This window comes from Mesoplodon densirostris, chromosome 19 (assembly GCF_025265405.1).
Source record: "Mesoplodon densirostris isolate mMesDen1 chromosome 19, mMesDen1 primary haplotype, whole genome shotgun sequence".
Lineage (NCBI taxonomy): Eukaryota > Metazoa > Chordata > Mammalia > Artiodactyla > Ziphiidae > Mesoplodon > Mesoplodon densirostris.
This window is the reverse complement of record NC_082679.1, coordinates 29150627-29222715: the sequence shown is the minus strand read 5'-3', so window position 1 is coordinate 29222715 and position 72089 is coordinate 29150627. Positions and strand designations below refer to the sequence as shown.

General features: G+C 39.7%; 2 protein-coding genes and 1 non-coding gene across 3 annotated transcripts in view; all 3 read left to right on the top strand.

The window, feature by feature from the left end:
• The first annotated feature begins 17413 nt into the window (after positions 1 to 17413).
• On the top strand, positions 17414 to 48913 carry LOC132480724 (UPF0547 protein C16orf87 homolog). Its single transcript, XM_060085110.1, has 3 exons — positions 17414 to 17726; positions 45824 to 45920; positions 48585 to 48913. The coding sequence occupies exons 1-3, from the start codon at positions 17661 to 17663 to the stop codon at positions 48755 to 48757; spliced, it is 336 nt and encodes a 111-aa protein (XP_059941093.1). The 5' UTR covers positions 17414 to 17660; the 3' UTR covers positions 48758 to 48913.
• LOC132481017 (small nucleolar RNA SNORA11) lies at positions 26042 to 26171 on the top strand. Its single transcript, XR_009530728.1, has one exon. It is a non-coding gene; the product is annotated as a small nucleolar RNA SNORA11 (small nucleolar RNA).
• An 18433-nt stretch (positions 48914 to 67346) lies between the features above and the next one.
• Positions 67347 to 72089, top strand: part of LOC132480398 (UPF0547 protein C16orf87 homolog) — a 24250-nt gene continuing 19507 nt past the window's right edge. The window contains exon 1 of the mRNA XM_060084586.1: positions 67347 to 67542. Within this exon, the coding sequence (XP_059940569.1) occupies positions 67477 to 67542 (66 nt within the window). The 5' untranslated portion in view covers positions 67347 to 67476. The remainder of the gene's footprint in view (positions 67543 to 72089) is intronic.

The following is a 72089-nucleotide window of genomic DNA, read 5'->3' as shown; positions in this document are numbered from 1 at the left end:
GTGGTACTACACAATATTTTCCTTTTGGTGTCTGGCTTTTTTTTTTTTTACTTTAGCTTTGGCTGCTTTGGGTCTTCGTTGCTGTGCATGGGCTTCTCTAGTTGCAGCGAGCAGGGGCTACTCTTCCTTGTGGTGTGTGGGCTTCTCATTGCAGTAGCGTCTTGTTGCGGAGCGCAGGCTCTAGGCACGCGGGCTTCAGTAGTTGCAGCATATGGGCTCGGTAGCTGCGGCATGTGGACCCTAGAGCTCACAGGCTTCAGTAGTTGTGGCACACAGGCTCAGTAGTTGTGGCTTGTGGGCTCTAGAGTGCAGGTTCAGTAGTTGTGGCACATGGGCTTAGCTGCTCTGTGGCATGTGGGATCTTCCCGGACCAGGGATTGAACCTGTGTCCTCTGCATTGGCAGGTGGATTCTTAACCACTGCACTACCAGGGAAGTCCTGTCTGGCTTATTTCATTAAGCATAATGTTTTCAAGTTCAATCCATGACGTAGCATATATTAAAGGTACATTCCTTTTTATGTGTGAATAATATTCCATTGTATGTATATACCATATTTTGTTTATCCATCCATCCATGGATGGGCATTTGGGTTGTTTCCACCTTTCAGCTGTTTGTGATGAATGGTGCTATGAAAATTGGTATGCAAATATCTGTTTGAGGCCCTTCTTCAAATTATTTTATGTATATACCCAGATGTGGAATTGCTGGATCAAATGGTAATCCCATGTTGAATTTTTTAGGAACTTCAAAACTGCTTTCCACAGCAGCTGTCCCATTTTACATTCCCATCACATTTCTACAAGGGTTCCAATTTCTCCATGTCCGTAACACACCAACACTTGCTGTTTTCTGTTATTGTTTTTATCATGAAAGGGTTTTGACCATACACAAAAATAAACTCAGAATGGCTTAAAGACTTAAATATAAGACATGACACCATAAAACTCCTAGAAGAGAACATAGGCAAAACATTCTCTGACATAAATCATAGCAATGTTTTCTTAGGTCAGTCTCCCAAGGCAATAGAAATAAAAGCAAAAATAGACAAATGGGACCTAATTAAAGTTATAAGTTTTGGGGCCCCAAAGGAAATCATAAACAAAACGAAAAGACAACATATGGACTGGGAAAAAACATTTGCAAACAATGAGACTGACAAGGGCTTAATTTCCAAAATATAGAAATAGCTCATACAACTCAATAACAAAAAAACCCCAAACAGCCCAATCAAAAAGTGGACAGAAGACCTAAATAGACATTCCTCCAAAAAAGACATACAGATGGCTGATAAGCAAATGAAAAGATGCTCAACCTTGCTAATTATTAGAGAAACGCAAATTAAAACTACAATGAGGTATCACCTCACACTGGTCAGAATGGCTATCATTACAAAGTCTGCAAATAATAAATGCTAGAGAGGGTGTGGACAACAGGGAACCCTCCTACACTATTGGTGGGAATGTAAATTGGTGCATTCACTATGGAGAGCAGTATGGAGGTTTCTTAAAAAACTAAAAATAGAGTTACCATATCTGGAGAAAACTCTAATTCAAAAAGATACATGCACCCTAATGTTCATAGCAGTGCTATTTACAACAGTGAAGACATGGAAGCAACCTAAATGTCCATCGACGGATGGCTAGTAAAGAAGATGTAGTATATATGGACAATGGAATATTATTCAGGATAAAAAAGAATGAAATAATGCCATTTGCAGCAACATGGATAGACCTAGAGATTACCATACTAAATGATGTAAGTCAGACATAGAAAGACAAATATCATATGATATCACTTATATGTGGCATCTAAAATGTGATACAAATGAGCTTATTTACAAAACAAAAATAGACTCACAGACAGAAAACAAACTTATGGTTACCAAAGGGGAAAGTGTATGTGTTGGGGGGAAGAATAAATTAGGATTTGGGATTGGCAGATGCAAGCTACTATGTATAAAATAGATAAATAACAAAGTCCTACTGTATAGCACAAGGAACTATAGTCAATATCTTGTAATAAACTATAATGGAAAAGAATTTAAAAAATAAAGTGTTGAATTTTGTTAAATGCCTTTTCTTCCTCAATCAACATGGTCATGTGATTTTCCGCCCTTCATTCTATTAATCTGGTACATTACTTTTTTTTAAGATGTCTTTAAAAATATTTATTTATTTATTTATTTAGGCTGCGCCAGGTCTTAGTTGCAGCATGCAGGATCTTCACTGTGGCATGTGGGATCTTTAGTTGAGTCATGTAGGATCTTTTAGTTATGGCATACAGTCTCATACTTGTGGCATGCAGACTTCTTGGTTGCAGCATGCGGACTTCTTAGTTGCAGCCTGTGAACTCTTAGTTGCTGCATGCATGAGGGATCTAGTTCCCTGACCAGGGATCGAACCTGGGCCCCCTGAATTGGGAGTGTGGAGTCTTATCCACTGGACCACCAGGGAAGTCCTGGTACATTACTTTTTTTCTACAGCTTTATTGAGATATAATTGACAAATAAAACTGTATATATTTAAAGTGTACATGATGATTTCCTATATGTATACTTTGTGAAATGATTACCACAATCAGGTTAATTAACATATCCATCATGTTACATAGTTGCCTTTTTTGTGGCAAGAATGCTTAGGATTTACTCTCTTAGCAAATTTCAAGAAAACAATGTGGTATTATTTATAACTGAAGGCTTATACACTTTGACCAGCATTTCTACGTTTCCCCCATTTCCAGACACTGGTAACCACCATTCTACTCTCTGTTTGTATGAATCGCACCTTTCTGAGGGGTTTTGTTTTGTTTTTTAGATCCCACATATAAGTGAGATCATAAATACTTATCTTTCTCTATCTGGCTTATTTTACTTAGCAATATGTGTTTTAGGTTCATTCATGTTTTCACAGATGTCCAGATTTCCTTCTTTCTCATGGCTGAATAATATTCTAGTGTGTGTGTATGTGTGTGTGTGTATACATATGTATATATACATATATACATATATATGTATATGTACATCTTCTTTATCCATTCATCCATTGGCAGACCCTTTGGTTGCGTCCATATCTTAGCTACTGTGAATAATGCTGCAACAAACTTGGGAATAGATAAGCTCTTTGAGATACTGAGTTTATTTCCTTCATATATACACTGTGAAGTGGGATTCCTGGATGATATGGTAGTTATAATAATTTTCATGATCTCAGGAACCTCCATACTATTTCCATAATGGTTGTACATTATGCATATTATTACATTCACACGAAGAATGACAAGGGTTCCCTTTTCTCCACATCCTCATCAACACTTCTTTTTTTTTTTTTTTGATTTATTTATTTATTTATTTTTGGCTGCGTTGGGTCTTCGTTGCTGCACGTGGGCATTCTCTAGTTGTGGCGAGCGGGGGCTACTCTTTGTAGCAGTGTGTGGGCTTCTCATTGCAGTGGCTTCTCTTTGTTGCAGAGCACGGGCCCTAGAGCATGTGGGCTTCAGTGGTTGTAGCACGTGGGCTCAGTAGTTGTGGCTCATGTGCTCTAGAGCACAGGCTCAGTAGTTGTGGCGCATGGGCTTAGTTGCTCCACGGCATGTGGGATCTTCCCAGACCAGGACTTGGACCCGTGTCCCCTGCATTGGCAGGTGGATTCTTAATCACTGCACCACCAGGGAAGTCCCCTCATCAACACTTCTTATTGCTTATCTTTTTGATAAAATCCATCCTAACAGGTGTGAGGTTATGGTTCATTGTGGTTTTGAATTGCATTTCCCTGATGATTAGTGATGTTGAGCACCTTTTCTTGTACCTGTTGGACATCTGTATGTCTTCTTTGGAAAAATGTCTATTTGGGTCATTTGTTCATTTTATTTTATTTTTTTCAAAAGGAAAGGTTTAAAAAATTGTCATTATTTTCAGAACATAATTGTCTACACAGAAAGCCTAGGAGTATGTATATCTTCTTTCTTTTTCTGCTGTACAGCAAAGTGAATCAGTTATACATATATGTATATCCACTCTTTTTTAGATTCTTTTCCCATATAGCTCATTACAGAGTATTGAGAAGATTTCCCTGTGCTATACAGTAGGTCCTTATTAGTTATCTATTTTACATATAGTAGTGTGTATATGTCAGTTCCAATCTCCTAATTTATCCCTCCCCCGCTTCCCCTCTGGTAACTATAAGTTTATTTTCCACACCTGTTCCTTTGCTCATTTTAAAACTGGATTATCATTTTTTCTAAGTATTTCTTTTTTAAAAATTTTTTTATAAATTTATTTTATTTATTTATTTTTGGCTGTGTTGGGTGTTCATTGCAGCGTGTGGGCTTTCTCTAGTTGCGGATAGTGGGGGCTACTCTTTGTTGCAGTGTGTGGGCTTCTCATTGCAGTGGCTTCTCTCGTTGTGGAGCATGGGCTGTAGGCGCGTGGGCTTCCGTAGTTGCAGCACATGGGCTCAGTAGTTGTGACTCACGGGCTCTAGAGCACAGGCTCAGTAGTTGTGGCGCACGGGCCTAACTGCTCCATGGCATGTGGGATCCTCCCAGACCAGGGCTCGAACCCGTGTCCCCTGCATTGGCAGGCAGACTCTCAACCACTGCGCCACCAGGGAAGCCTCTGGATTATCATTTTTTTGTTGCTCTTGAGTTGTATAAGTTCCTTTTATATTTTGGATATTTAACCCTTATCAGACATATGGTTTGCAAATATTTTTTTCCCATTTTGTAGGTTGCCTTTTCATTTTGCTGATTTGTTCCTTTGTTGTGCAGAAGCTTTTTAATTTGATGTGGTTTTACTCATTTTTTATTTTGTTGCTGTGCTTTTGGTGTGATACTCCCAAAAATCATTGCCAACACCAATGTCAAGGAGTTTTCCTTCTATGTTTTCCTCTAGGAGTTTTACAGTTTCAGGTCTTAAATTTAAGTGTTTAATCCATCTCAAGTTAAATTTTGTAGTATAGTTTAAAATCAAGATGTTTGGTGTAGTTTAGGGGTCTAGCTTTGTTCTTTTGCATGTGGATAACCAGTTTCCCAACACCATTTACTGAAGAGATAATCCTTTCCCAATCCTTTCCCAATTGTATGTTCTTGGTGCCTTTGTCAAATATTAGATGACTGTATATGTGTTGCTTTATTTCTGGGCATTCTATTTTGTTCCATTGAGTGCCTACTTTTTTTTTTTTTTTTTTTTTTTTTGCAGTACGCGGGTCTCTCACTGTTGTGGTCTCTCCCATTGTGGAGCACAGGCTCCGGACGCACAGGCTCAGCTGCCATGGCTCACAGGCCTAGCTGCTCCGCAGCATGTGGGATCTTCCTGGACCAGGGCACAAACCCATGTCCCCTGAATCGGCAGGCAGACTCCCAACCACCGCGCCACCAGAGAAGCCCTATTGAGTGCCTACTTTTACGCCTATACCATACTGTTTTTTTTTGTTTGTTTGTTTTGTTTTGTTTTTGGCTGCACTGTGTAGCTTGTGGGATCTCAGTTCCCTGATCAGGGATTGAACCCGGGCTATGGCAGTGAAAGCCTGGAATCCTAACCCCTAGGCCACCAGGGAAACCCCCTGTACCATACTGTTCTGATTACTATATCTTTGTAATATAGTTTATTTAAAAATTGTTTTTTCATGGAAAGGCACTTTTATTTATTTATTTATTTATGGCTGGGTCAAGTCTTAGTTGCGGTACACAGGATTTTTCGTTGTGGTGCATGGGCTCTTCACTGCGGCATGTGGGCTTCTTTCTATTTTGGGGTGTGGGCTTCTCTCGAGTTGTGGCACATGGGCTCCAGAGCATGTGGGTCCTGTAATTGCGGCACATGGGCTCTCTAGTTGTGGCGTGCGGGCTCAGTAGTTGTGGCACACGGGCTTAGTAGTTGCAGCACATGGGCTTAGTTTCCCCACAGCATGTGGGATCTTAGTTCCCTGACCAGGGATCGAACCCATGTCCCCTGCATTGGAAGGTGGATTCTTAACCACTGGACCACCAGGGAAGTCCTGGCATTTTATATTAAATATAGCAGTGTGTACATGTCAATCCCAAATGCCCAGCTTATCCCTACCCCCAACCCTTCCCTCCTGGTAACCATACGTTTGTTCTCTAAGTCTGTGTGTCTGTTCTGTAAATAAGTTCATTTGTATCTTATTTTTTTTAGATTCAACATATAAGTGATATTATATGATACATGTCTTTCTCTGTCTGACTTATTTAACGTAGTATGATAATCTCCAGGTCTATCCATAATGCTGCAAATGGCATTATTTCATTCTTTTTAATGGCCGAGTAATATTGCATCATATATATGTACCACATCACCTTTATCAATTCACCTGTTGATGGAAATTTTTTAGGTTGCTTCCAAGTCTTGGCTATTGTAAACAATGCTGTGATGAACATTGGGGTGCCTGTATACTTTTGAACCATGTTTTTCTCTGGATATATGCCCAAGAGTGGGATTGTAGTGTCATATGGTAGCTTTATTTTTAGTTTCTTTTTTAAAAAATAAAATGTTATTTTTAGTTTCTTAAGAAACCTCCATACTGTTCTCCATAGTGGCTGTACCAATTTACATTCCCACTAACAGTGTAGGAGGGTTCCCTATATCCACACCCTCTCCAGCATTTATTGTTTGCAGATATTTTGATGATGGCCATTCTGACTGGTGTGAGGTGATATCTCATTGTAGCTTTGATTTGCATTTCTCTAATAATTAGCGACGTTGAGCATATTTTCATGTGCCTCTTGGCCATCTGTATGTCTTCTTTGGAGAAATGTTTCTTAGGGTCTTCTACCCATTTTTTGATTGGGTTGTTTGTTGTTTTTTGATATTAAGCTGCATAAGCTGTTTGTAAATTTTGGAGACTAATCCCTTGTTGGTCGCATTGTTTGCAAATATTTTCTCCCATTCTGTGGGTTGTCTTTTCACTTTTTTAATGGTTTCCTTTGCTGTGCAAAAGCTTTTGAGTTTAATTAAGTCTCATTTGTTAATCTTTGTTTTTATTTCCGTTACTCTGGGAGACAAATCGAAAAACATATTGCTGCAATTTATGTCAAAGAGTGGTCTATGTTTCCTCTTATAGTTTTATAGTATCCAGTCTTACATTTAGGTCTTTAATCCATTTTGAGTTTATTTTTGTGTATGGGGTCAAAGAATGTTCTAATTTCATTTTTTTTAAGATACTTTATTTTATTTATTTATTTTTATTTTTGTCTGCATTGGGTCTTTGTTGCTATGTGTGGGCTTTCTCTAGTTGGGGCAAGCGGGGGTTACTCTTTGTTGCAGTGCACAGGCTTCTCATTGCAGTGGCTTCTCTTGTTGTGGAGCATGGGCTCTAGGTGCACAGGCTTCAGTAGTTGTAGCACGTGGGCTCAGTAGTTGTGGTGCATGGGCTTAGTTGCTCTGCGGCATGTGGGATTCTTCCTGGGCCAGGGCTTGAACCTATGTCCCCTGCATTGGCAGGTGGGTTATTAACCACTGCAGCACCAGGGAAGTCTCTAATTTCAGTTTTTTTACATGTAGTTTTCCCGTTTCCTCAGCTCCATTTATTGAAGGGACTGTCTTTCCTCCATTTTATAGTCTTGCCACCTTTGTCATAGATTAATTGGCCATAAGTGTGTGGGTTTATTTCTGGGTTTTCTATCCTGTTCTCCTGATCTATATTTCTGTTTTTGTGCCAGTACCATACTGTTTTGATGATTGTAGCTTTGTAGTACATTCTAAAGTCAGGGAGCCTGATTCCTCCAGCTCCATTTTTCTTTCTCAAGATTGCTTTGGCTATTCGGGGTCTTTTGTGTCTCCATACAAATTAAATTTTTTTTGTCCTATTTCTGTGAAAAATGTCACTGGTAATTTGATAGGAATTGCACTGAATCTGTAGATTGCTTTGGGTAGTATAGTCATTTTCACAATATTGATTCTTCCAACCCAAGAACATGGTATATCTCTCCATCTGTTTGTGTTATATTTGATTTCTTTAATCAGTATCTTATAGTTTTCTGGGTACAGGTCTTTTGCCTCCTTAGGTAGGTTTTTCTTTTTTTTAAATTAATTAATTAATTTATTTATTTATTTATTATTTTTATTATTTTGGGGGGCTGCATTGGGTCTTCATTGCTGCGCGTGAACTTTCTCTAGTTGTGGCGAGTGGGGGCTACTCTTCATTGTGGTGCACGGGCTTCTCATTGCCGTGGCTTCTCTTGTTGTGGAGCATGGACTCTAGGCATGCGGGCTTCAGTAGTTGTGGCACTCAAGCTCAGTAGTTGTGGTGCACGGGCTTAGTTGCTCTGTGGAATGTGGGATCCTCCCGGACCAGGGCTCAAACCCGTGTCCCCTGCATTGGCAGGCAGATTCTTAACCACTGCACCACCAGGAAGGTCTCCTTAGGTAGGTTTATTCCTAGGTATTTTATTCTTTTTGATGCAGTGGTAAATGGGATTGTTTCTTTCATTTCTCTTTCTGATCTTTCATTGTTAGTGTATAGAAATGCAACAGATTTCTGTGTATTACATTTTTTTGTATTAATTTTGTATCCTGCAACTTTACCAAATTCATTGATGAACTCTAGTAGTTTTCTGTTAGCATCTTTAGGATTATCCATGTATAGTTACCATGTCATCTGCAAATAGTGACAGTTTTATTTCTTCTTTATTTCTTCTTTTCCAATTGGATTCCTTTTATTTCTTTTTCTTCTCTGATTGCCTTGGCTAGGACTTCCAAAACTATGTTGAATAACAGTGGTGAGAGTGGACATTCTTGTCTTGTTACTGATCTTAGAGGAAATGCTTTCAGTTTTTCAAAATTGAGAATCAGGTTTGCTGTGGGTTTGTCTTATATGGTCTTTATTATGTTGAGGTAGGTTCCCTCTATGCCCACTTTCTGGAGAGTTTTTATCATAAATGGTGTTGAATTTTGTCAAAAGCCTTTTCTGTATTTATTGAGATGATCATAATTGTTTTTATTCTTCAATTTGTTGGTGTGGTGTATCACACTGATTGATTTGCAGATATTGAAAAATCCTTGCATCCCTGGGATATATCCCACTTGATCATGGTTTATGATCCTTTTAATGTATTGTTGGATTCAGATTGCTAGTATTTTGTTGAGGATTTTTTGCATCTATGTTCACCAGTGATATTGGCCTGTAATTTTCTTTTTTGTGGTATCTTTGTCTGGTTTTGGTATCAGGGTGATGCTAGACTCAGAGAATGAGTTTGGGGGTGTTCTTTCCTCTGCAGTATTTTGGAATAGTTTCAGAAGGACAGAATTCATCTGTAAAGCCATCAGGTCCTGGACTTTTGTTTGCTGGGAGTTTTAAAATCACAGTTTAAATTTCAGTACTTATGATTGGTCTCTTCATATTTTCTATTTCTTCCTGGTTCAGTCTTGGGAGATTGTACCTTTCTAAGAATTTGTCCATTTCTTCCAGGTCGTCCATTTTATTGGCATGTAGTTGTTTGTGGTAGTCTCTTATGATCCTTTGTATTTCCTTAGTGTCTGTTGAAACTTTTTCATTTCTAATTTTATTGATTTGAGCCCTCTCCCCTTTCTTCTTGATGAGTCTGGCTAAAGTTTTGTCAATTTTGTTTATTTTTTCAAAGAACCAGCCTTTAGTTTCATTGATATTTTCTATTGTTTTCTTCAGTTCTGTTTTATTTCTGCTTTCATCTTTATGATTTATTTCCTTCTGCTAACTTTGGTTTTTGCTTGTTCTTTCTCTAGTTGCTTTAGGTGTAAGGTTAGGTTGTTTATTTGGGATTTTTCTTATTTCCTGAGTTAAGACTGTATTGCTATAAACTTCCCTCATAGAACTGCTCTTGCTGCATCCCATAGATTTTGGATCACTGTGTTTCATTTTCATTTGTCTCTAGGTATTTTTTGATTTCCTCTTTGATTTCTTCAGTGATCTCGGTTATTTAGCAGCATATTGTTTAGCATCCATGTGTTTGTGTTTGGTTTTTTTTTTCTTATAGTTGACTTATAATCTCATAGCACTGTGGTTGGAAAAGATACTTGATTTGATTTCAATTTTCTTAGATTATACTAAGGCTTGCTTTGTGACCTAGCATGTGATCAATCCTGGAGAATGTTCTATGTGCTCTTGAGAAGAATGTGAATTCTGCTGCTTTGGGATGGAATGCTCTATAAATATCAAGTAAGTTCATCTGGTCTAATGTGTCATTTAAGGCCTTTGTTTCCTTGTTGATTTTCTATCTGGATGATCTGTTCATTGATGTAAGTGGGGTGTTAAAGTCCTCTACAATTATTGTGTTACTGTTGATTTCTCCCTTTATGGCTCTTAGTATTTGCCTTATATATTGAGGTGCTCCTAAGTTGGGTATATATATACTTACAATTGTTATATCTTCTTCTTGGATTAATTCCTTGATCATTGTGTATTGTCCTTCTTTGTCTCTTGTAACAGTCTTTATTTTAAAGTCTATCTTGTCTGATATGAGTATTGCTTCTTTAGCTTTCTTTTGATTTCCATTTGCATGGGATACCTTTTTCCATCCCCCTCACTTTCAGTCTGTATGTGTCGCTAGACCTGAAGCAGGTATCTTGTAGACCGCATATATACATGTCTTGATTTTGTACCCATTCAGCCAGTCTATGGAGCCCAAGCCCACTGGGACTGTTGGTCAACCTGCACTGCAGAGAGGAAGAACACAAGGTCAGCGACAATCCAGGTCCCCCAGCCCAGCCCCTGCACCAGGGGTGGTGGAGGACCTGGGTGCAGATGAGTACAGTGGCATGCGCGTGCCACCCCCACCCTCTCGTTCCACATTCTCCCCTGGGAAACAGGTCCATGGAGCTGCCCTCCAACATCCTCCACCTTTCATCTCCACCTGCCTCTCCCCTTTCCCCAATGTTACCAGCTTTGGTCTTCTTTCTCAGGGTTGATTTGGCCATTTAACATCTTTTGTGATTCCATGTGAATTTTAGGACTGTGTTTTCTATTTTTGTAAAGAATGCCATTAGAATTTTTATAGGGATTGCATTGAATTTTTACAGGGATTTGCTTTGAATGGTATGGCATTTTAACAATATTAATTCTCTGAATCCCTGAACACAAAATTTCTTTCCATTTGTTTGTGTCTTCTTCAATTGCTTTTTATACCTTGTAATAATTTTTAATGTAGAGATGTTTCACCTCCTTGGTTAAATTTATTCTTAAATATTTTATTATTTTTGATGCTATTGTTAATGGGATTGCATTCTTAACTTCTCTTTCTTGTAGTTCATTATTTGTGTATAGAAATGCAACTGATTTTTGCAGATTGAATTTTTTTCCTGCAATTCTATAGAATTCATTTATTAGTTCTAATAGTTTTTGTTGTTACTGTTCTAGTTGTATAAGATTATGTCACCTGCAAACAGAGACAATTTTCTTCTTCCTTTACTGTTTAGATAGGCTACATTTCTTTTTTGTATTAATCACTCTGGTTAGGATTTCCAGTACCATGTTGAATAGAAGTTGTGAGAGTAGGCACCCTTGTCTTGTCCTGATCTTAGAGGAAAAGCTTTCAGCTTTTCACTGTTGAGTATGATATTAGCTATCATACTCATACTTGTCATATATGTCCTTTATTAAGTGATTTATATTCCTTCTATACCTAATTTGTTGAGAGTTTATCATGAAAGGATGTTGAATTTTGACGAATGCTGCTTCTGCATCTATTGAGAGGATCATATGATTTTTATCCTTCAATCTGTTAATGTGGTGTATCACAATTATTGATTTGTATATGTTGAATACCAGGGTTAAATTCCACTTGATCATGGTGTATAATCCTTTTAATATGCTGTTGTATTCAGCCTGCTAATACTTGGCTGAGGATTTTTGCATCTATGTTCATCAGGGATAGTGTACTGTTCTTTTCTTGTTGTTTTCTTTTCTGGTTTTGATATCAGGGTAATGTTGGCCTTCTAAAATAAATTTAGAAGTATTCCTCCCTCTTCAATTGTTTTGGAAGAATTTGAGAAGGAATGGCATTAATTCTTTAAATGTTTGGTAGAATTCTCTGTTGAAACCTGCGCTTTTCTATTTGGGGAGATTTAAAAATTACTAATTAAATCTTCTTGCTTGTTACTGGTTTGTTCAGATTTTTAATTTGTTCATGATTCAGTCTTGGTTGACTGTATGTTCCTAGGAATTTATTCATTCCCTTTAGGTTATCCAATTTGCTGGATTATAATTGTTCACAGTAGTCTTCTATGATCCTTTGTAGTTCTGTGCTATCAGTTGTAATGTCTCCTCTTTCATTCTAATTCTGTCTTAGTCTACCTAAAGGTTTGTCAGTTTTGTTTATCTTTTCAAAATGCCAGCTTTTATTGTTGTTGGCCTTTTCTATTTTTCTTCTTTCCTCTACTTCATTTACTTCTGCTCTGATCTTTGTTATTTCCTTCCTTCTGCTAACTTTGTGCTTAGTTTGTTCTTTTTCTAGTTCTTTGAGATGTAGACTTAGGTTGTATATTTGACATATTTTTTCTTCATGTAGTCATTCATCACTCTAAACTTACTTCCTAGAACTGCTTTTGTAGCATCCTGTAAGTCTTGGTATGTTGTGTTTCTATTTTCATTTGTCTGAAGTTACTCCAAATTTTTCTTTTGATTTCTTCTTTGACCCATTGGTTGTTCAGGAGGGTGTTATTTAATTTCTATATATTTTTTAGTTTTCCAGTTTTCCTACTTTTATTTATTTTTCATTTTATATTATTGTGATTAGAAAAGATATTTGGTATGATTTTAATTTTCTTCCATTTGCTAAGACTGCTATGACCTAACATATGATCTATCCTGGAGAATGTTCTGTGTGCACTTGAGAAGAATGTGTATTCTGCTGCTGTTGGAAGGAATGCTTTATATATGTGTTAGCTCAATTTGGTCTAAACTAGAGTTCAAGTCCAATGTTTTCTTATTGATTTTCTGGCTGGATGATCTACCGATTGTTGAAAGTGGGCTGTTAAAATGCCAGCTATTGTAGTGCTGTTTATTTTCCCGTTTAGATCTGTTAGCATTTGTTTAATATATTTAGGAGGTCTGATGTTGGGTACATATATATTTATAATTGTTATATCCTTTTGATGAACTGACCCCTTTATTATTATATAATGACTCTCTTTGTCTTTTGCTGCAGTTTTTTTTTTTTTTTTTTTTTTTTTTTTTCGGTATGCGGGCCTCTCACTGTTGTGGCCTCTCCCGTTGCGGAGCACAGGCTCCGGACACGCAGGCTCCGGACGCGCAGGCTCAGCGGCCATGGCTCACGGGCCCAGCCGCTCCGCGGCATATGGGATCCTCCCAGACCGGGGCACGAACCCGTATCCCCTGCATCGGCAGGCGGACTCTCAACCACTGCGCCACCAGGGAGGCCCTTGCTGCAGTTTTTGACTTGAAATCTATTTTGTCTGATATAAGTATAGCTACCCATGATTTCTTGGTTATCATTTGCATGGGATATCTTTTTCCTCCCTTAAAACTTAAAGGCTATTTGTGTTCTTAAAGCTGAAGTATGTATCTGGTAGGCAGCATAATTGGGTCTTTTTTTTGTTTGTCTGTTTTGGTTTTTTACCCATTCAGTCACTCTATGTCTTTGGATTGGATAATTTAATCCATTTACATTTAAAGTAATCATTGATAGGTAAGGACTTACTAATGTCATCTTGTTAATTTTTTTTCTGGCTGTTTTGCAGTTTCTTGTCCCTTTCTTCTCTTGCTGTCTTACTTTGTGATTTCTTTCCATAGTGGTATGCTTTGATACCCTTCTCTATATCTTTTGGTATCTACTACAGATTTTTGCTTGCTCTTACCATGAAGCTTATATAAAACATCATACAGTTACAACAGTGTATTTTAAGTTGATAACAACTTAACTTCAACTGCATACAAAAACTACCCTTTATTCCCCCCATTTTATGTTCTCCTCCAAATAGATAATTTCAAGTGACCTGTCTTCAAGTCGAGATACATTCTTTTGTTTTCTCAAGTCAGCTGTTAATATTCTCTAATACAATTTTCATTCCATTCATTGTTTTCTTCAGTTCCAGAATTTTAGTTCTTTTTTTTTTTTTTTAATAATTTCTGTCTCTCTGTTAAACTTCTCATTTTGTTTGTGTGTTGTTTTTCTGATTTCATTGAATTATCTTTCTTTGTTTTCATGGAGCTCACTGAGTTTCCTTAAAGCATCTGTTTTGAATTCTTTATCATTCAATCCATAGATCTATATTTGTGAGGTAGGTTATTGGGAAATTATTATGTTCCTTTGGTGGTTTCATATTTCTTTGATTTTTCATATGTTCCTTGAAGAGTTGCACTGCTATCTTTGCATTTGAAGAAGCAGTAACCTCTGGTCTTTACTGTCTGGCTTTGGGAGACAATTTCTGTCATCCTGGCTAGGGATTCTGAGAATTTCTCAGACCTTTTCTATGGATATACCCACTCCACACTTCTTGTTCCCTTTTTTTTTGTGGGGGGCGGGGTGATTCTTAAGATTTGTATGCCTTCTTTTAATCCAACAAACTAGACCTCGTGCTGACAGCATTAGCTTTACTTTTTCCTAAGGTGGTGATGAATGTTCAAGTTTGTTTGCTTTCTCACAGTCTTGCAGAGTTGGGCCAGCTTTCTGCGTGTGCTCACCAGCTCTCTGCCAATGCTTGTACTTGCCACCTGAGGGGCACACACAGGGAGCTGGTTATAAGGCAGAAGGTTATGTGGGTGAGGTGTGGGGAGTGTTGGGAATGTCTGTGGGCCAGCTGGGGGGATCTGCTGGCAAAGACCCTCCAGAAGTTTGTGGGTGGTCCCTCTAATGGAGTCTGCAAAGCAGTTAGGAGGATTTGTATCTCTTTGATGCATTCCAAGCCCTGCCTCCTGTGCTCCCAGTCTCTCCCCACTCTCAGCTGTGCAACCTACCTCGGTATTCTGGAAGGGGTGAGAAAGAAGTGGGCCTCTTTGGCAGTGACCTGCACAGCTGGGGAAACTGGGCACTCACTCAGACACTCACTTGCTGCTGTGGAAGAAATTCCAGGCCTAGGGGGTCTCTTTTGCCACTGAGCTGTGTGTCTTGTGGGAGGGAAGACACAAATGAAGTAAAACTGCTTTTTTTGCCCTCTGTAATGTGTCCAATCTTGGATTTACTTTTTGCTCCAAGTATGTGCTAGAACTTCTCCACTGGACTCCTGGAATTCCACAAAGGTACTCTCATTTGTGGGTGTTGTCAAAACCAGTGTTCTTTGAAGGAAAGATGGTAGAAAACTCCTATTTCACCATTTTGTTGCTGTCACTCCTGTGGTTTATTCCACTGAATGGTTTTGTATGTTGAACATCCCAGAATTCTGAGAATAAATCTCACTTCGTTGTGATGTATAAACCTTTCAATATTGAAAGGTTTGCTAGTATTTTGTGAAGGATATTTGGATCTTAATATATCAATGGAAGGAAGGAATGCAACGTATGGCAGTTAAGATGGAAGAACAAAAATTTAAGTTAGAAAGTTGAAAGAACAGTTTTACATATTGTTATTTCATATTTTGACAATTATCAATGAAAGAGACAATGAACTTGACATTGCACACCTGTGAAAATTATAATTAAATATTTTACAAATGTGATAGGACAGTTTGAATTGCACTTTCCCTCAAAAGAAGATCCTCGTATAGGAAAATCATGGATCTGGAATCTATTTCTTTCATTGAAAGACATTTTAGGGGACTTCCCTGGTGGTCCAGTGGTTAAGAATCTGCCTTCCAATGCAGGGAACGCAGGTTCCATCCTGATGGGGGAACTAGGATCCCACACGCTGCGGGGCAACTAAGCCTGCATGCCATAACTAGAGAGTCTGCGTGCTGCAACTACAGAGCCCACACGCTCCGGAGCCTCTGTGCCACAACTACAGAGCCTGCACGCCGCAACTACCGAGCCTGCGCACTGTGGAGCCTGCATGTCACAACTAGAGAGAAGCCTTGGTGCCGCAGCTAAGACCTGATGCAGGCAAATAAATAAATAAATAAATAAATAATTTAAAAAGAAAAAGAAAGACATTTTAAATTCTAACCATTACTATATGGGATAAACTGTCAGACCTACCTACTTATGAGGATTGAATATGAATTTTGAAAATACATCATCAGTTCATTTTGGATAAAGCTTAAGAATGAACCACGAATTTACTGAAATTGCTTTATAATCTATTCTTCCATCACCATTAACATACCTCCGTAAGATAGTTTTCCTGCCTTGAGAACTTAGAGATGGTTTAGACATAAATTTTTCCCTGCAAGTGGTGCTTTTATCAATCCAACCTGATTTAGATAAATGACTAAACAAGAAATAATCTTATTTGTCACACTGAAAGCTTTAAATATTTATATACATTGTTTTCATTCAAAGTGTGCTTACAGGCTTTAATATGTAGAATAGAAATTTCACTAATACCTTTGCTTTCCTTAAAACTGTAGAACAGGTACCAGTGCAGCAGCCATTGTCTGTAATAAATGCTATATATATTGGCAAATTTTGTCAGAATAAAGTGTAATTTCTTAAATTATTTTCTTTGTTATCTTTGTTCCAATTTTTTTTAAATATATAAATTTATTTATCTTTGGCTGCGTTGGGTCTTTGTTGCTGTGCGCGGGCTCTCTCTAGTTGTAGCGAGCAGGGGCTACCCTTCGCTGTGGTGCGTGGGCTTCTCATTGCGGTGGCTTCTCTTGTTGCCGAGCACGGACGCTAGGTGCACGGGCTTCAGTAGTCGTGGCTCGCGGGCTTCAGTAGCTGTGGTTCACGGGCTCTAGAGCGCAGGCTCAGTAGTTGTGGCGCAGGGGCTTAGTTGCTCTGTGGCATGTGGGATCTTCCCGGACCAGGGATCGCACCCGTGTCCCCTGCATTGGCAGGCGGATTCTTAACCACTGCGCCCAGGGAAGTCCCGGAGTAATATATTTTATCTTAAAAGTAAATGATGAATTTAAAAAAAAACTGGTCTTTCATCATGGACAGTAAGTAGCACTGGTCTAAACAGCTAGTCTTGTGTTCCTTGAGGGCAGACATTGCATTCTATTCTAGTTTGCCTGAGAGTGGGCCTTAGGCAACTATTTATTAAATAAATGAATTTTCAATCTCCAACGTTGGGTCCAGGGCGTTAATATATAAAATCCCTACTACAATTCCTCAATGATTAGACTCGCTAACATTTACTGAAGTTTATCAAACGGCAGGGTCTGTGCCAAGCGCTTTACCTCCCACCGCCTTTTTCACTCACGTTCTCCTTCCTCCGGGGAAGGGGGCGGGCTCAGCACCACGACCCGCCCTGTCTGTGCATTCGTTGGTCGAGCCTGACGCCCGTTACTGCCGAGTCCCGGCCAAACCACGCCTCCACGCCGTTCGTCTGGCCCAGAGAGGGCGTGTCTATCGTCCCGCCGGACTATCCAGTCGGTCTCCTCTCGTGAGAATCGGTACGCCCTAGAGGACCGGAGCGGTGTGGGTGGGGCCGTGTTCCGCGGTCCCTCGGAGCCCGCGCACGCCGCGCCCTGCCCCCTCGGCACGCAGGCTCCGCGCGAGCTCGCGCTCTTCAGAGTCTCAGTGTGGCCAGCGGGGACCGACGGGCGGAGGCTGGGCTGCTGAAGTACGAGGGGCGGAGCCCGGGCCGCCGCCGCCGCCGCTGCCGCCAGAGAGGAGCATGTCTGCAACTCGAGCCAAGAAAGTGAAGATGGCCACCAAATCATGCTCTGAGTGCGACCAACAGGTGGGCGCCGGGGACCGGGCACCGGGCACACGGCCCGGTGGGGCGGGTGCGCGCGGGTGGGCGTCCGTTGCCGGCGGCCGCTGGCTGTGGAGAGGCCGCCTCGCGGGGGTCCCAGCGGCTGAGCGTGTGGGCCGGCCCTCGAGCTCTGGCCACGATGGGAGCCCGCAACCGGCCGGGTAGAGCCGAGAAGCGCCCGGGGCCGCGGCCCGGCCGGTGCCCACCTGGCGGCGGTCAGACGGGCGAGTATCTTGCCCTGTGGCCAGCCGCGTGAGAGGGGGCGTGGATTTATCGTGAGCTGACGGGGCGCCCTGTCCGGACCCTCCCCGAATCGCCTGTCCGGCTCCGGTGACAGCGGCAGGAGTGTGGGGCAGCAGCCCAAGTGGACGAGTTCGGTCCCTCAGCCCCCTCCTGCCCCGAAGAGAATGCCCGATGTGCCGACTCCGAGTCCGGGCTCCTGGCTCCGAAATCCGCCTTCTGCCAGGCAGGGTTGCTTTGTTCCCGTTTCAGATGTGTACGGTGGACCCCCAAAACTGTTCCCCCGCGACCTGGGCGGATGCTTAAATGTGACAGAAAGGCCCGCAGTGTAATGATGTTTTCCTCTTAGACTTAAGTAAATTGGTGGTGATCTTTATGCTTTTTAACAACTTTCATAACCCCAATAGTCATTAATTTGGTCTAATTTTTAGTAGAACACTTTTAAATACTGTCTCCGTTAAAGTCCTGTTTTTCTAGGTGCTCCCCTCTTAATATGCTGTATATTCTTGTTAACTTTTTAAAAGATGAATTTACCTTTCTTGAACTTTTTTTTTTTTTTTTTTTTTTTTCTTTTTGCAGTATGTGGGCCTCTCACTGTTGTGGCCTCTCCCGTTGCGAAGCACAGGCTCCGGATGCGCAGGCCCAGCGGCCATGGCTCACGGGCCCAGCCGCTCCGCGGCATATGGGATCCTCCCAGACCGGGGCACGAACCCGTATCCCCTGCATCGGCAGGCGGACTCTTAACCACTGCGCCACCAGGGAGGCCCCCTTTCTTGAACTTTTAATATCTGCTTTCTAAACTAAATTCACTAGGTCAGTCAATGGCTTTATGACCACTAGTGGCCTGGGGTTCAGATAGACATTCAAACTTAAAAGGGTTCAGCTATGGGGACTTCCCTGGTGGTCCAGTGGTAAAGAATCCGCCTTCCCATGCAGGGGACGAGGGTTCGATCCCTGGTCGGGGAACTAAGATCCCTCATGCCGCGGGGCAACTAAGCCCGCGTGCCACAACTGTTGAGCTCTGGTGCCTCAACGAGAGAGCCCGCATGTCACAATTAGAGAGAAGCCCGCGTGCCGCAACTAGAGAGAAACACGAGGAGACTGCGCGCCATAATGGAAAGATCCTGCATGCCTCAACAAAGATCCCATGTGCTGCAACTAAGACCCGACGCAGCCAAAAAAAAAAAAAGGAAAATAAATAAATAAAATATTTTTTTTTAAAAAGGGGAGCTCAGCTATGACAGTAAACAATGCATGTGATCAGCACAGCATCAGAACAGCATCAAATGACAGCTCAGGTTTAAAGGAAAAAAAACCATGCAGGTGGTGCAAGAGCGACCATGGCTTAGAAATTTCATGTTTCTTAGCCCATGAGCAAGGCCTTAGCTTCCAAGGTTTTGCAGAGAATGGCATGATTATACTGTACTTAGGGAGCCCAAAGCTGTGGCTTCTCACCAGGTGCCTTCCAGTCCAGATGCCAGCAAGGGGTCATTTTTACCCTAGGCAATATTGCTTAGTAATGTAATAGAGCCGGCAGTGCAGAGCTCTTAGAACTCCGCCCTTGCTGCCCGCTGTTACTCCCCCCACCCCGTTACCTGGCAACGTTACTGGGAGACCATTAATGCTGTTTGGTTAGAGCAGCGTTAGAGGTCCTGCTCAGCCATTGGTCGGTGCTACAGTGGGCCCCATTCAGCCGTTGGTCTGCATCGCAGTGGGTCCCTCCCCCAAACGATCAACTGTCAATGAGCTCCTTGTTGGCCCATTCAGCCAACAGTCAGCAGTGCCATGGTCATCAGGCGGAGAGTGAGGTAAGAGGCGGATCCCAGCATTCTCACCGGGCCCTCCAGCTCACCCCGCCTCGAGCCAGTGACTGAGTTGGGGGGCCCAGGGAACAGGTTGGGGGCTGTGTCCTGCAGGGCTCCAGAGCCCTTGCCAAGACCGCCCACTGGCCGGGCGCAGGCCTTGAGGTGGTGGTGAACCTCTCACCCATACCTGCCTCTGCGACCTAATGGCAGCAGCAGTCTGCATGGGACGCAGTTTTCGGGACTTGGCCCCCACTGTTTGGGTGGCCTTGAGGAGCCTGAGGGCCAGTTGGGTCCTGGTCGCCTGGCTCCTTAAGCGATGACAGCTGGGCAGGGTCTGGGGACCAGGTCCTGAGGGAGCCATCAAGTGAGATCTGCCTCTTCAGCCAGGCCTGGGCACTGGTGGGATGACCCACACTGGGTGCTGGACGAATGCTCTGGGGCAGGGTAACCGGTGCCCCTGGAGCCACCCCCTTCTCTTAGCTAGGCCTGGACCTCAGAGGGTGAGAGTCGTGCCTTGGGACCTTCCCTTTTCTTGTCAGGATAGAGAGTAACATTTGTTTGGTAGAGATTTATAGGAACATCGTTTCCTGACCACGACCTGACCTCAGACAAAGGGTCTGACACCAAGAAGTTTGCAACAACTAACAGTACCCCTCCCTCACCTTTCCTGTAAGAGGGCTTTGCTGAAAGCTTTCAGGGAGTTTGGGGGTTTTAAGGCATGAGCCACCCATCTCTTTGCATGGCCCTGCAATAAACCTTTCTCTGTTCCAAACTCCAGTGTTTTGGTACTGTTTGGCCTCTGTGCGTCAGGCACATGGGCTTGCATTTTGGTAACAGTAACACTGCTGCCGTTCCATCTTTATCAAGTTGACAGGGTCAGAGTGATAGAAGATTGACCAAAGGTGTTTTTTCTCATGATGGAGTTTTGTTAACCCTTTATTAGTGTGTCATACATAACCCAATGAAAAAAATTTTTTTACTGACTTCTATATGTATAATATTTGATTATTCTTAACCAGAAAAAGGAGTTCATTTAAAGCTCCCTCAATTAAAACCATTTGTAAGACATCTTTTATGCCAAAATGCAGACCTTAATGTGTATTTCTTTTCAAAATAATTACCTTTCCTTTTACTTTCCCTCTCTCAGCAAGAGAAACTTACTGCCTCTACTTTCAGCATTGTTTTCAGTGTACAGGTTTTGTACATATTTTGTTAAATTTATCTCTATGAATTTAATTTTTTGGATGCTACTGTAATTGGAATTGTTTTAAAATTTTCATTTTATCAGTGTTCATTAATTATATATAGGAATACAATTGTTTTTTTACTGTGGTAAAAACATAAAATTCACCATGTAAACCATTTTAAAGTATATACTTATATATACTTCAGTGGGATTAATACATTCACAATGTGGTACAACCATCACCACTATCTAGTTCCAGAACATTTTCATCATTCCAAGAAGAGAACCTGTTTTCATTAAGCAGTCACTCCCTGATTCACCCTCTCTCTAGCCCCTAGTAACTACTAATTTGCTTTCTGTTTCAATGGACTAGTCATGCAATATGTGTCCTTTGATATCTGACTTCTTTTGTTTAGATTATCCATGTTGTATCATATATCAGTACTTCGTTCCTTTTTATGCCCAAATGACATTCCATTGTGTGAATGTATCACATTTTGTTAGTCCATTCATTAGTTGATGGACATTTTGGTGGTTTCCACCTTTTGGTTATCGTGAATAGTACTGCTATGAATATTCATGTACAAGTTTTTCTTTTGTGTGTGTTTGTTTAATATGTTCTATTTACTACTCAATTTTTGTTTATTGGCCATACCACGTGGCTCGCGGGATCTCAGTTCCCCAACCAGGGATTGAACCCAGGCCATGGCAGTGAAAGTGCTGACTCCTAACCAGTAGGCCACCAGGGAACTCCCACAACTCCCATGAGTGGAACTGCATGGTCATATTGTAATTCTGTGTTTAACTTATTGAGGGATTGTCAAACTGTTGTCCACAGGAGTTGTTGCATTTTACATTCCCACCAACATTGTATGAAGGTTCTAATTTTCCCATATCCTCACCCACACTTGTTATTTTTTGTTTTTAGAAGAATTAGTATAGTTTGACACCAAAAAAAAAAAAAAAAAAGAAAAGAAAGAAAAGAAAATTCTCATGTTTGAAAAGCTTTAAGCTGCATTGTTGGCTCTTTATAACCATGACCAAACCTGTCAATTTCTCAGCGGAGAGCATGCTGGGAGGATGGAGGAGAAAAATGGATACGATGATATCTTCCTAGTTCTGGAGGGTCCTCTGGAATGTAATTTCCTAGAGCTTGTTATTAATTCAACAAATATTTATTAAGCACATGCTGTGTCAGAGACTGTTCTAGTTCAGGAAGTAAAACAGTGAATAAAGGAGACAAATAGCCCTTCTGCCTGTTGGGGGGTGGGGATTAGAATAGTCATCCTAGGGCTTCCCTGGTGGCGCAGTGGTTGAGTGTCTGCCTGCCGATGCAGGGGACACAGGTTCGTGCCCCAGTCCGGGAAGATCCCACATGCCACGGAGCGGCTGGGCCCGTGAGCCATGGCCGCTGAGCCTGCGCGTCCGGAGCCTGTGCTCCGCAACGGGAGAGGCCACAACGGTGAGAGGCCGGCGTACCGCAAAAAAAAAAAAAAAAATAGTCATCCTAGAGCATGTGAAGTGGGATATCATTGTGGTTTTGATTTGCATTTCCCTAATAATTAAAGGCTTTAAACATCTTTTCATATGCTTCTTGGTCATTAATATATATTCCTTGGAGAAATATCTATTCAGGTTCGTTGCCCATTTTTTTTTGTGGTACGTGGGCCTCTCACTGTTGTGTCCTCTCCCGTTGCGGAGCACAGGCTCCGGACGTGTAGGCCCATTGGCCATGGCTCACGGGACCAGCCGCTCTGCAGCATGTGGGATCTTCCCGGACCGGGGCACGAACCCGTGTCCCCTGCATCAGCAGGCGGACTCTCAACCACTGTGCCACCAGAGAAGCCCCGTTGCCCATTTTTTAAAAAATATATTTTTTAATTTATTGGCTGCATCGGGTCTTAGTTGCTGCACGTGGGCTCTTCGTTATGGTACAGTCTTCTCTCTAATTGTGGCCCGCGGGCTCCAGAGCACGTGGGCTCTGTAGTTGTGCTGCATGGGCTTAGTTGCCCCAAAGCATGTGGGATCTTAATTCCTCAAACCTGCGTCCCCTGCATTGGAAGGCGGATTCTTAACCACTGGACCACCAGGGAAGTCCCTCGCTGCCTATTTTTGAGTTGTTAATTGCGTTGTTTTTACTGTTTGAGTTCTAAGAGGTTTTGTATATCCTGGGTACTAAACCCTTATCAGATATATGATTTGCAAATATTCGCAAAAACCCATTGATAGTGCCCTTTGATGCACAAAAGTTTTTCATTTTGATGTAGTCCAATATGTCTTTTTTTCTTTTGTTGCTTGTGCTTTTGGTGTCACAACTAAGAAACTATTGCCAGACCCAAGGTTATAATGATTTACCCATTTTCTCATGTAAGAGTTGTATACTTTTAGTTGTTATATATATTCCTTGATTCATTTTGAGTTAATTTTTGTATATGGTTTGAGGTAAGGGTTCAGCTTCATTCTTTTGTATGTGGATATCCCACTGTTCCAGCTCCTTTAGTTGAAGAGACTGTTTTTTCCTCATTGAGTGGTCTTGGCACCATTGTTGAAAGTCAGTTGACAATAGATTGATGGGTGTATTTCTGGACCCTCAGTTCTGCTCCATTGATCTATATGTCTGTTATGCCAGCACTACACTGTTTTGTTTAGTTTTTCTTTTCTCACGGATACACAGGCTTCTTTTAAAGACTTAAAAAATAAACTGAAGTATAGCTGATTTACAATGTTGTGTTAGTTTCAGGGGTACAGCAACGTGATTCATATACATATATATATATCCTTTTTCAGATTTTTTTCCATTATATGTTATTAAAAGATATTGAATATAGTTCCTTGTCTTATACGGTAGGTCCTTGTTGTTTATCTGTTTTATATATAGTAATGTGTATCTGTTAATTCCAAACTCCTAATTTATCCCCCCCTTCCCCTTTTGGCAACCATAAGTTTGTTTTCTATGTCTGTGAGTTTGTTTCTGTTTTGTAAATAAGTTCATGTTGTATCATTTTTTAAGATTCCGATATAAGTGATATCATATAGTATTTGTCTTTCTCTGTCTGACTTACTTCACTTAGTATGATAATCTCTAGGTCCATCCATGTTGCTGCAAATGGCATTATTTCATTCCTTTTTAGAATGAGTAATATTCCAGGGTGTGTGTGTATGTATATGTGTGTGTGTATATATATCACATCCTTTTTATCCATTCATCTGTTGATGGATACTTAGGTTGCTTCCATGTCTTGGCTATTGTAAATAGTGCTGCTATAAACATAGGAGTGCATGTATCTTTTCAAATAATAGTTTTGTCTAGGTATATGCCCGTAAGTGGGATTGCTGGATCATATGGTAACTCTACTTTAGTTTTTGAGGAACCTCCACACTATTTTCCATAGTGGCTGCACCAATTTACATTCCCATCAACAGTGTAAGAGGGGTCTCTTTTCTCCACACCCTCTCCAGCATTTATTTTTATTTATTTTTCAATAAATTTATTTTTATATATTTATTTATTTTTGGCTGTGTTGGGTCTTCATTGCTACGCGCAGCCTTTCTCTAGTTGTGGCGAGCGGGGGCTACTCCTTGTTGCAGTGCGCGGGCTTCTCATTGCAGTGGCTTCTCTTGTTGTGGAGCATGGGCTCTAGGTGTATGGGCTTCAGTAGTTGTGGCTTGCGGGCTCTAGAGCACAGGCTCAGTAGCTGTGGTGCATGGGCTTAGTCGCTCTGTGGTATGTGGGATTTTCCTGGACCAGGGCCCGAACCCGCATCCCCTGTATTGGCAGGCAGATTCTTAATCTCTGCACCACCAGGGAAGCCCTCCAGCATTTATTATTTGTAGACTTTTTAATGATGGCTATACTGACCTGTGTGAGGTGATATCTCGTACTTTTGATTTGCATTTCTCTAATAATTAGCGATGCTGAGCATCTTCAGGTACCTATTGGACATCTGTTTATCTTCTTTGGAGAAGTGTCTAGTTAGCTCTTCTGCCCACTTATTGATTGGGTTGTTTGTTTTTTTTTTGATATTGAGCTGTAGGAGCTGTTTATATATTTTGGAAATTAAGCCCTTATCAGTCACATCATTTGCAAATATTTTCTCCCATTCTATAGGTCGTCTTTTCATTTTGTTTACGGTTTTCTGTGCAAAAGCTTATAAGTTTGATTAGGTCCCATTTGTTTATTTTGCTTTTATTTCTATTGCCTTGGGAGACTGATCTAAGAAAGTGTTGCTATGATTTATGTCAGAGAATGTTTTGCCTATGTTCTCTTCTAGGAGTTTTATGGTGTCATGTCTTATACGTAAGTCTTTAAGCCATGTTGAGTTTATTTTTGTGTTTGGTGTGAGGGAATGTTCTAACTTCATTGATTTACATGCAGCTGTCCAGCTTTCCCAACACTACTTGCAGAAGAGACTGTCTTTTCTACATTGTATATTCTTGTCTTCTTTGTCCAAGATTAATTTTAAAGGCTTTAAAAAAATTGAGGTGTAATTAAATGAGTGGTTACCAGTGGGGAGAAAGAAGGGGGGATGGGTGATATAGGGGTAGGGGATTAAGAAGTACAAACTATCATGTATAAATAAGCTACAAGGATATATTGTACAACACAGGGAATATAGCCAATATTTTATAATAACTATAAATGGAGTATAACCTTTAAAAATTTTGTATCACTGTATTATACACCTGTAGCATATAATATTGCACATCGACTATACATCAATTTTTTAAATTAAGGTATAATTATATATTATATGCATAATTATATATTACATACATTATTATAAATATATGACTAAGGAGAAAATATTTGCAAATGATGCGACCGACAAGGGCTCAATTTCCAAAATACACAAACAGCTCATATAACTCAATAACAACAACAAAAAAACGCAGTTGAAAAATGGGCAGAAGACCTAAATAGACATTTCTCCAAAGAAGACATACAGATGGCCAATAGGCACATGAAAAGGTGCTCATCATTGCTAATTATTAGAGAAATGCAAATCAAAACTATAATGAAGTGTACCACCTCACACTGGTCCGAATGGCCATCATTAAAAAGTCTACCTGGGGTGTGCTGAGAGCACAGGGCCTGAAGAAATGGCTTCTCTGTTTACAACAAACCCAAGAGGAATCTGGGTTCATTGTGAGAAGAGGCACAAAACTTGTGGCCTTCCTGTGAACAAATACCCAACACGTGTCCCCCTGCACCTCCATGTGGCTGCTGGGCAGGGCTCGATACTGGAAGGAAAGCTACAGTATTTACTGGGGGAGTTTTCCACCTAGAGCCTATCTGGTCCACACATGGGCGGGCCATGAGTGTTCTTATAGACATAAAGGCTTTGAACCTCTCTTTTCAAGGAAAGAAAAGAAAAAGAAAAGTAGATTCTATATGCCATTCTGGAAAAGGCAAAACTATGGAAACAATAAAAAGATCAGTGGTTGCCTGGAGTTTGCGGGGAGAGGGAGATGAATACACAGAGTACAGAAGTTTTTACGATCAGTGAAAATGCTTTGAATGACATAATAATGCTGGCCATATGTCATCATACTTTTGTCCAAACCCATAGAATGTGCAACACCATTCACTTCATTAAAGTGAACCCTAAGGTGAACTGTGGACTTTGGTGATTATCTGTCAATGCAGTTCATCCTTGGTGTTAAAAAAAAAAAAGGGTGCCACTCTGTTGATAATGGCTATGCGTGTGAGGGGAGGGGGAATTTGGGGGAATTTCTGTACCTTCCTGTCAATTTTGTTGTAAACCTAAAACTGCTTTAAAAAAAAGTCTCAAAAGAATTAACACTCGGGGTAGAAGTTTTTGGCAAAACTTTTGTTTCACTTTTATATATGTATACATATTATATGGTGTGTGTTTGTTGGATTGTGATGTAAACATTTTTTTTAGATCAAAAAAGTTTGCAGGCCACCATATTTAAGTTATACTGGCAAATAAAAGCACAAATTAACCTCAAAAAATAATACAAATAATAAATGCTGGAGAGGGTGTGAAGAAAAGGAAACCCTCTTAACTATTGCTGGGAATGTAAATTGGTGCAGCCACTATGGAAAACAGTGTGGAGGTTCCTCAAAAACTAAAAATAGAGTTACCATATGATCCAGCAATCCCATTTCTGGGCATATACCTAGACAAAACTATAAGTTGAAAAGATACATGCACCCCTACGTTTATAGCAGCACTATTTACAATAGCCAAAATATAGAAGCAACCTAAGTATCCATCGACAGCTGAATGGGTAAAGAAGATGTGGTATATATATATACCATGGAATATTACTCGTTCTAAAAAAGAATAAAATAATGCCATCTGCAGCAACATGGATGGACCTAGAGATTATCATACTAAGTGAAGTAAGTCAGAAGAGAAATACAAGTACCATATGATATCACTTATATGTGGAATCTAAAATACAACACAAATATACATATCTACGAAAGAAAAACAGACTTACAGACATAGAGAACAAACTTTTAGTTGCCAAGGGGTAGGGGGCCTGGGGGAGGGAAGGATTGGGAGTTTGGGATTAGCAGATGCAAACTGGTATATATAGAATGGATAAACAACAAGGTCCTCCTGTAGCACAGGGAACTATATTCAATATCCTGTGATAAACCGTAATGGAAGAGAATATGAGAAAGAATATATATATATATATATAACTGAATCACTTTTCTGTACTGCACAGATTAACATAACATTATAAATCAACTATACTTAAATAAAATATTTTAAAAGTTAAGGTATAATTGATATAATGTTATATTACATGTATTAGTTATAGCATTATATTAGTTTCAGGTGTACAATATAATGAATTGATGTTTGTATATATTGTGAAACGATCACACAATAAATCTTTGTTTATTTGTTTATTTATTTACAGCAGTTTTAGGTTCACAACAAAATTGAGAAGAGGGTACAGAGATTTCCCATATACCCTCTGCCCCCACACATGCATAGCCTCCCCCATATCAACATCCTCCACCAGACTGGTAAATTTGTTAAAATTGATAACCCTACATTGACACATCATTGTCATCTGAAGTCTATAGTTTACATTATGGTTCACTCTTGGTGTTGTACATTACATGTGTGGACAAAACATGTATCCACAATTACAGTATCACTGAGTATTTTCACTGCCCTAAAAATCCTCTGTGCTTTGCCTGTTCATCCCTCCCTCCCCCTCACCCCTGGGAACCACTGATCTTTTTACCATTTCCATAGTTTTGCCTTTTCCAGAATGTCGTATAGTTGGAATCATGCAGTGTGTGACCTTTTCAGATTGGCTTCTTTCACTTAGTAATACACATTTAAGCTTCCTCCATGTCTTTTCAGGGCTGGATAGCCTTTTTTTTTTTTTTTTTTTAAACACTGAATAATATTGCATTTTCTGGAAGTTCCACAGTTTATTTATCCATTTACCTACAGAGGGACATCTTGGTTTCTTCCAAGTTTTGGCAGTTGTGAATTAAGCTGTTGTAAAAATTGTGTGCAGGTTTTTGTGTGGATATAAGTTTTCACCTCTTTCAGGTAAGTATCAAGGAGCAAGATTGCTGGATTGTAAGATAACAGTATGTTTAGTTATGTAAGAAACTGCCAAACTGTCTTCCAAAGTGGCTGTGGCATTTTGCATTCCCACCAGCAATGAGAGTTCCTGTTGCTTCACATCCTTGTCAGACTTTGGTGTTGTCAGTGTTCTAGATTTTGGCCATTCTAATAAGTGTGTACTGGAATCTCATTGTTTTAGTTAGCATTTCCCTGATGACATATGATGTGGAGCATCTTTTCATATGCTTAAATTCTCTTGGTGACTGTCTTTTAAGGTCTTTGGCCCTTTAAAAAAAAATTGGGTTATTTTTCTTATTGTTGAGTTTTAAGAGTTTTTTGTATATTTTGGATAGCAGTCCTTTGTCAGATATGTCTCTTGCAAATCTTTTCTCCCAGTCTGTGGCTTGGTCTTTTCATTTTCTTGAAAGTATATTTTGCAGAGCAGAAAAAATTAATTTTAATGAAACCCAGCTTATCAGTTCTTTCTCTCATGATTGTGCCTTTGGTGTCATATGTAAAAAGTAATCACCAAACCCAAAGTCATCTAGATTTTCTCTTATGTTATCTTTTAGGAGTTTATAGTTTTGTGTTTTACATTTAGGTCTGTGATCCATTTTGAGTTAATTTTTGTGAAGGATGTAAGATCTGTGTCTAGATTCCATTTGTTGTTGTTGTTTTCATGTGGGTGTCTAGTTGTTCTAACACCATTTGTTGAAAAGACCATCTTTGCTCCATTGTATTGCCTTTGCTCCTTTGTCAAAGTTCAGTTGACTGATTTATGTGTGTCTATTTCTAGGCCCTTTATTTCTGTTCCATTGATTTATTTGTTCTTTCACCAGTATCACACTATCTTAGTTACTGTAGCTTTATAGTAAGACTCCAACTTTGTTCTTCTCCTTACATGTTGGGTTGGCTATTCTGGGTCTTTTGTCTCTACATGTAAAGTTTAGAATCTGCTTGTCGATATCCACAAAGTAACGTGACGGGCTTTTGATTGGGATTTCATTGATTCTTTAGATCAACTGGGAAGAACTGACATCTTGACAATATTGAGTCTCTTTATCCATGAACATGGAATACCCATATATTTTAGTTCTTTGATTTTGTTCATTATAGTTGTGTAGTTTTCCTAATATGGATCTTGTACAGTAAGTCCCCTACCTATGAACGAGTTCCATTCCGAGAGTGCGTTCTGTTCTGAGAGTGCGTTCGAAAGTCTCATTTGTTCATTAAGTCCAACAGAGTTAGCCTAGGTACCCAACTAACACAGTCAGCTATATAGTATTGTACTGTAATAGGTTGATAATACTTTTCACACAATAATACATAAAAAACAAACACAAAAAATAAAGAAAACATTTTAAAATCTTACAGTACAGTACCTTGAAAAGTACAGTAGTGCAGTACAACAGCTGGCATACAGGGGCTTGTATTGAGTGAACAGGCGAGAAGAGTTACTGGCTGGAGGAGGGAGAGGAGGGAGGAGATGGTAGAGCTGAAGGATCATAAGCAATAGGAGCCGGAGGGCAAGCTGCAATTTCACTCATGCCTGACGGTGATGGCACAGGTTCTGGTTCTTTGCTGGATTCAATTCTATGTACCTTCTTGAAGAAATGATCCGGTGATGTCTGGGTAGTAGCTCTTTTTTCCTCGTCATAGATGACATGGTAGCACTGGATTGCATTCTGAATGGCTGCTGCAACCTTCGTGTACCATTCTACATTCGGGTCCTGTGCCTCAAAAACTAACAGTGCCTCCTCAAATAAAATCCCCTTGCCGTTTCCTGCATTGTGAATCTCTTTGGTTCTTTAGTTACTTCTTCTTCCTCTTGTCTCTCTTCATCCTTTCTCTCGGCCTCCAATTCCATCAGGTCTTCATTAGGGAGCTCCTTGTGTTGCTCAGCAAGGAGTTCAATGAAGTCATCATCTTGCAGATCTCGCTCCAGCTTCGACCTCTTTGGACTCTCATCCACCTTTTCAAACCCACGAAAATCGTGAACAAACTGTGGGCAAAGATTCTTCCAAACCCCATTCATGATGACAACCGTAACCTCATGCCAAGCAAAGTAAATGTTTTTTATGGCCTTGTAGATGTTATAGTCCTTCCAAAGTTGTTGCAAGGTTGTTCCTGATTTGTGTCACTCGCCTTTACCGCCTGACTAAAAGTGTGACCTAAATAATATTTCTTGAAAGTTGCTATAACTCCCTGGTCCATAGGTTGGGTGAGCGACACAGTATTTGGTGGCAGATGCATTACTTCGACGTTAGGATAAAAGTTGTCCACGAATGGGGGTTGGCCAGGAGCATTGTCAAGCAGCAAAATAATGTTGAATGGGATGTCCTTCTCCAAGCAACATTTCATTACCTCCTGGATAAAGTGGTGGAAAAACCAGTCCTGGAAAATGGCCTGTGTAACCCAGGCTTTGGGGATACTCTATCACACAACAGGAAGAGAGCCCTTGGCTATGTTTTTAAGGGCTCTTGGGTTCTCTGAATGATAAACTAAGAGAGGCTTCAGCTTCATATCGCTGGAAGCATTGCCACCAAACAGAATTAGTGTATCCTTTGCTGCTTTATAGCCTGGCATCAACTGTTCCTTCTTACTGATGTAACTTTGGTCTGGCATCCTCTTCCAGTACAGTCCTGTCTCATCCACGTTAAAAAGCTGCTCGGGTAACTATGCGCCTTCATCCATAATTTCTCAAAGCATTTCAGGAAGTTCCTGGGCAGCTACTGTATCTGCACTCGCTGCCTCACCACTTACTTTTATGTTGTGAAGGTTGGTTCTAGCCTTGAACTGATGAAACCAGTCATGGCTGACATTAAAAGATGTGCCCTTTGATTCTTCACCATGTTTCTTCTTCAAGTCTTCATAAAGCCTTTTAGCTTTCTCTTGAATCAACATTAAGCTGAGTGGGACTTGACACTGATGCAGATCCTGCATCCACACACTGAGAAATTTCTCCATCTCCTCTATCACTTTTCCATGCTTCTTCAATATTACTGTTGACATCATTGGCACAGCAGACTTCACATGTTCCATGATCTTGTCCTTGTTCTTTAGAATCGTTGATGGTTGAACAATTCATGTTATAAGAATGAGCAATGTCTACCATCTTACTGCCTCGCTCCACTCTCTCAATTATTTTCACTTTTGTTTCCATCATTATTGCTTGGCGCTTCTTAGCAGTACCAGCTACATCACTGCTGCTTTTACACTTGCTTCTGGACATCCTGGGCTTGAAATAAAGATCCTGTACTCCTGTACTCTATACAGGACTGTAAAGTACACAGAAGCACAACCACTTGTAGAGGATGCATGCACGTGACAATGTACGCCAGACACTTGAACTAACTTATATGATTGGACATGTGAATGCACGTTCGCATCTTTGAGAGTTCGCAACTTGAAGGTTCGTACGTAGGGGACTTACTGTACATATTTTATTAGGTTTATACTTATGAATTGCATTTTTTTGCCATGCTAATTATAAATGGTATTGTGCTTTTAATTTCAAATTTCATTTGTTTATTCCTGGGATATAGGAAGGCAGTTGGCTTTTTTGCATTAACCTTGTTTCCTGTAATCTTGTTACAGTAGTTTATTTCAAGAGATTTTTGGTTATTTCATTTGGATTTCTACACAGACAATCGTGTCATCTGCAAAAAAGACAATTTTATTTATTCCTTTGTTATCAGTATGCCCTTTATTTCCTTTTCTTGTCTTATTGCATTAGCTGGGACTTCCAGTATGATGTTGAAAAGGAGTGGTGAGAGGGGACATCCTTTTCTTGTTCCTGATCTTAGTGAGAATGCTTCTTGGTTCCCACCATTAAGTATTATGTTACCTGTAGTTTTTTTGGTAGATATCTACTATAAAGTTGAGGAAGTTCCCCTCTATTCCTTGTTTACAGAAAGCATTTATCATGAATGGGTGTTGGATTTTTGTTAAATGTTTTTTCTGCATCTACAGACATACCTTGTTTTATTGCACTTTATTGTACAATACTTTGCAGATACTGCATTTTTTACACAGTGAAGGTTTGTAGCAGCCCTGCGTTGAGCAAGTCTATCAGTGCCATTTTTCCAACAGCATTATTTTTTAATTAAAGTATATACATTGTTTTTGTAGACATAATGGTATTACACACTTACTAAACTACAGTATAGTGTAAGCAATACTTTTATATGCACTGGGAAACCAAAAAATTCGTTTAACTCACTTTATTGTAGTAATCTAGAACTAAATCTGCACTATCTCAGAGGTGTGCCTATATTGATATGATTGTGTGATTTTTCTATACTCTGTTGATGTGATAGATTACATTATTTGATTTTTGAGTGTTGAACCAGCCTTCATACCTGAGATAAATCCCTCTTGGTTGTGGTATATGATTCGTTTTTTATATATTGTTGGATTCCATTTGCTAATATTTTGATTTTTCTCTATGGCTTGTTTTCTTTTTCATTGATTTCCTCTTTTATTATTTCCTTCCTTCTACTTGATTTTAATTTACTCTTACTTTTCCAGCTTCATGAAGAAAATTAATTTTAGACCTTTCTTTTCTAATATAATCTTTTAAAGTTACAAATTTCTCTCTGGACACTGGCTAACTGCATCCCACAAGTTTCGATATGTTGGGTTTTCATTATCATTTAGCTTATAATATTTTCTTTTTTTTTTTTTTTTTTTGCGGTATGCGGGCCTCTCACTGTTGTGGCCTCCCCCGTTGCGGAGCACAGGCTCCGGACGCGCAGGCTCCGGACGCGCAGGCTCAGCGGTCATGGCTCACGGGCCCAGCCGCTCCGCGGCATATGGGATCCTCCCAGACCGGGGCACGAACCCGTATCCCCTGCATCGGCAGGCGGACTCTCAACCACTTGCGCCACCAGGGAGGCCCTATAATATTTTCTAATATCCCTTTTGATTTCTTCTTTGACCTGTGGGGGGTTTTGTTGTTGTTGTTGTTGTTTTTAAAGAGTAAATTCCAGTTATTTTGGGTTTTCTAGATATCTTATTTTTATCGATTTTCAGTTTAATTCTTTTGTGGTCATATGACATCTCTTGAAGATTTCAGTCTTTTAAAATCTGTAAGAATTGTTTTATGGCCCATTATATAGTCCACTTTTTTGAGTGTTCCTTGTGTACTTAAAAGGAGTATACATTCTTTCTGCTGTTGGGTGTAATATTCTATAAATTTCTATTTTGTTAAGGTGGTTGATATTGTTATGCAGATATCTTTGCTAAATTTTTTTTCGTCTAGTTCTATAAATTACTGAGAGAAGTGTGCTAGAAATATCCAGTTATGATTGTGGATTTGACTGCTTCTCTTTTTAGTTCTCCCAATGTTTGTTTCATATATTTTGAAGCTCTCCCATTAAGCACTTATACATTTATAATTTTGTATCTTCCTAATGTTTTGACCTTTCTGTTATTAAATGTCTCTCTTTGTCTCCAGTAAATGCTGCTTACCTTGAAATTTGCTTTGTCTGATTTTATTGCAGCCGGTTTAACCTTCTTATACTTGTTGTTTGCATGGTTGAGTAGGAAAAACTCACTTCTTCCTCTCCTTTACTCTCCCATTACTACCACACTCACAACACTTCTGACATCAGATGTGTAGGGGGTTTTCCTATACTAAGCAATTCTCTGTGACACCAGCTGGATGTCCTACAGTTTAACTCAGTTCTGACACTATCTACCTGGAGTTGCAAGTATTAAGTCCCCAGGTTATCCACAACTTCTGTCCGACTTGGCTACAAATCAGAGGTTCCTATGACCTCCACCCCGTTGGATTATTATTTCCTAGACCAGATCACAAAACTCAGGGAAACACTGTGTAATAAAGGATATGATAAAGGATACAGAAGAACAGCCAGATGAAGAGATACATAGGGCAAGGTCTGGGAGAGGCGTGAGCACGGGAACTTTTATCCCCATAGGGTTAGGATGTATCACTCTCCCACTACTTAGATATGTTGACCAAACTGGAAGATCTCTGAACCCCATACTTTTGGGATTTTTATGGAGGCTTCATCACATAGACATGATGGATCATTGACTCCATCTGGAGAATTGGGGGTTGGGCTGAAAATTCCGAATTTCTAATTCCAAATTTCTAATCATGGCTTGGTCTTTCACCTCATTAGAACAAAAGACACTGCTATCACCCAGGAAATTCCAAGGGATTTAGGAACTCTGTATTAGGAACTGGGATCAATGACCAAATATTAGAACAAAACATGTTCCTAATGTTCTTATCACTTAGGAAATTACAAAGGTTTTAGAAGCTCCCTGCCAGGAACTGGTAAGGCAGGGTGAGGTGGACCAATATATTTTTCCTATTATCTTACAGTGGTGTATCTTTTTTCTTACTTTTTCCCTTTAACCTGTTAATGTCTTTGTATTTAAAGTGTGTTTCTTTGTATTTAAAGTAAACAGCTTAGTGTTGGTTTTGCTTTGTTATCCATCTGACGATGTCTGCCCTTTGATTGGAGAATTAATCCATTCACATATGATGTAACTTATATGTTTGGATTTAATTTTTTTTTTTGGCTGTTTATTTTCTGTCTCATCAGCTTTTTATTCTTCTGTTTCTCTTTTTCTCCCTCTTTTGTCTTAATTACATGTTATTGGTACTATGTTTTAATTTCTCTATTGGCCTTTTACCTTTATGTTTGCTTTTGTGTGTGTGTGTGTGTGTGTGTGTGTGTGTGTGTGTGTGTGTGATTGCTCTAGGAATTATGTTATGCAGCTCTAACTTATCACAGTCTAGAGGCAATATTGGATTAGTTCAGGAAAAATATAGGAATTTTGCAACCATCTAGTTCCCTTTACTTCTCCTAGCCTTTGTGCTATAATTAGAGTGATCAGCTTATCTCCTGATAAGTTTTATTTCCTAGTTTTAGCACTGAAAGTTCTGTGTCTGGGCAGCTCCCTCAGTCCTGGGCAAATTAGAAAGGTTGGTCATTTTTGCTATTGTTATCATCTTTGTTACATCTATAAATGTTATAAACTCAACAATGCGATGTACTTTTTGCTTTAAGTCAGAGGTGGGCAAAATATGGCTCTCAGGCAAAGTATGGCTCCCATACCAAATCTGGCTCCTGGCCTGTTTTTGTAGGACCCACAAGCTAAGAATGTTTTTTGCATTTTTTTTAAAGATCAAATATTTTGCATTTTTAAAGAGTTACTAAGAAAAAGGAAAAAGAAAAATATGAGACACGAACAGTTATATGACCCATAAGCCAAAAATATTTACTAATCTGTGCAAAAAAAGTCTGCTGATGCCTTCCTTAACCAACCATATATGTCTTTAAAAGAAAATAGTAGAAAAAAATATATACACATATACTTATTTTAAATATGAGTAATTTGTAAAAACTGGAGAGCCCCCCCACCCTTTTTTTTTTTTTTTTTTTTTTTTTGCGGTACGCGGGCCTCTCACTGTTGTGGCCTCTTCCGTTGTGGAGCACAGGCTCCGGACGCGCAGGCTCAGCGGCCATGGTTCACAGGCCCAGCCGCTCCGCGGCATGTGAGATCTTCCCGGACTGGGGCACGAACCCGTGTCCCCTGCATCGGCAGGCAGACTCTCAACCACTGTGCCACCAGGGAAGCCCAGCACCCCCCTTTTTTTTTAAAGAAGATTTTAGTACCTTGTTTGGGGAGCAATCTTGTGGACCAACCAAATCTGTATTGTGTTTTATACAAATATGGTTTATGGACAGTGGTGGAAATGTGATCAGAGAAAGATTAAACAAGAGAAATATAGTTGATGTTGTTCCAGTGCCAATAAGCACTGCCAGTATATAGTATAAAAAGGATTTGGTGAGGTTTTCCAAAGTAAGGAAAACCTATTTAAACTCTAATTCTTAGCTTAAAATTAAATTTATTATGTTCTGACATAACTGACTTGAGTAATTTTACTTTGGAAGAAAATATTTCAATATTTAAAACATTTTCATTTGTTCTGATTAATTGAGTAAAAGCTTAGGTTTACATTGTATGCATAATATCTTCCAGTTTCTTCAGGTCAGAAACGGTTGTAAATCCTGATCTGTTTCACCTGGCAGGAAATAATCTTTCAGGACAAAAAAAAGCTTATTTTTTAATATGCTGGCTTAAAGGTGAAAAGAAAACCTAAGGACAACTAGAAGTTTTTGTCATTATAAGAGCTCAGTTTCATTTGGAGAGAGCTAATTATGCTACATACATTCTTTTGAATATAACAAATATTACGTACATTGAAGTACATTGTTTCAATTTTTAATGTAAATTCTTAAGGGAATATTCATGAGGATTTAATCAAACTTGTTGATTTTTTTTAAAAAAATTTATTTATTTATTTGGCTGCGCCGGGTCTTAGTTGCCACGTGCGGGATCTTCGTTGTGCCGTGCGGGATCTAGTTCCCTGACCGGGGATCAAACCCGGGCCCCCTGCATTGGGAGCACAGAGTCTTAACCACTGGACCACCAGGGAAGTCCCTCAAACTTGTTGATTCTTAAATGTGCTATTTTCTCTTAGTAAGAAACTAAAGAAAGTAGTATTATGTTATAGTTGAGGTTTTCTAATTTTGTAACGGTGAAGTTTTTTTTTTCTAAACTTGATTAAGAAACAATTCTTTATGATATAAGCTAAAAAAAATCGGAAACCAGAAAGCCATGTGTTGTTTCTTACTTTTTTTTTGACTACACAACAAATAAGAATATTAGAATATTGCATATGAGTACTATGATGATTCCACAATACCTGAAGTATATCATATTAAGTTTTTATATGTATTTTATACATAATATATAAAATCTTTAAAGTTTGAAGGAATTTTTCCATTTTAATATATTATCCTTTAAAAAAATTTAGAAACATAGTTATAGAAATACTATAAACAGGAAAGAGGTAGAATATTTCAGTTTCTTTGTAAAATTCTCTGCAGATCTGTATTAAAAATGTAGTTCAGAATAATCTAAACCAGTAGTCCTGAACCAGGAGTGATTGTGTTCCCCTGGGGACATTCAGCAAAATCTGGAGACATTTTTGGTTGTCACAATTGGATGGGAAGTGCTACTGACATCTACTGGGAAGAGGCCAGGGATGCTGATAAACATCCTACTATGCAGAGGACAGCTCATCACAGCAAGTTATTGGTCACAAACAAAATAGTGCCAAAGTTGAGAAATATCCATCAACATCATTTATGCTTTTCATTTCCAAGGTGTGTCACATCTATTATTCATATAACTCAGAGTTGACCAAGTCCTTATGAGTGTATAGTATTCAAAATTATTGTTAGCCTTCTAGCATTTAAAAAATTTTTAATAAAATCTACATAATATAAAATTTACCATTTTAACCATTTTTAAGTGTACAGGTCAGTGGCAGTAAGTACATTCACAGTGTTGTATAAGTATCACCACCATCCGTCTCCAGAACTTTTCTTTTCTTTTTTTAACATCTTTGTTGGAGTATAATTGCTTTACAATGGTGTGTTAGTTTCTGCTTTATAACAAAGTGAATCGGTTATACATATGTTCCCATATCTCTTCCCTCTTGCGTCTCTCTCCTTCCCACCCTCCCTATCCCACCCCTCTAGGTGGTCACAAACCACCTAGCTGATCTCCCTGTGCTATGCAGCTGCTTCCCACTAGCTATCTATTTTACATTTGGTAGTGTATATATGTCCACGCCACTCTCTCACTTTGTCACAGCTTACCCTTCCCCCTCCCCATATCCTCAAGTCCATTTTCTAGTAGGTCTGTGTCTTTATTCCCATCTTACCCCTAGGTTCTTCATGACCCTTTTTTTTTTTTTTTCTTAGAACTTTTCTTATTATTCCAACCTGAAACTCTGTACCCTTAAACAATAACTCACCATTCCCCACTCCCCCCAGCTCCTGGTAACCTCTGTTCTACTTTCTGTCTATGAATTTGTCTGTTCTAGTTACCTCATATAAGGGAAATCATAAAATATTTGTTCTTTTTAGTATTTTTTGTGTATTTGTTGTTTTAATTATTACCTTAGGGTCTTTTGGTGTGTGTTTGTATGTTTTTTGTTTTCTTATAAAGCAGATTTTTTAATTTTAATTTGGAGAATGTTTTATTTGACACAGAGCAATCCCATTATGAATTATATGTCTGCTGACAGTGATTTTCAGTTCTCTTTGTAATAAAGGATTGGAATGAGTTATTTATAATGGGGTTATTTTATAGCTCCTTTGAATCTAGGAAACAAAATAAAACAAGGACTTTTTCCTTATAGTTTGTTTCCAGTTTTACTTGGAAAAATGTGAAAACCATCTACAGTCAAGGAATCAATTGATGTAGTGTTCCCACAAATGATATTATTAGCAAGTGATACTTTGAATTAAAAAAAGATCCTGGAAATGCAGTGTTACAGCAAGTCATTAGTATTTTCAATACAGAGTACAAATTGTATTGTAATTAACTCGTGGATTAATAGTATCCAACTTGTCCCACCCATTTTACAGTTGTTTCTAGAGGAAGCTCTTTTTATAAATGAATTTGGTGGAGGTAGTAGTTGCTTGTTGTTGTTGTCTTGGAAGATGATAATTAGCTCAGTTGCAGGAATGTTACATTAAACATTTTCATTAAGTAATGGAAATCAACCTATTAATTGAATGTGAGTGTTTGTGTATCACTTCTCATTTAACCAATACAGTCTTTGTTAGTTCTGAGTGAAGGCATATATGACTTTCTTGGTGATATGTTTAATTTTGAATAAATGAATTGATACCTTTGAATTTGATTTGAACAAAGATGTAAACTGAAAAAATGACAAACATACCTATCTCTAGTATATTTTCCTCTTTTCAAAAATTAACATTTTTATTTGTGGTTAGAAAGAACCACATGATATACTTAATAAAGTATGGACTTGGATGTATCTGGAGTAACAGTTGTGATTTAGAAGTCAGTTATCAAAATTTTTTTCCTCTTAAATACAAGCTAGAGATCTGCTTTTTCAGTATTTTTACTGAAGAAAAAGAATTCTACCAGAATTTTAGTTAGCTTAGTGTTAATTAGTTTAGACAAAATGTTTATATTCTAGAGTATGAGGCATCTTAAAAATACATGAATGTAAAGCACTACAGCTAAGCTTTATGCAAGAAAAACGGTAGGAGAATAGACTTCTTTACATATGGAATTACAATTTTCTGTCTGAACTTATTCTTGCTGGTATTTGAAAATCATTTCTGGTTTTTGGTGAATAATTCTTAATTCAAGGATAATCATTAGTGAAATCTTGGGGGCAGTGTCTCTTCAAAAGCTTTTTTTTTTTTTTTTTTTGTGGGGGATTGATGTGCTAAAATACGATGAAATGCCTGAATAAGATCATGGTGGATTGTATCATATCAATATCCTGGTATTATACTCTAGTTTTACAGAATCTAACTGTTGGGGGAAACTAGACAAAGTATATAAGGGCTCTCTCTGTAGTATTTCCTATAACTTCATGTGAATCTATAATTTCCTTTAAACAAGAAGCAATATGATGAAAGACCAGATTTATTTTCCCACCTGAAGCAACCATAAAAAGCAGATGAAACATTTAAGACAATGGTTTTCAAGACACTGGACATTAGGCAATGTAGGGTAGTGACCCTGAGAACTGAGAAACAAATTAGGTAAGCCCTATGGTTGCCCTAGCTAACCACCTTAAGAGAATTCCTGGCTGTGGCACAGGGAAAGAAATCTCAGTAGTATGGCAGACGGAGTTAAGAGCTGAGGAGACGGAGCTGAGGAGACAGAGCTAAGAGCCCAGAGAGATCAAGGAAACAAAAAGCTGAAACAGGTCCACAATTTAACTCTATCAGAAATCCAAAATTTCCTAATAGGTTTTGTGCAATGAAAAGATACAAGGTCTCTGATTGCCCTTTGTGCCTCTACGACATAGGTTCTGAGTTGACTTTAATATATACTGAAGTATACCAGTTGGCAAACCTTCATGGCCTTAACTAATACTGGGGCTCCAATTATAGTTCTACCTTGGATCCCACTAAATTTAAACAAGATACCCCTATACTTTTAGTAGAGTTACCACACAGAGAGAACTATCAGAGCTATTGCTTTGCCTAAATTCCCTATAGTCATAGTGGCTACTGCCATAAAATATCCCATAGTGGGCATGGATGATCTGACCTATCAAGTAATCCATTAAAAGTAAGTCTATGGCACGCACAATCGGCTTGACCAAATGGGACCCCACGGACTTCCCCATCTCCCCCAGTTAAAATAGTTAATATGGCTCAATAAAAATTAAAACAGGGCCTTGACGAATTGAAACCTGTTATACAAGACTTATTTAGAGAAATGGGGGTTATCTTCACTGCTTCTCCATTTAATAGCCCAATTTTACCTGATTTTTAAACTTAGAAAGAATGAATGGCGCCTCACAGTGAATTACTACAACCTTAATGCCGTGGTCCTACTTGTTAAGGCCTCTATACACACTATTATTGAAATTACTTACTCTTTCCAATCAATATCTCATAAATACTTTGCATAGATTTGACTAATATGTTCTGGCTAGTGCCTATTTCAAGAATCTCTCATTCATAGTTTGCCTTCATCTTCAAAGGAATATAATACACCTTTACCTATCTACCTCAACAGCCCTACCATCGCACACAGTCTTTATATGCAAGATCTTAAAAGTATCCAGCTTCTTCCAGAGACATAGGTGTGACATCACAGTGATGGCAACCTCCTCCAAGGGGACTGATTTGACACACTCAATTCAGGATATACAAATAACAAAGGATTTCACAAAAAGGGCATGGGCCATTGCCCCACACATAATGCCATAGTACAAGGCCCTGCCATCTTGGTTAAAGTCTTGAAAAATTATTTGGTAGGCTGGGACAGCTCTGTCCCTGATACTATCAAGAAATAGCTGTTGGGCTTCCCTGGTGGCACAGTGGTTGAGAGTCCGCCTGACGATGCAGGGGACACGGGTTCGTGCCCCGGTCCGGGAAGATCCCATATGCCGTGGAGCGGCTAGGCCTGTAAGCCATGGCCGCTGAGCCTGTGCATCCGGAGCCTGTGCTCCGCAATGGGAGAGGCCACAACAGTGAGAGGCCCGCGTACCACAAAAAAAAAAAAAAAAAGACAAGAAAAGAAATAGCTGTTGACTCTCTCACCAGTGTTCAAATAAGCCTAACATCTTTTGGGCTCTTGAAGACAACATATTCCTCATTTACAAATTTTACTTAAGCCCATTTGTGCTATTACTTACAGATACCTTGAATGGAGACCCTATAACAAAATGCTCTACAATTTGCCCAATTTGCAAAAAACAGGCAGTCACATTAGTGCCCCAAAGACCTTCACTGTAGAGGCTTTAGCAACCTCTTTCTATACCTCCTGAAGTCTCTAGGCTACCCATTATGGCCATAAATTGTCTGTAAGCTTTTGATGCAAGAAACTGCTCTCCTTGATCCCATGCTATACACCGTTAGCAGTAATTGCTGGTTACATACTGATTTTCCTGGAAATTAGAGGCTTTTATAGGCCCTGAGCCCATGACACTCCCTTCTTAGCTGCCTATTATGCCTTGGGTCATGGAAGCGGTACCCTGTAAACTCAGTACCTCATCAAGACCTCCTTGCCAAAACAAAAGTAATGCCTATAGTATAGCCAAACCTGAGCTCTCTGGCATATCCCACCTATAGGAGGGGTTGGTCTCCCTTGTCCTCAGTCCTTTGCCAGATGCCATAATGCTGGAGGATGTCACCCCTCTACTGGACCCTTTAGGTACTTGGGGAGCGCCTTGGGATCAACTGAGTGAATACTAAAGGGAATTTGTACAGTTTTGGATGGCATCACAGTTGACGAAGCGCATGGGAAAGCTGTTGCTGTTAATTCCTTAAGCAGGATGTTCCTGATCAAGGACAGGATCCAGGGGTCAGCACTACTGGCCAAACTTCACGCAATTATCTTAGCACTAGATGCTCTGGCCAACAGTTAGTTCTCTCCACATTTTTACTGACTCTTGGGCCATGGCCAATAGTTTGGCTGTCTGGTCCTGCCAGTGGCAGCAACAACTCCTTACCCCAGGTTGCCCCTTGGGGTAGAAAGACTTCTGGGAATCTCCTGCCTCACAAGACACCCAATATTAACCAAACATTTCTCTGCACATGCTAAAGCCACAATACAAGGCCTCACTAAGACATTCCTTATTCCTTCTGGAGTTCCATACATTATCCATAGTGACCAAGACACTCATTTCACTTCTCAAAATACACAATGCTGAGCTGCTGAACGAGGCATTCAGTGGAACTCTCCCCTTCTTTACTAGTCTCAAGCTACCAACCTCATATAGTGCCAAAATGGCTTAATTAAACAAATTCACATTCAATTAAGTAAAATGTCATCAGTTAAACATCAGTAGTGAATTGTAATAAAATGCGCAACTCCGTTTTTGATATTTGATTGTTAACAGCTTTGAAGCCCCAGCACTTCTTTCCCCTTTTGTCCCACATCTGGGGAAATTGATAAGAAAGCTCAGGTACTCTCTTCTTTAATGCCAGCAGAAAGTTCAAACCGTGTAAGCCACAGCTTCTCACATACAGGAACCCTCACCCCAGTCCTTTTCCCTAACTACAATAAAAACAGAGCTGGGCTTCCCTGGTGGCGCAGTGGTTGAAAGTCCGCCTGCCGATGCAGGGGACACAGGTTTGTGCCCCGGTCCGGGAAGATCCCACATGCCACGGAGAGGCTAGGCCCGTGAGCCATGGACGCTGAGCCTGCGCGTTCGGAGCCTGTGCTCCGCAATGGGAGAGGCCACAACAGTGAGAGGCCCGCGTACGCAAAAAAAAACAAAAAACAAAAAAAAACCCAGAGCCAATCTCCTTTCTCTGCTCTCAAGCCATTTTGGACCTCCTTGGGAGCCTTCCCTGTACTCCCCAAAAAGCCTCATTATGAAAGCCTTTACATACCCTCCAGGTGCATGGGTGGTATCATCAGAGTCAACATCTGAACCAAATTTTGGATAGGAGGTCCATTCGTCTCTGTAGGGTGAGAACAGTGGTAGAGAAAGGATATTTTTTTCCAACAAATGGTGCTGCGACAATTGGATATGCATATGCAAAAACCCAAAAAACAAAACTTTTTTCCCACTTGTTTTTATTGTGGTAAGATACACGACATAAAATTTATCTTAACCATTTTTAAGTATACATTTTAATTTAATTAAATTTTAAACTATGAATCTTCTAGAAAATAGTAAAAAATCTTTGTGAATATAAGTTAGGCAAGTGTTTGTTAATTACACACCAAAAGCATGATCCATAAAAGAAAAAAATGATAAATCTGACTTCTTCAAAATTAAAAGTTCTGCTCTTTGAAAGCCACTGATAAGAGGACTCGTATCCAGAATAGGTAAAGGACTCTCAATGCTCAATAATAAGAAAACAATCTAATTAAAACATGGGCAAAAATTTGAATAGACACTTCACCAAAGTAGACATATAGATGACAATAAGCATATGAAAAAATGTTCAACATCATTAGTCATGAGGGATATTACCACAATGAGATCCCACTACCCTGCTAGAATGGCTAAAATTAAAAACTGAACCTACCAAGTGTTGCTGAGGATGTGGAGGAACTAGAACTCTCATATACACTGCTGGTGAGGATGTAAAATGGTACAGCCACCTTGGAAAATAGTTTGGCAGTTTTCTTAGAAAGTTAAACACTTACCTACTATATAATCCAGCCAGTAGCTATTTATCCAAGAGGAAAGAAAGTGTATGTCTATACAAAGACTTGTATTTGCTACATACTTAGCAGCTTTGTTTGTAATAGCTAAAAACTGGAAATACTCCATATGTACATCAACAAGTTGATGGATAAACAAACTGTGGTATATCCTTACATGGAATAGTATTTAGCAATGAACTTATTACATGCAACAAATCTCAAAACATGGACAAATCTGAAAATAATTATGCTGAATGAAAGAGGCTAAACAAAAAACAGAGTATGTACTTATGATTCCACTTACATATAACTAGAAAATTCAAACTAATCTATAGCAACAGAAAGCTGATCAGTAGTTGCCTGGGGATTTTGAAGGGGGGATGTTAAGAGGGAAGGGTAGGAGGGGGGATTACAAAGGGGCATGAGGAAACTTTTGGGTCTTATGGATATATTCACTATCCTGATTGTGGTGATAGTTTCATGGGCATGTACACATATCAAAACATATCAAATCGTACATTTTAAATATATATAGTTTATTGTATATTATACCTTAGTGAAGTTGTTAAATGATATAATAGTTTTTTCACTTAAAAACTATGTAAAAATCATGGACTCCTTCAGGTAGTAAAGAAATTTAGAAAAGAAACAGAAACCTGCAGGGCTTATGGGATTTGTTCAAGGTCTTTCCTCAAGCAGAGAATAGGAGAACCTATGTCTCAACACCTTTTCTGTAGTCTTCCATGTTCCTTTCCCTCAAACTGGCTATTGTGAATGGTCCTTTTGCTGTAATTGGCACTGACCCTCTTCCTCTCTCATGTTTGAATTCTTAGACTTATTTTCAGTTCCGTTTTTTTTTTTTTTTTTTTTTTTTTTGCTGTACGCGGGCCTCTCACTGCTGTGGCCTCTCCCGTTGCGGAGCACAGGCTCCGGACACACAGGCTCCGCGGCCATGGCTCGCGGGCCCAGCTGCTCCACGGCACGTGGGATCCTCCGGGATAGGGGCACGAACCCGTGTCCCCTGCATCGGCAGGCGGACTCTCAACCACTGCGCCACCAGGGAAGCCCTTCAGTTCCGTTTTATTATCAGTAATCTATTCGTGTCTAAGTCTTGTTCCTTCCTCCCTTTGAAATCTCTGTCAAATGTGTTTTTTTCAATACATTCTCTCTGCCAGCACTGCAGAACGGGCCATTGTAGAACGGGCCAAGAGCCTCTCATTCTGGGATAAATGTAATATTTTTCTAACGAATCCCTTTCTTCTCATCTAATCCATGTTGTAACTATTCTGAGATTGACATTTTAGGAAATGAATTTTATACTTCACATTCTTCCCCTGGCCATTCACATATTGAACATTTACTATATGCGTGGAACTGTAAAGGAGAATGGGAAGGAAGTGATTCTTATCTCAAATAATTTTTGAGGAGGTGGAGTTTAAATATAAATGTGATTTCTACCTTCAAGTTACTATTGTTTAGTTGAAGAGACCACATAAACACTTGAGAAGTTTAATAAATAGTAAAATAGTAATATTTTTTTCCTTTTTTTTTCCCCTCCAGGTACCTGTTGCATGTAAATCTTGTTCCTGTGGTTATGTATTTATTAATAGGAAACTTGTAAAAATAAAACACTCAGAGAAATCGTCACCTTTTACAGGTAACCGTGAGAGTTTACCACCTTTTCATCTTTTATGTATCTATTATATAAATTTAAAATTAATTTTTGTGAGTTAAAATTTTTTTTGCTGGTTAAATTATAATATTAAAGTCTGTTGAAGTATGTCTTTGGCTTTTATTGATACAGTATATCAATTTATGATGATTTGTTCTTTATCCAATTTAACTGTTAACTACTTCACAATACTGATAAACTTTGTAACAAATTTTAGTGAGAATTTTAAATTGAAAATGTTAACTGGAAGAAAGAGAACTTTGGTTTTATTATTAATATAATTTTTTAAAGTACCAGTTATTTTGTTCCGTTTACTGATTTAGACTATCTAAAAAAATTGCTGATTTTAATTTTGAGTTTATAGCTTTCTCTTTAAAGTTGACAAATCTAGATTTATTCAATAAATGTATTCAGAGAAGGTGGGTTTTCGTTACTCTTTTCTTTTTCTGTGATAAGATCAGATTTCTAACAGTGAACCGCAAATGGGAGTAGATTTATCACAAAATTTATTGTGGCTAACATGTGCCAGGTACTGTGTATCTTGGGCATACAGCAATAAATCTACTCCCAAAACAGGTTTAGTGCTATCACAGTAGAGGAAAATATATATAGGAATATACATATGGAATATATAGGAAAAATAGCAGCTAGTAATAAGTGCTAGGTAGGAAATTAAAATAGGGAACTGTTTTGGAGGATGACTGGAAGGTGACTTTTGCTTGAGTAATCAGGGGATGCATCTCTGAGGAAGTAATATTTTAGCTAAGATCCAAATAGATGAAGGGGCTAAACATGAAAACCAGGGAAAAACAGAGGGAAAAAGCAAAGGTAAAAGTTCTAAGGCTAGATTTATTCCAGGAGTGCAAAGTTGGTACTATGGGGGAGGAGAAATTTCCCCTCCTTCCCCTCTTCGTTCTTTTGTCTGGCAATTAAAATGATATAAGGCAGATTAACGGGAGAAAATCAAGTTTATTACATGTGCATGGGAATCTACATAAGTATAAGGAATTTCACAGAAGGCAAGGTGAGGTATGTATATATTTTGGACTAAGGAGAAGGCGGTAGGGGTCTGAAGCTTCTAGGGGAAGTAAGGTAATTCACAGGAAGATAAAAAGAGTTAATTTTTGGTTAACAAATGTTTGCCCAAAGCTAGTGGGACACAGAGAGGACTTTGATCAAATGCGCTTTGCTAGGTTCCTCCCTCTACCACACCTAATACTTAACTATAGTTATCTATGGTGATAGCTTCTTCCTGGGACAGATTTCATATCTTAAATTCTTTTAGGCAGCTAAGAGGGAAGTTCAAAGGTTCTTCCTGAGTCTTTTGTGCTTTGGTTGTTTTTAGCTCAAAATAATCCACATGTCAGAGTGGCACACTTGGCCCCATCAGTATAATACAAGGAAATCTATTAATATCATATGTCATATTAATAAGTATAAGGAAAAAATCTCATCAGGTTATCTCTATAGTTGCTGAGAAAGTCTTTGGCACGATTCAGTACCCATTCATCTTAGAGACACTCAAGAAAGTAGGAATTGAAGAATACTTTAACTTGATAAAGTATATATCTTAGTGTTAAAGTCAGTGTTTTACTTAAATGGGAAAACACTACAGACATATCCATTAAGATCAGGAACAAGGCAAGCATCCCCACTGTCTCCACTACTGTTCAGTATTATATTAGAAGTAAATTCGCCAAGGCAGTTAAATAAGAGAAATCAGTAAGAGGCATAAAAGAAGTAAAACAGGGCTTACCTGGTGGCGCAGTGGTTGGGGGCCCGCCTGCCGATGCAGGGGACGTGGGTTCGTGGCCCGGTCCGGGAAGATCCCACGTGCCGCAAAGCAGCTGGGCCCGTGAGCCATGGCCGCTGAGCCTGCGCGTCTGGAGCCTGTGCTCCACAACGGGAGAGGCCACAGCAGTGAGAGGCCCGCATACCACACACACACACACAAAAAGTAAAACAGTAACTATTTGTAGGTCATAGTGTACATGGACCCCAGAGAATCAGTAATGAAACTAACTCAAACAGTGAAAGAATTCACTGAAGGAGCAGGATTTAAAATTAACAAACAAAAATCAGCTTTCATAATGCAGGCATACCTCATTTTATTTTGCTTCGCTTTATAGAGTCTTACAGATAACTGCATTTTTGTAAATTGAAGGTTTGTGGCAACACTGCATCAAACATGTCTTTAGGTGCCATTTTCCCAATAGCATTTGCTTACTTTGTGTCTCTGTGTCACATTTTGGTAATTTTTGCAAAATTAGAAGTTGTGCTTGAAGATGTGACTGAATTGCTGCAATCTCACGATAAAACTTTTTAACAGATGAGGAGTTTCTTTTATGGGTGAGCAGAGAAAGTGGTTTCTTGAGATGGAATCTATTCCTGGTAAAAATGCTGTGAAGATTGTTGAAATGACAACAAATAATTTAGAATATTATATAAACTTAGCTGATAAAGCAGAGGCAGGGTTTGAAAGGATTGAATCCAATTTTGAAAGAAGTTCTACTATGAGTAAAATGCTATCAAACAGCATTGCATGCTACAGAGAAATCGTTCATGAAAGTGCTAGGGGAACCACTGACCGAAATGGCCGGCCCTGGCCAGGCAAGATAGTAGACATTTGTGTGAATTATCTTACAACAGGAGGTCCTGGTAAGGAATGTGGAACTAACAAGCTACTACCAACTGGAAGAATTCGGGAAAGGTCAAAAGGAGAGAGGAGACTCAAGTCCATATGTCCTGCCAACCTCCCAGAATCCTTCTCACTGGAATCCATCTTGGCTGAACAATGCACATGCCACCAGGAAGGACCCTGAGTCACAGTGATTGGCCAGAGACAACTGGGAAACTAACCCCATACCATAAAACCCGAGACTGCAAGCCATGTGGCAGAGCAGTTCTCCTGGGTTCCCTTACCCTGCTGCTCTCCACCCGGGCGCCTCTTCCCAATAAAGTCTCTTGCTTTGTCAGCACGTGTGTCTCCTCGGACAATTCATTTCCAAGTGTTAGACAAGAGCCCACTCTCGGGCCCTGGAAGGAGTCCCCCTTCCTGCAACAAAAGGAAGAGTCAGTTGATGTGGCAAATTTCTTTCCTTTTTGTCTTATTTTAAGAAATTGCCACAGCCCCCCAGGCCCCCCCAGCCTTCAGCAACCACCACCCTGATCAGTCAGCAGCTGTCAACATCAAGGCAAGAGCCTCCACCAGCAAAAAGAGAATGACTAGGGCCTCCCTGGTGGCGCAAGTGGTTAAGAGTCCGCCTGCCGATGCAGGGGATATGGGTTCGTGCCCCGGTCTGGGAGGATCCCATATGCCGCGGAGCGGCTGGGCCCGTGAGCCATGGCCGCTGGGCCTGCGCGTCCGGAGCCTGTGCTCCGCAACGGGAGAGGCCACAACAGTGAGAGGCCCACATACCGCAAAAAGAAAAAAAAAAAAAAAAAAGAGAATGACTGAAGGCTCAGATGATGGGTAGCATTTTCTAGCAATAACGTATTTTTAAATTAAGGTATGTACATTTTTTATACATAAGGCTATTGCACACTTAATAAGCTACAATATAATATAAACATAATTTTATAAACATGCACTGGGCAGCCAGAATATCTGTGTGACTTGCTTTATTGCAATATTCATTATTGCCACGGTCTGGAACCAAACCTGCAATATTTCCGAGGTATGCCTGTATACTTACAGTAAACAGAACATAATGTCAGAGAAAAGCCCATTTACAACAGCAAAATAGAAGATTTAATACTTAGGAATAAATTTAATAAGGTGCAAAACCTATAAAACGAAACTTTCAAACACCCCTAAAAGATACTAAAGCAGATTTAAACAAATGGCAAAACATGAAGATGTCAATCCTCCCTAAGTTAATTTATAAAATCAATGCAACCTTAATAAAAAATCTAAGTTATTTTATTGAGTTAGACAGACTGATTTTAAAGTCCATACGGAAAAACAAACATGCAAAAAATAACCAGGAAAATTGTCAACTGACTTTCAGTAAGGGTCCCAAGGAAATTAAATGGGAAAGAAAATCTTTTCAACAAATAGTGTTAGTAGACCCTGCTGGATATCTACATGTGAAAGAATGAAGTTGGGCCTCTATCTCACAGCATACACAAAAATTAATTCAAATTAGATCATAAGCCTAAATGTAAGAGCTAATCAAACTATAAAACTCTTCAAGGAAAACAGCAGTAAGTCCTTGTGACCTTAGGTTAGGCCGTGGTTTCTTAAATATGACACCAAAGCACAAGTGACAAAACAAAAAATAAATTGGACTATATAAAAATTTAAAACTTTTTTTTGCTGCAAATGATATCATCAAGAAAGTGAAAAGACAATGCACAGAATGGGAAAAACTATTTGTAGATCACATATCTGAGAAGGACTTGTGTCCAGAATATATAAAGACCTCTTACACCTCAATAGTGAAAAGAGACAGCCAGGACATGGAAGCAACCAAAATGTCCATCGACAGATGAATGGATAAAGAAGATGTGGCACATATACACAATGGAATATTACTCAGCCATAAAAAGGAACAAAATTGGGTCATTTGAGAGACGTGGATGGATCTAGAGACTGTCATACAGAGTGAAGTAAGTCAGAAAGAGAAAAACAAATACCGTATGCTAACACATATATATGGAATCTAAAAAAAAAAAAAATGGTCATGAAGAACCTAGGGGCAAGATGGGAATAAAGACGCAGACCTACTAGAGAATGGACTTGAGGACACGGGGAGAGGGAAGGGTAAGCTGGGACAAAGTGAGAGAGTGGCATGGACATATATACACTACCAAATGTAAAATAGATAGCTAGTGGGAAGCAACTGCATGGCACAGGGAGATCAGCTCCGTGCTTTGTGACCACCTAGAGGGGTGGGATAGGGAGGGCGGGAGGGAGGGAGATGCAAGACGGAAGAGATATGGAGACATATGTATATGTATAACTGATTCACTTTGTTATAAAGCAGAAACTAACACACCATTGTAAAGCAATTATATTCCAATAAAGATGTTAAAAAAATAGTGAAAAGAGAAATAACCCAATTTTTAAAATGGGCATAGGATTTGAATAGAATTTGTCTAGAGAAGATATACAAATGGCCAATAAGTTCATGAAAAGATATTCAGCATTGGAGAAATGCAAATCAAAATCATGAGATACTATTTCACACACTGATGGCAATAACAAAAAAAGATAGCAATAATAAAAAAGACAGGAAATAACAACTATTGGTAAAGAAAGTAGAAAATTGAAATGCTCATACACTGCTGATAGGAATGTAAAATGGTGCAGCCACTTTGAAAACAGTCTGCCAGTTTCTCAAATGGTTAAACAGAGTGATCCAATGTGATCCAGAATTCCACTCTTAGGTATATATTTAAGAGAATTGAAAACCTATGCCTACACAAAAACTTATACATGAATCATGCTTGTACATGCTGTTATTAGCAGCATTATTCATAATAGCTAAAAAATGGAAAGAGTCCTGATGTCTATTTGATGATAAACAAATGTGGTATATCCATATAATGAGATATTATTTGACAATGAAAAGAAAGGAAGTAATGATATATGCTACAACGTGAATGACTTTAAAATCTATTACGTGAAAGAAGCTAGTCACAAAAGATCACATACTGTACGATTCCAACTATAGGAAACATCCACATAGGCAAATTTATAGACAGAAAATAGATTAATATTTTAGGGCTGGGAAAGGGATAGAGAGAGAATGGGGAATAACTTAATGGGTACAGAGTTTCTCTTGTGGGAGGTGGAGCAAGAAATGTTCTAAAATTAGATTCACAGCCCTGGGAATATACAAAAAACCATTGAATTACACTTTATTATTTTTTGTTCCATTTGTTTTTTTCTCAGGCCTTCCCAATAATTCCATGTGATCTGGCCAGTCGTCTTCAGGATTAAATAGTCTTCTTTAAGGTAATTCTTAAATCTTGCCCTAAGTAAACAGCCTCTGAGGTTAGTGCAAAGTCTACTAGGGTTTTTTTTTTTCTTCCAGTTTTATTGAGATATAATTTACATACAGCACTGTAGAAGTTTAAGGTGTACAGCAAAATGATTTGACTTTCATACATCATGATATGATTACCACATTAAGTTTGGTGAACATCCATCATCTCATATAGATACAAAATAAAAGAAAAAGAAAATTCCTTCTGATGAGAATTCTTAAGATTTACTCTCAACAACTTTTATATATAACATACAGTAGAGTTAATTATATTTACCATGTTGTACATCACGTCCCTAGTACTTATTTACCTTATAATTGGATATGTGTACTTTTTGTGTACTTCATCCAATTCCCCTTCCCCCTGCCTCTGGTAACCATAAATCTGATCTCTCTCTCTTTTTTTTTAATTTACCCCTCAAAGTCTACAATTCTTTTTTTTTTTTTTAAATTTTTGTCTGCGTCGGGTCTTAGTTGCAGCACGTAGGGTCTTTGTTGAGGCGTGTGGGATCTTTTTCGTTGTGGCGGGCTCTTCGTTGTGACGCGTGGACTTCTCTCTAGTGTGGCGTGCATGTTTTCTCTCTTTAGTTGTGGTGTGTGGGCTCCAGAGTGCGTGGGCTCTGTAGTTTGCAGCATGTGGGCTCTCTCATTGAGGCATGCGAGCTCAGTAGTTGTGGCCCGTGGGCTTAGTTGCCCCGCAGCATGTGGGATCTTAGTTCCCCAACCAGGGATGGAACATGTGCCCCCTGTAGTGGAAGCGTGGAGTCGTAACCACTGGACCACGAGGGAATTCCCTGTAGTCTCAGTATTAATCTCCTGTCAGATATATGATCTGCAAATATTTTATCCCATTCTGTAGGTTGTTTTTTCACTTTCTTGATAGTGTCCTTTGATGCACAAAGTTCTTAATTTTGATGAAGTCCAATTTATCTAATTTTCATTAATTTTTATTGTTAATTGTGGTAGAATATACAACATATAAAATTTACACAAAATATAAAATTTACCACATTAACCATTTAAAAAATTTTTTTATTTATTTATTTTTATTTCGGCTGTGCCGGGTCTTAGTTGCAGCATGCTTGCAGGATCTAGTTCCCCGACCAAGGGTTGAACCCCCGTCCCCCACCTTGGGAGTGCGGAGTCTTACCCACTGGACCACCAGGGAAGTCCCTATCTTAACCATTTTTAAGTGTATAGTTTAGTAGTAGTAAGTATATACACATCTTTGTGCAACTGATCTCTAGAACTATTTTATCTCCCAAATCTAAAACTCTATACCCATTAAAAAACGTGCCATTTTCCCCTCCCCCACAGCCTCTGGTAACCTCTATTTTACTTTGTATCTCTATGAATATGATTACTTTAGGTACCTCATATAAGTGGAATCATACAGTATTTGTCTTTTTGTGATTGGTTTATTTCACTTAGCATAATATCTTCAGGGTTCATTCATTTTGCAGCATGTGTCAGAATTTACTTCCATTTTTAGGCTGAATAATATTCAACTGTGTATTTACCATATTTTGTTTATCCAGTCATCATTGTTTGATGGACATTTGGGTTGCTTCTACCTTTTGGCTATTGTGAATAATCCTGCTATGTATTTGGGTTTACAGATAGCTCTCTGAGACTCTGCTTTCAGTTCTTTTGGATATATTCCCAGAAGTGGAATTACTAGATCATATGGCAATTCTAGTTTTACTTATTTATTAAAAAAAATATTTTTTAATAAATTTATTTATTTTTTGCTGTGTTGGGTCTTTGTTGCCATGTGCTGGCTTTCTCTAGTTGCAGTGAGTGGGGGCTACTCTTCATGGCGGTGCACAGGCTTCTCATTGCAGTGGCTTCACTTGTTGCAGAGCACAGGCTCTAGGCACACAGGCTTCAGTAATTGTGGCATGTGGGCTCAGTAGTTGTGGCTCGCGGGCTCTAGAGCACAGGCTCAGTAGTTGTGCTCACGGGCTCTAGAGCACAGGCTCAGTAGTTGTGGCGCACGGGCTTAGTTGCTCCACGGCATGTGGGATCTTCCCTGTCTAGGGCTCAAACCTGTGTCCCCTGCATTGGCAGGCATATTCTTAACCACTGCGCCACCAGGGAAGTCCCGGTAATTCTATTTTTAATTTTTTAAGGAACCAACTTACTGTTTTCCATAGCAGCTGCACCATTTTACATTCCCACCAACAGTACCCAAGGGTTCCAATTTCTCTGCATCTTTGTCAACTCTTGTTATTTTCTGTTGTTTTGTTATTGTTAACAGCCATCCTGATGGGTGTGAGGTGATATTTCATTGTGGTTTTGATTTGCATTTCCCTAATGATTAGTTATGTTGAGCATTTTTTCATATGCTTGTTGGCCATGTGTGTATGTTCGTTGGAGAAATATTTATTCAAGTCCTTTGCCCATTTTTTAATCAGGTTATTTGTTTTTTGTTGTTGTTATTGAGTTGTAAGAGTTCTTTATATATTCTGGATATTTAACCATTTATTAGATATATGATTTTCTTCCATTCTGTAGGTTGCCTTTCACTCTGTTGATTGTGTCCTTAGCATGGAAGTTTTAAATTTTAATGTAATTCAGTTTACCTATTTTTATTTTAATTGTTGCCAAATTCAATGTCATGAAAATTTTCCCTAAGGTTTTCTTCTAAGACTGGTTTAGTTTTAGTTTTTACACTTAGGTCTCTGATCCATTTTGAGTTAATTTTTGTATATAGTGTGGGTTAGGGTCCAGCTCCATTCTTTTGCATGTGGATATACAGTTTTCCCAGTACCATTTGTTGAAAAACTGTCCTTTCCCACTGAAAGGTCTTGACATGACCTTGTCAAATATATATATATATTTTGGCTGCACCACGCAGCATGCAGGATCTTAGTTCCCCACGATGGATTGAACCTGTGCCCCCTGAAGTGGAAGCATGGAGTCTTAACCACTGGACTGCCTTGTCAAAAAATCAATTGACCATATGTGTGAGGGTTTGTTTCTAGACTTCCTTTTCCACTGGTCTTTATGTTTGTCCTTATGCCTATACCATAGTTTTAATTACTGTAGCTTTGTATTAAGTTTCAAAGTTCGGAAATGTGAGTCCTCCAGCTTTCTTCTTCTTTTTCAAGATTATTTTGATTATTCAGGGTCCCTTGCAATTCCATATGAAAATGAGTATCTGCTTTTCCATTTCTGTGAAAAAGGCTATTGGAATTTTGATAGGGATTGTGTTGAATGTGTAGATGGTTTTGGGTAATACTGACATGTTAACAATGTTAAATCTTCCTATCCATGAACACAGTTGTCTTTTCATTCTTTAATTTCTTTCAGCAATGTTTTCAGCATATAAGTCTTTTACCTTCTTCGTTAGATTTATCCCTAAGTGTTTTATTATTTTTGATGCTATTATAAATGGAATTGCTTTCTTAATTTTCTCTTCAGATTATTCATTGCTGGTGTATAAAACAAAACTGATTTTTGTTCTTGGACCCTACAACTTTGCTAAACTTGTTTATTAGCTCTAGTGGCTTTCTTATGGATTCTTTGGAATTATCTATGTATAGGATCATGTCATTTATGAATAGAGATAGTTTTACCTCTTCCTTTCCAATTTGGATGCCTTTTATTTCTTTTGCTTGTCTAATAGCTCTGGCTAAAACTTCTAAGTACAACATTGAATAGCAGCAGTGAAAGTGAGCATCCTTATCTTGTTCCTGCTCTTAGGGGGAAAGTTTTCAGTTGTTCATCTGTGAGTATGACGTTAGCTATGGGTAAAATAGACCTTTTAATACTAGTTCAGGGACAAATGGGTAGCCATTTGGAAAATGATCTACTTTTATCATGGAATAATGAATGATCTACTTTTAGCATTTTCCAAATGGCTACCCATTTGTCCCTGTAACATTATTTAAAAGTTCACCTTAATCCACTGCTAACATGAACTAATTCCTCTATAATCTTGGTGTAGAAAATAAGGGTATTTAACTCTGACTTAAAATCCAGAAGCATTAAAAGAAAAGTGATAAATTTCACTAAATTAAATTCTTGCATGAAAAAAATCCCATAAAAGAAGTTTGTGGGAAAATATTCACAATCTAGGCCACAAAAAAGGATAATTTTTTATATGAGAATACTTCTATAATTCTTTTTTTAAAATTAATTTTTAATGGAGTACAGTTGATTTACAATTGTTAGTTTCTGCTGTACAGCAAAGTGAATCAGTTATACATATACATATATCCACTCTTTTTTAGATTCTTTTCCCATATAGGTCATTATAGAGTACTGAGTAGAGTTCCCTGTGCTATACAGTAGGTCCTTATTAACAATGTTTTTTATGTACAAAGAGGTCTTAAAAATTGAGAGAAAAATTTATAACAACCAAGTTATAACAACCAGATACAAAAGTGAGAATTAGCCATGAACAGACAACTCACAAAAAATAAGCCATAAACATGACTCTCAAATATATGAAAAAAAGTTCACATTCACTCATAATTAGAGAAATGCAAATTAAAACAATACCTATCAATGGCAAAAATTTAAAAATATGACAGTATTCTTTGTTGCTGAAGCTGTGGGGAAACAGGTGCTCTCATACATTGCTGGTGAGAATAAAATTGTTATAATTGTTGTAAATTTTATAATTCTCCTTCTGAAGGGAGATTTGGCAATACCTAAAAATACTACATAGGTATTTATTTACCCAGCAACACCATTTCTGGGAATCTACCATGAAGATATACCTCCAACAATATGAAAATATGCAGATATTCATTACAGCATTGTATGTAACTACAAAATACTGGACACAATCTAAATGCCTATACATAGGAAAGTAATTAAACTGTTGTGTATCCATACAGTGGAATAATGGAGCTATAAAAAAAGAATGAGGATGATCTCTATCAATGGAGATGTGGATATGGAGTGTTTTCGAGAATATACAGTTAAGCGAAAAAAGTAAAGCACAATAGTACTTATAGCATACTGCCTTTTATGTAAGAAAGAAGGAGATATAAGACAATACACATATATATGTTCATCTGTGCAAAATCAGTACCGGCGGGTTAAACCAGAAAATGAAGTGACTGGTAACCTATAGGGGGCAGGTGGGAAAGGGGTGCAAGGAAATGGAGAGGCGGGAATTTGGTAGTAGGAATGAGGAAGGAGTGACATTGAATAGAATGGGGAAGAAAAGAACTAACCCAAATAATTTTGAAAAATATCATCTTGACTGGATACTGTAATGTTAAAGACATAAAAGAACTGTGCATTAATGCTGTAATCTAGTCAGTAAATGTATTTCTAACAGGGGTATAGATTAGCAATTCTATCTGTGCTTTATGTGTGTACTAACTGAACAAATAGGTAAATACGTTTTTATTTTTTTAATTTTATTTTATTATTTTATTTTATTTTTAAATGATGCCCTTCTTTCTTTTTTTTTAAAATTCTGTACGGCTTTTCTTTTTTTAAAAATTTTTTTTTTTAACCCCACATTTGTTTATTTATTTATTTTTGGCTGTGTTGGGTCTTTGTTTCTGTGCGAGGGCTTTCTCTACTTGTGGCAAGCGGGGGCCACTCTTCATCGCGGTGCGCGGGCCTCTCACTGTCGCGGCCTCTCTTGTTGCGGAGCACAGGCTCCAGACGCGCAGGCTCAGTAGTTGTGGCTCACGGGCCTAGTTGCTCCGTGGCGTGTGGGATCTTCCCAGACCAGGGCTCGAACACTTGTCCCCTGCATTAGCAGGCAGATTCTCAACCACTGCGCCACCAGGGAAGCCCGTAAATACGTTTTTAGATAATAAGAACTGGGTTTCTCATAAGGAGAGGAGGAGGCTAAAATGAACTCTGTTGGGTTGGATTGGAATCTGCGATATCACTATATGTGTGGGTTAGTATGCATACATTTATTTCCTAACTCTGTCCACTGTGAGGAACTAGAAGTGATGACACCTCAGCAGTAATGAACAAACTTAGCATCCAATTTTTTATTTCTAAGTATGATTCTCCAATAAAAGGAACCAGGGCTCTTTAGAGAAGTGGTCGACTGCAGGACTTAGATGGGGTAAAGGTGCCTGGAAAATCTTTAGGTGTGCCAGATAATAACAAAATGCTTTGAAAAAAAAAAAAAAAAGAAAAGGGGGAATATTGTTGAAGGAACATGGGAGCCAACCTGAAGGAGTTCCTAATGGCCAAAGCTGGAACAATTTGAGCAAAAGAAATAATGATATCATTGAATTAATAAAGGAAGTATCCATGAGTCCATACTGATATAAATTTAAAAATGGTGGGGGGAAAGGGACAGTTCTTCCTTTATATTAGAAATTTCAATTAATAACTGTGGAAGAATTGCAGGAAGTAGAAAGCTAGCATTAGCTAAACAGTAATTACTGTTGCAGACAAGATGCACTGATGGACAGTAAAATTAGTGAGTGAAAATTTGAGGAGAAATAAAAGTTTTGTATAGAATCTAAGTATAGTATTTTATATAGATTCAGTTTTCTTTGATGATTGAGTTTTTATTGTTTATTTTCTCTACAGAAGTGAACAATACCATGTCTTTGAAAGATTTACGAATACTTTTTTAATATGAATTTAAACTAGGACGTAGTGCAGCCACGGCAAGTAGAAACATCAATTCTGTCTTTGGAGAAGGCTCTGTTAGTGAAAGGACTCTCCGATGGTGGCTTGAAAAATTTCGTTCTGGGGATCTGAGTCTGAAAAATGAGCCTCGAGGGAGACCCAAATCTGTTTTAAATGAAGATCAGTTGAGAGCCATGGTGGAAGCTAACCCCAAAACAGCAATTCGAGGTCTTGCAGCAGACTTAGGAGTTTCTGCTACAACAATTTCTCGACACCTGGCTGCAATAGGAAAGGTGAAAAAATTGGACAAGTGGGTAGGTACCACACCAGTTAATGGACGATCATAAACTCAGATGGTTAGAGGTATGCTCATCTCTTTACATTTGAAAGAACAGGGACATATTTTGGAGAGGATCATAAGCTCTGATAAAAAATGAAATTGAAAGTGGTTGGGACAATGGTTGGATTTTGATGAAGTTCCCGAACATGTGTTCAAACAATCACTGCAACCAAAAAAGGTTCTGGTAATGGTATGGTGGTCTACAAAGAGTGTTTCATTACTGCTTTTTAACCCAGGTATAACTAACAGTAGCATCTTAACTGTCAAAAAGTTGAAATTATATATCAAAACAGGTGATCTAAAAGCACTCTGTATTGGTTAGCAGACATGGACCTATACTGTTGCATGACAACATTTGACTACAGAAATCACAAACCATCATAGAGAAGTTAATCGAATTGAACTAAGAAATTTTCCCACATTCATCATATTCACCTGACTTTTTTTCAACCAATTACCACCTTTTCTGTCATTTGGAACTCATTTCTGAGAAACAAAACTTTCTGCAATTGAGAAGCAGTAATTGGAGGATTTGAATAAACATTAACAATGCTAAACTTTATAAATATGGTATATACCATTTAATATTTGGGGAAAGCAGTTAATGCTAACAGTGCATACTTTGGTTGAATAAAGCTTTTCTTTTCCTCCAAAATATTTAACATTTTCATTTGACCCATAAAAAGGCAATTTCATGTGGTTCAACTTGATACCTTCCCAGACCCTGGCAGAATGTGAAGACTGAAAGGTACCTAAGGTATGGAAAACTACAAGCTGCCCATGAGTTTTGGGCTTCTTCACTGGACGAATTTGGAGCAACCCAGTGTTTCTGTGTGTGAAAGATGCTTAGGAGTCAGCCATGCAAAGGTCTGGGTAAAGTGGGTTCCAGGGAGATGAGCTGCCTCATCAGAGGCTCTGAGGCTCTCAGAGAAAAAAAATTTTTTTAAATTAATTAATTTATTTTTGGCTGCTCTGGGTCTTCATTGCTGCACGTGGGCTTTCTCTAGTTGCAGCGAGTGGAGGCTACTCTTCGTTGCAGAGGACAGGCTTCTCATTGTGGTGGCTTCTCTTGTTGCGGAGCATGGGCTCTAGGCGCGCAGGCTTCAGTAGTTGTGGCTCGCGGGCTCTAGAGCGCAGGCTCAGTAGTTGTGGCGCACGGGCTTAGTTGCTCTGCGGCATGTGGGATCTTCCTGGACCAGGGCTTGAACCCGTGTCCCCTGAATTGGCAAGCAGATTCTTAACCACTGTGCCACCAGGTAAGTCCTCTCAGAAAATATTTTTTGACTAAAGAAATGAAAGTATGTTTCTAACACTGAGCACACATGGCTCAGTGATGCTTTTGGGTGTTAATACTTACTTTGTCACACAGAGCCAGTCCTTTCTTTCATATGTTTTCCATTCTGTTTTTATATTTTTTAAAAATGTAGGTGGCCTGTCAGAGACCATAATTAATGGCCTCTTTATGATTTTTAAAATAGATTGCAGTCACTCTTTGTGGCATTTAGGGATTAAGTTGGGATAAAGATACCAGGATGGTACTCTTCCTGCCTCTTGCGCTCATGACAACCTGCTATGTCTAATCCATGAAGGAGAGGAGAATTAAGGAATCTTGAAAGGTTAAGAGGTGAGAGGACATCCTGGAATGGATCTTACCTGGAGGGAGAGAGAAACACAGAAAGGGAGGGAAGAAGGGAAATGGAGGGAGAGATGGAATGGAAATTCCCTAAAGTAGAGAATTGACTATGAGCCCAAGGATTAAGGACCATGGGATGGTTTACTGCAAAAAAGAAAAAAAAAATTGTCCTTTCCTTTGGGTAGATGCAACCCTGCACTATGACACATGGCTTGTGAGCAGAGCATAGGGTGCTTTCAGTCCTAATTTATTCCCTTGGCTGGATGCCCTGGTTGGGAGTCACGTGTTCATTTACTACTCCTTGGGTTTATCAAGGAATCTACAGAGTTTCTGTGGACTCTTGCTTACTCCCAGGATACTGAAGCTTCTGATTAGTTCAGACTGATAGGGTAAGAGGACTAAGACCGGAAGTGTGGGAAGGACTTTATTTCAAAGGCAGCACAAGGCTGAGGCTAAATAGTAAGTAACAGGGTGAGAGGCAGTGGCTTGGCCAATGGGAAAGAAAGTGGTGTTTCTGGATGGTAGTTGTTCTATGACCCATCTATCCTTCCCTCAATTCTCAGACCCCTTGTCAGACTTCCAGAGCTGGATGCTGAATTTTGGTCTAAAACAATCAGTGGATCCTTGTCCAGCCCAAATCAGTGGTTCCGGGATAGGTAGGAAACCCAAATAGGAGCAGTGAAACATGATGAGACAGGAAAAGGAGCAAATATAGGATGGTGAGCTATCTTAGCCATCTTCTCTACCATCTCCAACAAGGGGTGTAGGCCCAAGAGACAGAAACGGGCCCTGTGGTTCTTGTGAGGACATGGATCCAGTTGTGCCTGAAACTGGTACTACTTATTAGTGTTTTTTGGTTATGTGAGCCAGTAACCCTTTTTGCTTAAGCCATTTTGAGTTGGATTTTCTATTTGGAAAAAAAAAATTCCTGACTGATAATGCTCTCTGAGCCTTACTTTATTTAACTGTAACCTTTGCAGGGCTTGGGGAGGAAGAGGGACAATTAATGTAAAGGACAGGCACAGAGTAGATGCCCAATAAGTAGTATTTAATACTATGAGAGAAAAAGCAAAAGGAGGCAAAGCGAGGCATAGGACACCTCTGGAGGCCCCTCTGTGTTCAGGGCAGGCCAGTGGGCTGAGTTCAGTGCTCAGAGAAGGCTGGTACCTGTCTCGTAGGCTGGTACCCAGCTGTAAAGGAGGGCTGGCTTCTTGAGTTGAGCCTGTGGCTTTCCTGCAATGAGTGTTCCCTGACCCAGTGTGTTACTGGCCTCGCAGGAAGGAAAGAAAAGCTCTCTTTCAGGACAAAGATGGCATCTTCTTTGTCTGTTATTTGTATTTTTTTAAAAAAAAAACATAGACCATTCCTTTTTGGAAATATGGAGTATAATGTTAACAGAATCAACACAAAATGACTACATTTTCCTCATTGTGATGATCATCTCTCCATTGCTTTGGAAAAATAGAAACTACAGCTTTAAACTTCTAACTCTTTAATTTAGGAGCTATATTGGGTTTTCAAGAAAAATGAGAAATTTTATACACACCAAGACCTCCCAAGCAGCCCACTGCTCTTGTTATCCTTTCCCAGAAAAGAAAGAAAAGCTTTAAAATGTTCCTTGGTAGTAACTTTGGTTTGTTTTAGTGTCAGAATAAAGGAGTTGCGATGGAGGCTGTTACATCTCACCTCCCCTTATCCCCCAGGAACTTGGGTTGTAATTACAAAAGGGGATAAAAAATGGCTTTGAGGGAATTCCCCGGTGGTCCAGTGGTTAAGACTCTGCACTTTCACTGACAAGGGTTTTGGTTCGATCCCTCGTTGGGGAACTAAGATCCCACAAGGTGAGCGGCACAGCCACAAAAAAAAAAAAAGAAAAGAAAAGACAAGAAAAAGGCTTTGAATGGCCATTTTGGTTTCTCAAGTACATAATACCTGTATTAAAATAGTTCCTGGGGACTTCCCCAGTGGCACAGCGGTTAAGAATCTGCCTGCCAATGCAGGGGACACAGGTTTGAGCCCTGGTCCAGGAAGATCCCACATGCCAAGGAGCAACTAAGCCCCTGCGTCACAACAATTGAGCCTGTGCTCTAGAGCCCGGGAGCCACAGCTAGTGAAGCCCGTGCTCCGCAACGAGAAGCCACTGCAATGAGAAGCCAGTGCACTGCAACGGAAGAGTAGCTTCCACTTGCCGCAACTAGAGAAAGCCCACGCACAGCAACGAAGACCCAATGCAGCCCAAAATAAATAAATCAAAGGAAATTAAAAAAAAAAAGTTCCTGCCTGGTCTAATTGCTTACTATGAGACTAGAGCACCTACAGCCACTTCAACAGCACACATGAAGGATCTTGAGCAAAGTTAGAAGTAGCATCAAAAGCCAGTGGAAAGTGGGCTCTTCCAGCACCCATCCTCAGTATGTCAGATTCTCTCTTCCTCTTTCTTTTGGTGCTTCAGCCATAATAGCTTCCGTTCATTTCCTTCTACCTCAGTTAATTTGCCCATGCTGTTCCTTCTGGCTGAATATTTGCTACTCCTCTTTACCTCATTAACTCTACCCATCATGCATATTTCCTCCAGGAAGTCTCCACTTCCACAGGGAAGCCCCACCCTACCACAGGTCAGATCTCCTTGTCAGTGGCCTTAGAGCCCCAGAATAGTACCTTCATAATTGTGATCACTGTAGTTATATATTTATTTGTATAATAGTATGTGTTTGTATGAGATTCACAACAGCAGGAACTTTATTTTACTCACAAGATTGTATCCCCATCAAGAGCACAAGGTCCAGCACATAGTAGGTACCTAGTAAGTATTAAATGAATGAATAAGTGTCAGGGCCAGTATCATCCATTTTGTAGAAAACCCTTGTTTTGGTAATGGTGTAAGTAAGGAATATGTTTGACAGCAGATAATTGAAAACCTAATGAAAAGTGGTTTAAAAAGTAGGTCTTGTTTCCTATAATTTATGAAAATTTTCAGACATACAAAATACTTAAATTTTACAGTGGACACCTGCATGCCAACAGCCTAGATTGTACCACTGACATTTTACTATACTGTATTTGCTTTATCACTTATCTACCCATGTAGCCATCTTTTTTTTATGCATTTCAATGTAAGTTGCAGGCATTAGCACATTTCCCCCTAAATACTTCAGCATACATATCATTACTTAGAGTTCAATATTTGCTTAAGGTTTTTATTGAGATAAAATTTAAATTCAATAAAACGCCTAAATCTTTTTTTTTTTTTTTTTGCTGTACGCGGGCCTCTCACTGCTGTGGCCTCTCCCGTTGCGGAGCACAGGCTCCGGACGCACAGGCTCCGCGGCCATGGCTCGCGGGCCCAGCCGCTCCGCGGCATGTGGGATCCTCCGGGATCGGGGCACGAACCCGTGTCCCCTGCATCGGCAGGCGGACTCTCAACCACTGCGCCACCAGGGAAGCCCAAAACGCCTAAATCTTAAGGGTACTTTTCAATACATTTTGACAAATGCCAATACTTGTGTAACACAAACCCCTATTAAGATACAGACTATTACTATCAGCCCAGGAAGTTCCCTCATACCCCTTTTCATTTTATCCCCACCCTTATCCTCCAAGAGGCAAACACTGCTCTGATTTTTTTCTACCATGGAATAGTTTTGCTTGTTCTAGAACTGCATATAAATGGAACTACAGTATGTGCTCTTTTGTGTAAGGCTTCTTTTACTGAGCATAATGTTTTTGAGATTCATCCATTTTGTTGTATGTATCAGTAATTTGTTCCTTTTAAAAGCTGATTCATATTCCATTAAATGAATATACTACAATTTGTTTATGTTTACCTATTGATAGACATTTGTGTGTTTTTTTTCCCCATTTTGGGTCCATTATGAATAAAGCTGTTATGAATATTCTTGCACAAGTCTTTTTGTGGACATATATTTTCATTTCTCCCGAATAAATACTTAAGATGGGAAATACGGGTCATAGGCTATGTGTATATTTAGTTTTCCTAGACCTTTTTCGAAAGTAATTACAGTATTTTATACCCCCTTCCACTAACATTTGATGTTATTAGTCTTTAATTTTATCTGTTCTAGTGGGTGTGGAGCTGAATCTTATTTTGAGCTATTTTCTGCCTTTCACATTATAGGGCATCTAGGGAGGCAGGTCACAACTGGGGTGCTACTCAACAATGAGCAACCCAGGCACTTTCTAGTTTTCTATTCATCCTTCTTAGTGGATTGATGATAATTCCATGCATGGCACCTAGGGTAGCCAGCCTCTAAGATGGCTCCCAGTGATCTCTGCCTTTTGGTGTTCTTGCCCTTGTGTAATTTCGTCTCATTGAGTGTGGGCTGGACTTAGTGACTTGCTTCTAATAGAATACAGCAGAAGTGATGTGATGCCACTTCTGAGATTAAGTTATAAAAAGAATGTGGCTTCTGTCATTCTTTCTTGGATTACTCATTCTAGGGGAAGCCAGTTGCCATGTTTCGAGGCACATCTGTGAAGAGCCCATGTGATGAGGGACTGGCCGCCAACAATCAAATGAATGAACTTAGAAGTGGATCTCCCCCTAGTTGAGCATTCAGATGAAACTGCAGAACCACATCTGTTTTAAGCCGCTAATTTTGGGGGTAATTTGTTATGAAATGATAGATAACTAATACAACACCTCATTGTCTCACTGTCATAAGATGGCTGCTTTACCTCTAGGGCCTCATATTCATGCTCCAGACAGTAAGAAAAGTGTGAAAGGCAAAGGACAAAGAGGTTTTTTTGGTCATGAATCACTTCATTTTTATCAGGAACTCAGAGCCTTTCCAAAAATCTCACTCAGCAGACTTTGGTTTACATCTTATTGGCCAGAGATAACACCACACGACCCACTCCTACTTAGAAGATGGCTAGAGAGAAGGGGGGACCTGGATGGAGTTTGCATCAGACAGCTTGTCAGTGCCTGCCAGGTAAAGCACTTCAAAAGCCCCACAGAGATGAAGACCTCTTCCTTAACACCCACACCAGCCAAGTGCCCTTTTGGGGAGATTTCCATAAAAAGGACGCAGTCAAATGAAATTTTCAGAAAACTCCTCAGGGCCAGGATTGCAGGGCCTGGGTTCCCGATTCATGCCCTACACCATTCTCCAGGGAAAACTGAGGTACTATCTTCCTCTGCTACTTCTATTCCTCCATTTCTTTGCATTAGAAACTTCAGAGTCATCCTGAAAATGTCCCTGACCACCACTCTCCCCCAGCAAAATAGCTCCTTAAGTTTTGCTAATATTATGGCCTTCATATTTTAAAAATTCCGCCCCTCTCTTTATTGTCCATCCTCTCCCCATGCCTCAGGTCTAAAACCTGAGGTATTTTTCTGGCCCAGTCATTATCAACTTCAAATATAATCCTGTTACTCCCCAACTTAAAACCCTTACTGCCCCATTGAACTCAGTATGAAGTCCAATGTTCCCATGGTAGCAAAGACCCTGCCTGCATAGCTGGATATGACCCACATCTCCAGCTTTAACTGTTTGCCTTGCACTTGGTGTGCTCACAACGCTAAACTGCTGACCTCTCTGCCTTTGCTTACACTGTCTCATCTGCCTGGTGAGTTCTCACTTTTGATTGGGCAACTCCACCTGACTTAAGGATTCAGTTTTGGAGATAACTCTTCTAGAAAGCCTTCTAGGACCACCAACACCCTCAACAGTGGGTCAGGTGACCTCATTAGCTGTGTACAAATCCCTTTCCCTTTTGCGGGGGTGGGGGGCTCATATTAGGTTAACCTAGTAGAAAATTCAAATAGTACAATAGGATATGGAATATGTCTCCCTCCTCTTCCTGCCCTCCAGTTCCTATTGCCAGTTTCTTAATGTATATGCAAGCATAAATAAATATATTTTCATATTATTTTTGCACAGTCTTAAACAGGGTGTACTATACTTTGTTTTTCCAGTTAATACCATTTTGGAGATCATTATATCACTTTACATACATAACTATCATTCTGTTGAAGAACTGCAATGACATTTCGTTGTATGCATAACTTAATTTGCTCAAGCAATTTGTTGATGGACACATGGGCTGTTTCTGATTTTGCTTTCACAAGCAGTGCTGCGAAGTGCAACATTTTTGCACAAATCCATTTGAGCACATGGAGAGTATCTTTCCAAATTCTTAGGTATGGGATTGCAAGATCAAAGGCGAGGTGAACTTTAAATTTTGATATAACACTCTAGTCAACCGACTTATTCTTTCCAATAACAACCCAAATCCCCTGTATTCGAATGTTGGGCCGTCTACACTTCTAGACTACGTGTTTGAGGGCTGGCACCTCCTAGTATTCACATTTGTCTGGCAGAATTGGCCCTCAATACATATTTGACTTAACGAATTTTATACCTCGCAGAACCGAGTCCAGGGCTGGCATATAGCAGATTCATCACATGTCTATTACAATTCCTCAATGATTAGACTTGCTAACATTTACTGAAGTTTATCAAACGGCAGGATCTGTGCCAAGCGCTTTACCTCCCACCGCCTTTTTCACTCACGTTCTCCTTCCTCCTGGGGAGGGGGCGGGCTCAGCACCACGACCCGCCCTGTCTGTGCATTCGTTGGTCGAGCCTGACGCCCGTTACTGCCGAGTCCCGGCCAAACCACGCCTCCACGCCGTTCGTCTGGCCCAGAGAGGGCGTGTCTATCGTCCCGCCGGACTATCCAGTCGGTCTCCTCTCGTGAGAATCGGTACGCCCTAGAGGACCGGAGCGGTGTGGGTGGGGCCGTGTTCCGCGGTCCCTCGGAGCCCGCGCACGCCGCGCCCCGCCCCCTCGGCACGCAGGCTCCGCGCGAGCTCGCGCACGCGCGCGCGCGCGCCCTTCAGAGCCTCAGTGTGGCCAGCGGGGACCGACGGGCGGAGGCTGGGCTGCTGAAGTACGAGGGGCGGAGCCCGGGCTGCCGCCGCCGCCGCCGCCGCCGTTGCCGCCGCCACTGCCTCCGCCGCCGCTGCCGCCAGAGAGGAGCATGTCTGCAACTCGAGCCAAGAAAGTGAAGATGGCCACCAAATCATGCCCCGAGTGCGACCAACAGGTGGGCGCCGGGGGCCGGGCACCGGGCACACGGGCCGGTGGGGCGGGTGCGCGCGGGCGGGCGTCCGTTGCCGGCGGCCGCTGGCTGTGGAGAGGCCGCCTCGCCGGGGTCCCAGCGGCTGAGCGTGTGGGCCGGCCCTCGAGCTCTGCCCACGATGGGAGCCCGCAACCGGCCGGGTAGAGCCGAGGGCTTGCCGGGGAAGCGCCCGTGGCCGCGCCCCGGCCGGTGCCCACCTGGCGGCGGTCAGACGGGCGAGTATCTTGCCCTGTGGCCAGCCGCGTGAGAGGGGGCGTGGATTTATCGTGAGCTGACGGGGCGCCCTGTCCGGACCCTCCCCGAATCGCCTGTCCGGCTCCGGTGACAGCGGCAGGAGTGTGGGGCAGCAGCCTAAGTGGACGAGTTCGGTCCCTCAGCCCCCTCCTGCCCCGAAGAGAATGCCCGATGTGCCGACTCCGAGTCCGGGCTCCTGGCTCCGAAATCCGCCTTCTGCCAGGCAGGGTTGCTTTGTTCCCGTTTCAGATGTGTACGGTGGACCCCCAAAACTGTTCCCCCGCGACCTGGGCGGATGCTTAAATGTGACAGAAAGGCCCGCAGTGTAATAGTTTTAAGTTTCGGCGAAATATGGAGATTTTTTCTCTTAAATATATTTATTATATTTTTGACGTAAATAATCGTGAATCCTTTCTGTACATTGTTTTAAATGGAACGTTATTGAATAACGCCCCCATTGAAGCCCTTCCTTTCTGAGCGCTCCTCACTTCCCCCTACCCGCCGCGGTATCCACTGCTAAAAATTTGGCATTTTCTGCTTCCAGATCTTCTAAAAAATATGTATGTGTTTTTATGAATTTTAAATGACTGCTTTCTACACAGAATTAATGGTGTCATAGCTGTAATTTTTAAAAATCTCATCTTAACCGTTTTAGTTTAAGGATGCCTCATTTTTTACTAGAATAATACAAGTTCCTCTAAACCTTATAATCTAATGAGTTAAGACTCTCTCAGTTAGAAACATTAGTAAGGGCCCTATTTCACGCCAACATGCGGATCTGGGTGTGTTTTTTTCTTTTCCACTGAGAGAATTTTTTCAAAATGATTACCTCTTCTCCCTTTTTCTTTCTTTCATTTTTTTTTAAAAATCAGGAGTAATTTGAAATGGCTGAAGACTTTTTTAATAAGCTGATTTTAGTGCATACTTTAAGGAGCAAGCTTAAAGGTTGATCAAATCTTTTAACAGAAAATGTTACATGTTTTATTCAGTATCTTTTATGGGCAATGATAGATATGCTGATCAGAGGAAGACTGTGCAAGGAGAATTACGGTTTTTTGATTGTATGAGTTTATTGAGTATGCATTTTAAAAACAATTTAGCCATGTTTTCCAAAACAGAGTTAAATTTCCTTTCTTTTTAATTTATTTTTTTATTTTTATTTATTTACTTCTTTTTTTTTTTTTTTTTTTTTTTTTTTTGCGGTATGCGGGCCTCTCACTGTTGTTGTCTCTCCCGTTGCGGAGCACAGGCTCTGGACGCGCGGGCTCAGCGGCCATGGCTCACGGGCCCAGCCGCTCCACGGCATGTGGGATCTTCCCGGACCGGGGCACGAACCTGTGTGCCCTGCAGCGGCAGGCAGACTTTCTACCACTGCGCCACCAGGGAAGCCCTCTTTTTTTTTTAAAGATTTGTGTTGGGTCTTTGTTGCTGCGCATGGGGCTTTCCCTAGTTGCGGCCAGCGGGGGGCTACTCTTCATTGCGGTGCACGGGCTTCTTATTGCGGTGGCTTCTCTTGTTGTGGAGCACAGGCTCTAGACGCGAGGGCTTCAGTAGTTGTGGCTCGCGAGCTCTAGAGCGCACGCTCAGTAGTTGTGGTGCGCGGGCTTAGTTGCTCCGCGGCATGTGGGATCTTCCCGGACCAGGGCTCGAACCTGTGTCCCCTGAATTGGCAGGCGGATTCTTAACCACTGAGCCACCCAAGAAGTCCTAAATTTCCATTCTTACTATTAAACTAAATTTGTTAAATTCTGAAAAAGTTGGACTTTTCTATTTAAGTCTCCTTGTCGAAGATTATTTCAATATTTAAATCATTTCCATTTGTTCCGTTTAATTGTGCAGAAGTATAAGGTTTACATGGTATGCATTATGCATTCCAGTTTCTGTAGGGCGTCAGTTATTGCAAATCCTGACCTTGTTGTATTTGGCATACAGTAACCTTTTGGGGAAAATAACCTGTTTTTAATATACTCGTTAAAAAAAGAGGAAAGGATAGTAAACTTGTAGGAGTCCCTGTAACTATTCAACAAAACGTGATCAGCATTTTATTTGGAAATGTCACATTCTGTTTTGTTGTTACACACACAACCTCCACTCCAGCTGCCATAACAAAATACCATAGATTGGGTGGCTCAAACAACAGTAATTTATTTTGTCACAGTTCTGGAGGCTGGAAGTCCCAAGATCCTGGCAGAAAAGAGAGCTTTCTGGTGTCTCTTCCAAGGACACTAATGCATTCGTGAGGGCTCCACCCTCATGACCTCATCTAAATCTAATTATCTCATCTCCAGATAATACTATCATGTTGGGGGGTTGGGGCTTCAACATACGAATTTGTTGCTGGGGTGTTTTTGGGGGGTGGGGACACAATTCATTCCATAACAGGCTACAACAACATAATTTAAAATGTTGATTTGTAGTGTTCTTTATTCTAAATACTTAAGAGAAGATAACATACATGGTGACTAATTCAAACTTTTGGTGATTCTTAAAAGCGATTTATCTTTTACTAAAAGTAACTCACTTGAAGAAAATAATAGATTAATTTTAGTTTTCTAGTTATTTGAAAGTACAGGTTTCTTATAAATGAGAAAAAAATTATAATCCAGAAAGCCATTTTTAAAAAAAGCTTTAGAATACTGCTGTTATTCTAAGTTGCCTGATGAATATTAAATTAGAATTTAGATATAGTTTATAAACATAAATATAAACTCTTTAAAGTTTGAGGAGATTGCCTCAGTTGAGTATATTTACATAAGTTCTATATATGTGTGTGTAAGTTTAAAAACAGGTACAGAGATCAGCAAACAAGAAAGACCTAGATTTTCAGTTGCTTTATTACATCCCCTTTTACATTCCCCCATTTGAAAATATAGTTCTGAAATATCTAAACCACAATACTTTTCATTTTCAACGGGTTTCACATCCACTAACTCAAGTTACTGAGCCATTTTGAGTGTAGTAGTAGTCAGGATTCTTATTATTTTTCTGGGATCTCTGGTGTATGTTTCTGTTTTTGCTTTTTTTTTTTTTTTCTTTATTACATCAGCTTTTTCCCCCTTTTAGGAAAAAATGTTAGGAAATTTTATGTGACATTTAGCAAATATGTCTGCTGTACATAACTTTGATGCTCTTAGCAACAAAGAGTATAGATGGATTCTCTGTATTGTGGTTATTTTTGAGCTTTTTAAAGTCAGTGAAACAATATAGGGTCAGGATTTTGTTTTTTGCAGTTGTTTTTTAAGCCTCTTACTTGTAAAACATGCCTACAACCTAAATATCTATTCTTCAAGGAATAAATTGATTCACAAGCCATCAGTAAACAACACTTCAAATTTTTTTTCTTGCATTTTAAAATCCTGAAAGTATAGCATTAGAACTTTCATTACTGTTGTCTTTGGCATTACAACTGAAATTTCATGGAAGTTTAGGTGTTTGTTTAAAATCCAAATTATACAATAATTTAAAGAGATTAATATAACTGAAGTTGTCTACCTCATTTAATAATTCTTTTTACAGGATCTGTATTGTGGTGGTGGTTAGTTGGGTTTTCTTCAGGGTTGGTGTGAGGGGAAGGAACTTTACATTTTCAAAAGGACCTTAGGGTGACTTAGCTCAGGTCCATGAATGTTCCTTGAGCATAAGACACTTTCATTAAGGGATGTAAATCAGCTTGTCAATTGAATTAGTCATCCCAAAGCCGAATGTACATTTCTCATCTAACTGTAGTACTCTGTTAATTATGGACATGGGTTGATATAATTTTTTTGTGTATAAGACAATTAAATTTCAATTTGTTGAGTTTCAATAGCTGAAAGAAAATGGTTGTTGAGTAGCAAAGGGTATGTTGAATAAGAACATCACGTTCTGTGTTTTTTTGGGTAGCATTAACTTAAAACAATTTATATTGCCGTGGATGCCGTTAATGATGTGTTTAAGTATAAAGGAAATGAGTCAGTACCTTTCAGCTTGGTTTCTGTGAAGATGTGAAATTTTTAAAATGACAAAACATACCTATTTTAGGCAGATTTTACAGTATTAAGAAATGTAACTACATTTTCTGTCATGGTTTGGAAGAATCTTTTTGCATTCTTTTTTTTTTTTTTTTTTTTTTTTTTTTTTTTTTTTGCGGTACGCGGGCCTCTCACTGTTGTGGCCTCTCCCGTTGCGGAGCACAGGCTCCGGACGCGCAGGCTCAACGGCCATGGCTCACGGGCCTAGCCGCTTCACCGCATGTGGGATCTTCCCGGACCGGGGCACGAACCCGTGTTCCCTGCAGC

Coding starts and splice junctions, on each gene's coding strand:
- LOC132480724 (XM_060085110.1), top strand. CDS start 17,661: ATGTCTGCAACTCGAGCCAAGAAAGTGAAGATGGCCACCAAATCATGC. Junction 17,727..45,823: donor GCTCTGAGTGCGACCAACAG/GTGGGCGCCGGG, acceptor TTTCCCCTCCAG/GTACCTGTTGCATGTAAATC. Junction 45,921..48,584: donor GAAATCGTCACCTTTTACAG/GTAACCGTGAGA, acceptor ATCTTACAACAG/GAGGTCCTGGTAAGGAATGT.